General features: G+C 39.4%; 1 long non-coding RNA gene across 1 annotated transcript; it reads left to right on the forward strand.

Moving 5' to 3' along the window:
- The first annotated feature begins 1697 nt into the window (after positions 1-1697).
- Positions 1698-33925, forward strand: LOC122322899. Its single transcript, XR_006246926.1, has 3 exons — positions 1698-1953; positions 3766-3915; positions 32730-33925. It is a non-coding gene; the product is annotated as an uncharacterized LOC122322899 (long non-coding RNA).
- Positions 33926-72089: the final 38164 nt, after the last annotated feature.

The raw sequence follows: 72089 nt of genomic DNA on the forward strand, positions 1-72089 counted from the left end.
TCTATAAAGGGTGCTTTTGGGATCAACTCACTTTTCATTTTTGGTTCAATCCCAGACGCCGATGTTTTGTTGATCATTAACAGGCTCGCTATCAGTGAGATAAAAACACAAGAGAGTACAAAATTTGCCACTTAAGTTCGGTTGCTGCATATCAATGTCCATGAAAAAGAGCCTGGGTCATGTTTGACCACTGGCAGCGGCTATTTGCTTTTCACTATCACCAGTGGGAGTAATGTGTTGGCAAGAGAGTGTTTCGTTCTGAAAACACAGCCAAGGGCATTGCGGATAACCTCTGACACAGCTAGTCAAAGGAAAGGGAAAGGTTTGACATAGCAAGCAGCTTGAAATTATACAAATATTTGAAAGGTGAACCGTGCTTGCAGAATGGCATGCAAAGGCATTTTAGCATGCAAAACCGAGGCTTCTGCAAGTTGTTTTAATTGACTTTGGTGTATTTGCGCACATCGCTTTTAAATGTGAGCGTACCTCAATGAAATGTATAGCAGTCATTGACACATTGCAATATCCAGAGGCAGATGTGGTCCTCTATACATGCACTCTGAAAGGGAAATCTGTGATTAATCGTCCCTTTTTTTAATTAGCTCATGGAAAGATCACACAAAATGCTGCAGAATGTTCAAATAGGGGCCCCTCCATGTGGTGCCCACAAATTCAGGCAACGATCAAACTTGCATGTTTGAAACAAAGTGATTTGAAGTCAGGCTAGCCCTGCTATGTGAATCTTTTTTTTTTTCTTCCTAAAGCTGAAATGAGCATCAGTGGGGATTAATATGCATTAATTAAATTGACTGCGTTGCCTTTAATGAGGAGGAAAGGATTTGATGTTAATGCTGGTGATCTCATAGAGGCTTCAATCCACTTAATTAACTGTGTTTTCTCAACAAACCAAAATAATCAATGAAAAAGATATTTCATTACTACTAACTTACCAGCACCAGTCTCAGAGCCACGCGTTATTAAAATAATATGGTCTTCATAAAAAGGTGAATTTATTGAAATAACTTTATTAGTCTTATCCCATCCAGCTGTACTTATAGTAGTCCTAAAGATTATGCTACTGACCTTTGATTCGGTTATGACAAGCAGGGTTGGTGAGCTAAATGAGATGAAATGTTTTTTTCCACAGGATTTTGAATAATTGCATTGTTGTGAAGAATTGAAGCAAAATAAATAGCATTGGTGGATAAAAGCCTCATCTAGTTCCATCTTATTGGCTCAGGAACAGACATGCACAAATACATGCTTGTGAGGTATATACAGATAAGGAGAGAATATATTTTTTTTATTTCTTGATGGCACAGCAAGGTGCAGCTTGCCCTGTTGGAAAAAAAACCCAGTATATGTAGGCTGGTTGAACCAGCTAAAGACCAGCTTAAACCAGATGAAACCAGCATTCAAGCTTCAAAAACCCCATAACCAGCATACTGTTATTTCACGAAGCACTGAGATGGAAGCGAAGGAATCGATGAGTTCATTCAGTAGTTCGTTTTAAAACTATTCATTAACGGAGCCAAGTCATCTGTTCGAGCATCGGACTTAACAGATCGAATTGTCGTGGGTCAAATAAAAAATACACGTTTTGCCCACCAAAGAACTACAATTCTTACATTTAGCTAACGCAGCACCAACGAAACACTTTTTAAACAGTATATGTGTATGTTGGAATGACTTTTAAAAGTGGTCGGCGCTTGTTGGGTCACGTGACAAATCCTCCCGGAAATTAAAGTTAATTCGAAATAATAGGCAAGTTATGTTCTTACCCAGAACGATGCGATTTCAAATCTAGCTACTACTCCTGTCCCGAGTGCTCTCATATCGGAACTAGCCGGTTAATCTATTATTTCTGCCGAAGCCTAATCTTTACCGGATTGGGGGAGCTACATCTTTCTGTAATCATTACAGACACCTTGATTAACACCTGCCTTTATCCAGGTAATGTCAAATTTGTTCACAGTGCTCTTATCTCATATCGTGAATGTGTATATTCTTTAGTTTAAACTTGATTTATTGAATTATTTTTTTTTGCCGGTTCTCCTTATTGTTCTCGGATAGCTAGCCTAGCTACCTCGTTAACTCGCGTTAACGCTATTTAGCAACCACGTACAAGTACGGTTTTCCTGAAAGTGGAACATTTTTGCCACGTCTGTTTACACCAAGTACGATATTATTGAACTGTGACGCTGTGTTTATTGTAAGTGCATATTGTGCTGTAAACATTTAATTCACATCGCTCATAATGTAAAAAAAAAAAAAAAAAAAAAAACTAGGTAGAGCTCTGGTGGGGGAAAAAGTTTGGTGTTCGGTGTGGACCTTTATCATTTTTGTTGTGAATAAAATGACATTACTCTTGGTACGTTTTTCAAGTGTAGCACACGCATCCTTAATACAACGAAAGATTCCATAGAGATTTTGGTGAATATCTGCACACTAACTCGTTCTAACATTTATGGGGGAGAAATGAAAACAAGCTGTTCACAGCAGTTTACAGCAGCACATCACACGGCGGATGGCAGCGCTCCTACTTGCCTGCTTGCCTCCAGACTGTGCTTAATCATGCACGACCAGTGACCTGTTTTTATTCATGAGTAAATGGTTATGATTATAGTAACTGTTGGGGGATACGGGAAGTTCCAGAGCTGACTTTGAACAGGAACTAGCTGCGCTGAAACTAATGACTAAATTAGTTTCAGGCATGTAGTCCAGGTGAGTATAATTACAGAGATAAATGGGCCAGGTAAGTGACAGTGGCTTATGGCATACTGCCATGGGACAGGGCATTTGTTGTGGAAGTCCCAGTGTAGCTACGCCCCATATACTTTAGAAGAACACGCGCTTCCTCTGAGATAAGCAGAGAAGGTAATTATGAAAAGTCTGGACCACACCGATAGACCTTGTCACCTCGGCCTGCCCCACATCAGTACTTGAGGTTACTTGCTGTCACATACATTCATCATAAGGATAACAGGATGGTTTTTTTATTTAGTTAGTTTTCAGGTCAAAGGCTCCTCTGTACTATAAGTCTTATCTCTCTCATAGACAAACTTTTAAAACGTCTTTAAAACCCTATGAATGCCGGGGGATGGAATTATTTTTCAATTTAAAATGAATACACTGAATGAAAAATAATAGTAAATTAGTGGAATACCAGTAGCAATGTTTTATTAATTTATTATTTTATTTCTCCTAATGTAAAAAAAATAAAAAACAACACAATAAATATTTTTTGTTTGTTTCTTTTTTTTTTTTTTTTTTTTTTAAATGTTAACAAGGTTAGTTTTGACAGTTTGAGATGTTTGGTTGCATTTCACCTAAAACATCAGATGCATTGCACACTTTGACAGATGTAAAAGGTGTTTCTACCTCCCACTCTCTGCCTCCTCTCTCAGCACTTCACTACACTGTGTCACTAATAAAAGAACGAAGAAAAAAACATCGACACCACGGTCCTGTCAGAATTAATTTAGTACATTTCAGTCGCTAACTTTAAGGTTGCAAACCTTTTCTGTCTTAATTTTCAACAGACATGCCACATGACATCTAATTGATGTTTAATAGATTTTGGTTTAAATTTGCCTTCACATTTTGCATTGTTCATTACACTGCATTTGTTGTTTACTGAAGCAGTTTATTCAGCTTATCCATATTAACCCTCAGACACGCGAACGCACAAATGCTTTTTTAAACCTGCGGGATTTTTCTTCAGTGTTTTTTCTCCCCTTTCATAAATTTTTGGTCATATTTCAGCGAGTGCCTTGGGCAAGTGCCGAGCTGCAGGATGAGAAATGGTGCACCTGTGTGCCGTCTAAAGATAGGCTAGCAGTGGAGGGCCAGGGAGCAGACTCCAGAGGACCCATCCGTCTCAATCGAAGGCTGCAGCTGACACCTTACAAAGAGGTACAATTAATAAGGACATTATCCGTCGGCAGGCAACAATGGGGGCCTGACGCACAGACACTAACCCCTGGAGGTCTGGAGAGTAAGGGGAGGGATGGCAGGCCTGCAGGCCTTTTAGAACAAGGCTCATTAGGAGCAATTTCTCCACAACATGAAATACTATCCCATAATAGAGCCATCTTTTCAAACCATTATCAGCTTCTCTGTTTGGATTGGGTCATTTTCAAGGATCAATCATACGTTTGTCAGGGGCTGCTGAAACATGTTTCTTGTTGGAAGAAAAAAAATTTCTATAGACAAAGGCCCCCCGTTTCTTTTTTGTGATAAAATGCGTGTCCTTGAATCAATTTTTTATTAAGTTCCTATTATAACACGAGGGTGAAAACTGAGGCATTGTACATTTCCAAACCATTTTAATCGCACTTTTTGAGAGCGTAACAGATTGTAGGGAGTGGGGGGGGAAAAAAGTCAACTATTTAAGAAAAAAAACATGTTTTAATTTTAAATTATATTAGTGCCTTTTAAAAGAAGTTTACAAATAGTAACTTTTTAAAACGATAATGTTACGTTAATGATTTTGTAATAATAATCTTTATATGGCAGCAGAGAGTGAACAACAACATGTTTGCAACGGTCTACTTTATTCAGGAACAAACAGCGCTTATTTAATATGATGTCATTCACGATAAGAGAGGACCGGCGGTCCACCCGCGTGACATTTTCAGTGATCTGGAAGGTTGTTGCTGGTCAGCGGACAGTCGACAAATGCCGTGCACTCACCGTCTTGGGTCAGACGTAGATCGCACCAACAGAGGAGGTCACTCAGCTGGAAAAGAAAAACAGGAGTGTGAAAAGGTTGCGGGCTCATCCGAGTTTCAAGGTTTATGTTCTGTTTTGCATTTCAAAATTGTGCAAACTGCAGAAAATGGAGCATTTTGCCACAATTGTGATCGCTTTTCTTCTGCTATTTTTAGGAATAAATCAGTCTCCACAAACAAAACACTTACTATTATACCCAACGGTGCAGCATGGTAAATCAAGGCCGTGTCAATCCTGAGTGCTTTTAGTGAGGTTCGTCAGTGTATATTAAATGAACCAAAGCCTAATCTGTGCTTAACTCTTCCCCAGTTATTTGGGAAGTCAAGAGTTCCTTTGCCTATTATCGGTTTTATTTTATGGTACATTCCGTGGGGATGGATTGAGCTTGGTTATGGATTAACAGTGCGATCAATGGTTAGATTTGAGTCTGGCTTCGAGAGCTGAGGAAAATGAATTGGAAATGCTGTCAAACCTTTATCGACCCACCCCTAAGACTTGCTTTTATTGCAAGCAGAATAATATTGTGATGAGTAGCTAATCTCCCATTTTAAACACAACCTTCACCCCTCACGTTCTCACTGGACCGATTCTACTTTATTCATTACAGTTATTCCCATTTCTAATTACATTTTACATAGTCAGTGTATGCGTACCAAAAATGACAAACTTGAGAATAATTTCTTTATTAGTTTAGTAATGACGCATATACATCTCACAAGGTTTCACAAATAGGCTAGAAGTACACTCATTTAAAATATTATTAATAATATCTTTTAAAAAAATCTAAATATATTGAAGGTCAAAGTAACAACTTGCATTAATGTAGGGAAATTACATTTGAATTGGGTTGAAATGGGCTGAATTGAATTAGGTGGCTTTCAGGTGTCATGTCTATTAAGTGCAGAATTATCAGTTATCAGTAGAAGACATTAAATTATAATATATTTCTGTATTTTAAATTATATAATTTTGAATTGCTTTCTGAGGAACCAAACCTTTGGGAATGGAAAATCATATCAAATTATATCTCTTCACATCAATAATGCTGTTTGGTTTGGTTGGTAGTTTTATAAAAAAAAAAAAAAAAAAAAAAAAATAAAAAAAAAAACGCATCCAAAAGTCTGTGCTGCCTGAAAATAGGCGCTCTATTAGAATAATTATCACCATTGACCCCGCTGGTAAATTGTTTTCATTATCATCATAAATAATAGTTGCGAATAAGCTGTTTCTGAAAAAAAAAGGTAAGGAAGACGCTATCAAACTCTGCTTTTCTCCTCGCTTTCTGTTGATAATACAACTCATTGATATATTTAAACTATAAATCACTGTGCAGTTTAAGTTCCCATTTCTGTGGAATAGCAAGAAAGTTGTGATTGGAAATGGAGAGGGGGGAATAAAAGAAAAGACAATATGGTGTAATTATTTGAATATTTGTAGTCTTTTTTTTATTTCATGTTAAAAACAGATCTCGGTTCTAATTTTTCCACTTTCCAACTCATATTATTGTAGAAAATCACAATGATTTCCTCCATTAAATGGCACAAATTACATAGTGAGAGAAAGGGCCAGGAAGGTGGATCCCATTCATTTCATGTTTCATTTTCTGTATTGTATTCCAAAGTCTCTCCTCACATGCTTGCTCCTGCTCTTCATTATTGAAGTAGAACAGTGATTAACAGCAATTTACAGTATAATTATGTGAAACAAAAGAAGAAGAAAAAAAAAAAACTAACTTTGGAGAAGTACAAAACAAGCGTCAGATATGGCTTACTCAATCAATAGCAAGATGCCTCCAAACCGGTATTGTCAAAAAGGAAAAATAAGTGTTTTTTTTTTCTAACTCAAAGACTTTTGCAAAAAATTAATTTATTATTCATAAATAATAAAGTGTTTTATGTCAATACCGATTTCAAACCAATGGCCAGTAGAGGTTTTTATTACTTTTTTTTTCTAATTGGAGTTTGATCTGCCCTATGGATCTGTTCTGCCACAAGCTCAGTGATGTCGTCTTTTTTTAAGCTGTTGGTGCCAATACCTTGGAGGTCTTGAGGAAATCATGGTCATAGGCAAGCTAGCGAAAGTACTAAAGGGCTCCTCCTCTTAGTAGCTCTTATCTTCAGTGAACTCTTTAAAATGGAAGGTCCTCCATGGAGACTGGGTCAATATCCTGAGGGCTGGCACAGCAGAGAGGACTATTGATCTCTCCGTATCTGTTTCCAGTGCTCTACCTCAGCTCACATGATACATGCCACAATTCCTGCCCTTGTTCCTATCAAAGGGCCCTTCTGCAGGGCTACAAAGACGGCCGTGGCTTTCCGCCCAACATGGGGCGATTTTGAAGTTGTTTGGTGACATAATACTGTAACTGATCATATGGGGGCCTTTGTAACCTTGTGGCGAAACAGAGACGCAGATTGCCAGCAAGCCCTGTCAATCAGGCGGAGAAGAGATGGCGTGAGGTGCGAAGCCTTTATGAAAATGAAAGGGGGAAAAAAAAGCAAATCAGGTTAACTGGTGATCAACCAAATGTCTCGGACTCTAATGAGGCCTTAGTTGCCCATGGCAATGCGTAGTTCAGGAAAAGGGTCTTTCTCCTTTCCTTGTGCACTCCTTTGATCATGTTTGCTTTTCCACTGCTGGGATTCTCATTGTTGTTTTTAATTACTTCTCCGCCAAATGGCACAGATGAAAGATAGGTGTCTGTAATTAATAACATTTACATAAATTAGCATCACTAACAAGTCTCATTAGTAGCTTCTGGCTTTTGTTTTGACTGAAGTCTCATGTCACCTTCTTATATAAGCACTAAGTATAGAGAACAGTATCAGAAAGGGTGCATAATTCACTTGATCTCCGCCATATTTTTGGTTTCTTCAGTGGAGGTAATTAAATCCACCGCACATTCCAATGATTAGGGTCAACCTGTGGAAATATGCTGACTGCTTTATTGCGCCATAATAGAGTCGGCCAACTCTATTCAATTAGTCAGTTCAGAGAGATACTTTGTGGTCGTGAACATGCAGTTTTCAGTCAGGCTCAAATGGCTGATCAAAGACGCTTGCAGCTTGCCGTTTGGCTGCGTATAATGAGGGTCAGGACAATGTGCTTTATCTGCGGTTGCTATGCAGGAGACTCTTAAACGCGCCATTTTAGTCTTTTGATATTGGTCAGCATGATAATGACGGAGAGAAATTTGCTCCCATTACAATCAATATCTATACGGCGCAAATGAAAGGGAGGAAAAAGCTTTCTTTCAGGTGGACCCGTCACCCTGATAATGACGGAAAAGCCCACAGGTTTGTCTTCAGTGCAGTGGAAGTCATGCCTGAAATGGTAGATTACTTTTATGTCATACCTCCACAAAGGCTTCACATATGCGGTATGGCAAATGGAGCAGACCCGGGGCTCGGTAATGACTCCCGAATGCCGCTCGCTGCCTGCGCTCGTGTGCTTTATAATGATGCATTATGTCTCCTTCGCACAGCGAAACCATTTTTTCCCCTCCCTCTTTATCTTTTAAGTGTGCTGGGGCCCGGGAAAAAAAAATGCATATTTACGTCTGCCGTGGTAAATAGACTTTATATAAGCCGCATTTGTTGTGATGTTTGCTTGCACGCACCAGCTCGTCTCCTGCCTCAGATAAAGAGCCCCACACACACACACACACACACATTCGGTAACAATGTGCTTCAGCTGAGTAGATCAATAATGCACTCTTTTTTTTCTGATGTCGGTACCAAGCGCTCTGTGATTAGTTTGACAGAAAATGACTCCCTAATCAGTGAAATGTATTCTGTTTTGGTGGCTAAATGAGGGTGTTTACACTCATCCCTGTGCAGGTCAGGGAAACTCCACACTTTGCTGCTTTGAGACAGAGCACTATAATCTGTGCCAAAAGGACAGGCTGTCATTACATGCGAATGGAGTAATAGACTGACATTGATGCTATGGCGAACAATTGGTTTTCCGGCATCAGTCAGGTGGGCTGCCGACTAAATGATGAGGGAGAAGAGGCGAAGTGTTTGTGTGTGTGTGTGTCTGTCAGAGGGATCGTAGAGCAGGAAAGCCTGTCTTGTCTTTGTGATGGAGTCTCGCTCAGCATGGGAGATCTGACTCCGTGCCAGTCTTTGACTGCCTCTGCTTATGTAACTTCATAATAGTATCGCTTTTTGTGTGTGCATGTGTGCGTATGTGACTTTTTTTTTGAGTGCTTTAAATGTTTGTGAAGATGTGTATATCATTAAGCCCACTGTACCTCTCTTAACAGTGCCATTATGTGCAATGGAAAGTGCCGATATTAATTTTGTTCATTTAAAACAATTATCCTCTCCATATTTTAATAGACATTCTCAGCCGCTTGTCAAATGGAGACATCTGTACCATAATGAAGCTTTTCTCTAGCTATCATTGTCTCTGTTCCGCTTCTGTTCTTATACGTGACACTCTACTTTCAAACAAAGGCGTCGGGATCGCGCGGATTGCGACGTCTTATTCAAACTTGCGAATTTGAATTGAAATAGAGACATCACTGTCCATAATCCTGTGGATGACAAGTGCGTGACAGAGTTCACAGGTCAATGGCTGTCAAAGTCTGGTCATTTTTGGGAGGATTTGTCCTCTTCTATTCAAGTGAAAATCGCGATGACGCTTTGTCTGCAGCACTATGCCGGAAACAGGCAGAACAAGAGAGGCCCGGCTCTGAGCCCTCAGTGCTAAATTTTCACCTGTCACTGCGCTGGCCTGGTTAGAAAAGGGCAGGGGAAAGGCTCCGACTGGCCAATAGTTGGGGTCAAGGACGGACCAGGCGCTGCCACTCCCCAGCCACATCATCTTTGCATGACAGCACCACCCTAAGGTTGAAGTTCACTCGGGCTTTTTCAGTGACACAGAGCTTAACGTCAAACACAAGATTAAAGCAGGGGTGTTGCATCTTGGCAGAGCCCAAATGAAAATATCAAGCGCTAAGCCCTTCTCCGTGTCGAGCAGAGCCAAGGGGACAGGTAGCTAATATTAGAGAGAGGAGACGGCCTAGTTAGCAGTGACTGCCTGCTGCTTTCCGAGTGCTCAGTCCTGGTCAAAAGGCCACCCGGGCTTTGCTGCTGCTTTATTGGTAAAATATATTACAGTTCAGGCCAGCTGAACTGCCTTATTAGAAGGTGGGGGTGTGAAAGAGATGCCCCTTTGACTTATTTTCTGAGCACCGCGCATATCTTCATATTACTGAATAAATTACTATAAGTCAGGATTGTACTACTCTGCCTTTTAATATCTGGGGCTTTATGAGGAGTCAATAATTGGCCCGTTTAAACAAACATTACCTCAGTAGCGAACAAATTTGATCATTTTAGTGAAGAAAAGGATGCAACGGTTTCTCTGTGTAAAAAAAAAAAAAAAAAGAGAAATTCAAACATACTATGAAGTAAAAACTAGTTAAATTTACAATGGCAAAGTGATCAGCTTGGTTAGCATATCTTATTTTAAAAAAAAAAAAAAAGAAAAGAAAAAAGCAGTATAATCAACTTCCCACGTTAAGGAATTGCGTTCAATCTAGCTGGTTCTGGTTTTTCGATTACCATCTCAAATTGCTATTGGCTTTTAATGCAAACAGAAGTGGTGAGCTGAATATCTTTAACAGTCTGTTTTAACAGGCTTCATGCATGCAGGATGAGGAGAAGTCACTGAAGCTCATTAACCGCGCACAGTACAGTCAAAGGTCATAGCCTAGACCAGTGAGCAGTGACTTGACCATAAATATCCACTGAATGTAAATAAAGACATTTTCAAAACAACTGATTTTTGTTGCAATGCTGAAGAAGAATATATGTATGTTATACACACACACACACACACACACATTTTTTTAATGCTTTAGTATGTGCATTTAAAAAATCTACTTATTTAGTTGTAGAATTAGATTTAATTACTGAAGAATATTTAAAATTTTTATTTTTATTCTTATTTCATTTCTTTTTTTTCTTGTACAACGAGATTATTGCACGTGAAAAGTCATTAGTGTGAGAAAGACATGATATAGCTACTGGCACTGAAAGGCTGGACAGCAAATATTTCTGGAGCCTTTAATCAGGTTCGTACCTCTGATATCTCATTGTCTGTTGCCAGATGTTGCTGCTTTCTGCTGTGACATATGCTCCAGTCAGGATGCACAGCCCCTCTGGTAAGAAAGAACGAAGAATTATGCAAGAGGCCATGTTGCCCCAGTGCATCACCTTCACCGCCTTCCTATGAGTGACAGTGACTTCAAAGAGAACAGGGTGCCTGTATCCAAAAAAAAAAAACATGAAATAACAGCTCTACCAGAACCGCTCACAGAGTCATCTTTTAGAAATGGATCAGTATGTGCGCCCACCCCCCTGCTTATCATGCTCTCCTCAAAACCATCGCCCGAGGCTTCCTGCAAATCAGACTACTCTTTCCTTTTTTTATATATATGGCTCCATTTGAAATAGTGTGACTTTAAAGAAGCTAAGCTGAGACAGGCTGATTTGACAAGACAGCTCATATGCCAGAAACTCTGCAGAAATGTGCAGCATTGCTTCAGAGATATGGCCGTCTACACCCCCAGATATGTGTATACCTTAGAGCCAATTTGGCCTGATTAATGGAAAGTTCTGGTAGTGAAGTTGTTAAGCTGTAGAAGACAAAAAAAAAAAGTCCCTGAGGGGCACAAAGTAATATATAAATTGAAATGCATGGTTTGCATTGGTGTGTATGTATATAGACTATTTTATATCATGGCAAACAGTAAATTGAAATTGTCATAGTTTGGCCATTTCTGGGTGATCAGATATTTCAAAAGGAATTTAAAAGTAGCATAAAGTATGAATTAATGAAATTAACCAGCTGCCATTTTTATGTCATTGAAGGACTTGCTTAGTCGTTCCTGTTATAGCAGCACAAGCCTCAGAAGCTTCAGACCTCTAAGAGGTTTGAGAAGCTTAAAAGAGGCTTAGCTGCCCTTCTCATCACCTCTATACTCCATAGCTGTAAAAACCTCAGAGAAAACACTCTTGCATGCGTTTCATTTGCCCCAAACACTTCATCATTCGCAAACGAAATTGAATTCTGAATCAGAAATTATTAGTGAACTCAACTGTTAGAGAGAGAATGTCAGCGAGCAAATTAGCGAGAGGAAAAAACAGGCTAATTAATATGTGACATTCAGCCTATTGCATGTTTCATGAAGAGAAAGGATCGTTTATAGGTTCTGGAGCGGTTTATATGAATATGCAATTTTATACGAAAACGCAAAGTGAGAGAGCCATAATGCAAGTAAAACTCGTGCAGTTTTGTAAAGCTTCAACTATACTTCCGCCGACCCGTGAATAGACGTTCATTATTATTTCTGTTCTTTAAGTAGCTGATTTGGCCCTGTTTGGGAGTATGCAATTACTGGTGATGAGAATTTTTTTGGAGACAGAGGCTGATCCTGACGGCTTTTCTCTAATCCCTCCCCTGGATGCAGGCTTAACTAAACAGCAAGTTTGTCACAAGCTCAAACAGCAACTCAGTGTTGCACTGGATACTTCATTCAGCTTAAGCCAACTTATCAAGCACATTCAAAGCACATTCATTGAGCCATGTGGACGGGTCTTTTCTCCAGATCTATTAAATAACACTCTTATCTGTATTTAGCATATGCCATGCATGTCTGCATCGGTGGCTTTAGGCAGATTCTCACTCCAAACACCTCGAGTAATCTTCGCGCTGAAGCTGCAGATAACATTCGGAAACTTCTCCGGACATGCCGGTTTAACATCTCAATAACTTCGCTCCACTTCCAAGCGGTTTATTTATTTATTAGCTTCTCAATGTCAGTCAATTCCGTATCATTTGCGTCGTTGCTCTTCCAGATGGGTGTATTTATTTTGAAAGCGAAATGGTGCTATTTGGTGTTCTCCCTTTCCTTTTCCATTCAGTCTATTCAGAAACCTGGGAACATGATAATGTACAGTAAGTGGCAGGCTGGAATAGAAAATTGCTGCTGGTGGATGTCTCCGTAATGCATAGCATCGCATTCCAAGCATGCGGGCTTAATGTAGTAAATTCTGTTTTACAAAGCGCTTCTTAATAAACACAAAATCCAGTACACAAACCAATCAGAACAATACGAAATATGGCAGCAAATTAGCACACCCACAAGTTTAAACCAATCCATTTGTAAACAATCCATGAAATATAAACTGTGCCATGATTTGATAAACACAACACCTACTGAAGACAAAAAAGCAACAATTCAATATGTCGCTAACTAAAACCGAATGCTTATTCAAGAAGCGAAAACGTTGAGTGAAATACAATAAATTCGGGTTTATAATAGAGAAACGGAGCACATCAGCACAACAAAAGCTGGAAAGCGTCCAGAAGGACGCCTGCAGATGCACCATGGTGGAAAATCATTCAGAGAGAGATGTGTTCAAGCTGAAGTGCTGAGGTTGGGAGTTTAAAACAGAGTGCTGCCCCGCACATTTTCATAATCAGTTTACTGGGCCCCCCATTCGGTCAGACACCGGCCCCATCCTTTGCATCAGTCCATTTGTCACCACACAATGTTTGGCACAGCACCATCTTATTCACAAGCTAATAAAAACGCAATTAGTCTGCTAATATCTTTATAATTTGATTTGATTGCACGGTATATCATTTTTTCCCCCCTTTTTTAATATAAATATTTAGGTTATAACATCATTGATGGATGGAGAGGAGAGTATCATCTTTTAAATCTGAAGAACCTGCTTCAGATGCAGTAACATGGAGAGCTGCGGGAAGCTTCGTGAGAGAAGAGAAACAGCAGTTTAACTGCAGTCTGCGGTTTGTTTTTGTTTTGTTTTGTTTTTAATACATTTTTAACGTTCTCGGTTTTGAGAATTGAAACTTTAAAACGTAACAAATAATTTTACACGTGGTTACGACGCAAACCGAAGACACGGGAAGCAAATAATAAAAATAATAATGAAATGCTGCCTAAGCGCTCGTTTTAGTGTTATCACTTATTTATTTATTTTCCCCAAACGCAAAAATATAAAGCCATTTATTTTAAAGCTCTGACGCGGTTGTTGGTTTAAGGACCTTAAAACGTCGTGCTAAAATATTTTATTTGATGTAGAGATTGACGATATCAGAACAGAGATAGTGGTGCCTTCAAACAAGCAATTCGAGATTTGTAACCAAGTCAGCGTTTTAAGCCCGAATAGCTTTATAATTACGGGAACTTTTTCCGTATTCTAGAATTATTAGTTTTTAATTATTTAGATACTATAGGTCATTGTAGGCTGCCTTTTAAAGTGCATCTAATTGTTTGTGTTCATAATGCACAATTGCTAAAACTAAAAAAAAAATAAATTAAAATTCTTCTCCATAATAAATATGTATTTAAACCGAAGAAATTATTCTCAGGAATCTTTTCTTAAAAGTAGTAGAATAATATAACATTATTTTATTATTTGTGTATTATTATTATAAAATTATATTATTTATAAAATGCATTGCGCATTTTATAAAATCACGTGAGTTTAAAAGAAAATGTAGGAGAGCATTTCATTTTGATAAAAATGAGCAGTGTCCGATGAGCACTTCTGTGTGCAGGGAGAGCAGAATAGGAGTTCAAGATGTGAAGTCCGAAGCTGATCCAACTTTTCTTCCAAAACACAATATCAAACATCCGCACCGACATTAAACGGAAGCTTGACCAATGCCACAACGAGCATGTTCATTTCAGTACATGCGATGAAACCGATTTTTGATCCGATTTTTATTTTCAAAATTCCGAGCAGCCAGCAGCGCCTGCATTAAAAGAATCACTCAGCTGCGCGCAAGAGATAACCAACATCCGTCGGGCTATTTATGTCTTTAAGTTCACGTGGGCTGAATAAATAGGTTACGTTCACACATCGAGACAGTCTTGCAAAATTAGAGGTCGCAAAAATACAGGCAAGCAGGCTATGTTTATTTAGAGAAAATAAAATGAACATGATATTATCACAGCAAGAAAACAAACGTAGTCTGCACGGCGCAAATAAAGCGTCTTTTCACACCGCAGACAGTTTCAGCTCCATGGTTACGATTTTTTTTCCGCCGTTTCGATAAACAGCGCGTCATCGAAATCGCGTATCTTTATTTGCCCGTTCCGCATAGCTGTAAAGTGCGCAAATCATTATTTTTAATGTCGTTTATCGGGTTAAACTGTTCCCAAATATTTTAATTTTAAAAACGAAATCTCATTATTTCAAACACGCCACGGCGCGCGCAAAAATAAATGTAGAAATCCGGCGGCTTCGGCTTCTATTTGCCCGGATATAAGATTATTTTACTCTGCCGTTGAAGTGCGCGGAGAAAAGACGCCTGTAATTCCTCTCTCTGTTTGATATTAGCACAAGGGCTTTGCTTCTAGAGCCTCTGTAAAGGAGCAGTGTACAACTCCTGCTGCACTGAGCACTGAGCCCCGAGACTCCAAGAACAGCATCCTCCTCTCATACCTGTTGAGAAGTCTTTCATCCTTAATGGGCTCATTAGCCACATTGTTAATTGAGTGCTATTCAGGGCAACATCAAAGCAAAAAAAAAAAGAAGAGTATGCAGCTCCTTTATTTATTTTTGGCAAATAAGAGACCCAACAGGGCTCTAAATGCAGCTTTCGTGGGGGGTATATGCTGAAGGAGGCTTATTAGTTTTGCAGTGCATTGTGCGCCATTATGTTTAAAACATTAAGCACAATAATATTTTCTCTTCCGATGGCATGCGTTTCAGTTGCATTTTTGCTTCTTTGAAGATCGTGCCTTGCGTCCTTTGTCGCGAGGCAGAGAGGGTGGCTCCTCGCGAGGGCATTTCTACCACACCGGCGTGAAAAATAAGAATTGTTAGCGTTGTATCGGAAGTTGGATTTGATTTAAATGATCTGATACATGCATGCAAATGTTTCTAGTGTCTGAGATGTTTCCGATTATATCGAACACAGCAAGACAATTTCTGCACTGTCTGTGAAAGAGAGATTCAACTGCTATAGCTGGGAAATAAAATGCTTATTGAACACACAAAAATTGTAGATGTAATTTTTTTTTTTTTTAAACGCGCACTCACAAAACGGTATTAAGTGATTTAAAATAATTAATAATTATTATGAATTCAGATAATAATAATAATGATTTGATCTTCAAACGAAATAACAAATACATTTAATAATAGACATCAAAACATGTTGTTATTTTTCGCTCCTTGTTGCCTTTTTCTTCCAGAGATTTTCCATCAGCTCAGTGTTCTCCCACATGGTGCAATATTAGGTGGTAATAGGATAGGAAAATTGAAGCTAACTCATTGGAATTAAATTTATCAGCATGTGTTCAGAGGTAATAAGCTGTCAGTTATAAAATGAAGATCTGTATTTAGATATATGATAGGGAAGAATAATGAATAGGCAAAATAGATGAAGCTGTTTTGCAGCTAAATTAGTTATTTAGGAGCAACAGACCAAGAGCAGATTTGTGATAATGACGGTGATTATTGCTTTTTTCTTTTTTTTTTTTTTTTTTTTTTTTTTTTTGTTATGCTATAGACTCAAAGGGCTTTTCTGAGCAGTGAAAGAGTTAACCGTTTTCACAAGTAACGTGTTGATAAAAGGCCGGGAATTGTGAAAAACATCAAACTTTTTAATGAAGGAAACCTAATGAGTATCAAGAGTAGTGTCCTTACATGGAAGGCTGATCAAACCGGAACCCTGTGAACCAGAGAGTGTGTTGCAAAGGAGCTCGCTGACTTCCTTCCCCGGGGGGAGGCTGCCTGGCTTTTACTAGAAAGCACAGGGGGGAAAAGTTAATTTGCACAGCCATGTGTTCATTGCTACAACTCGATAGTCCAACTCCTACTAAACCCCTGTTTTTATATAATAATAATAAATAATAATAATAATAATGATAATAGTGATGATGATGATGATGATGATGATGATAGCAATCATTCTCTTTAAAAAAGGAAATAAAACAAAATTGGAGTAACAGTTACATTTTAAAGGCTCCGTCAAAAATTAGTAGTTGCCCGAATTACCTAAAATAAAGTTGAACACGTTTCTTACTTCCCTTTCTTTATTTTTTTACCTCTCCAGGATCAATGAGCCAAAAACATGAAAAATTGAATACCAATAAATAATACATCACTGATTAAGCGATGAATGATTTATTAGTATCCTGGAGACTTTGTTGTAGTGGCGTTAAAAATTCTCATTACCTAAGTGTCCAAAATGAAATGAATTTCAAATTGTTGCTGCATATAAATTTTGTAAGCCTTTACATTATTGATAAACAGAGACGATTGTTGTCAGAGCCAACTCTCACTGTGATAACAGGTTGTCATGGTTTATTTTAGATTATTGTGCCACCTGCTTAGTTGTCATGACAGCTTTTCAAATTCTGAGATTTTGACATCAAAAGTAAATTCAAATCTATTACCGCGGATGTAGTTTAAAGGGAAAAAGTAGATCAAATAATGTAAGGCGCAAGACTGGAAATACCTATCCACCTGTCGTTATAATGAAAAGAAACGACACCGCCCACACTTACATTTTTTTGTTGTTGTAAATATTCATGATTTTGTACAATTATTGTACAAATGATTGATATTTGGACTGATTAATCTTGGACAGGAATAGTGAATAATTAAAGGGAAAAGTCAGAATGTTGAACTTCGACGGGAGATTTCAACATCATACCTTAAATTAAATGTATAAAAAGGAATTTGCATTTAAAACATGCTGCATAATTATATGTATTATTAGTATAATTAAACATCATCTTTCACTTCATTATCTTTCAGGTTAATCTCTGTAATATCTTTTTATTATCAGCTTTCAACATGTGTGTGTTATTTTTATATAAACCGGGGTAGATATAGTACAGTGTCAAACAGATAAATATAGTACAGTGTTATGAAGATTAATAAATAAAGAATTTTAAGTTTGAAATTGAAAAAAAGATAAAAAAATCATCGTTTTTCTAATAAGCACACATTAAGCTAATACTAATAGTCATTTCTACACTTTTTTTTTTTTTTTTTTTTTGATTAGTCAAAATTTCAATGTTTTTCCAAACATTTAATTTCTTTAAAAATTTAAAAGAGGTCTTTCCTAGAATTTTAGGGAAAAGCTCTAAGAATAGCACCACACAGAGTGGGCGCACAGAAAGCCAGTTTTAATATAAATCTCACATTCAGAGGGGGAGATAGAGCAGATACCTTCTTTCTTCTGACCCACTCTGTGTAAACAGGCAATGACACGAAGAAAAGTATATTAAAAAAAACCAGCGTGGCTGCTGGACTGGTGTCTGATGCCTGTCAAATCATTAAATAGGAGAGGTGGCGTTATCAATTGCAGGGGATCAGCGATAGTGATGGCACATGGTTGGGATGCGGTATGTCTTCCACGGGGGCACTCTAGGGGCCTTTTGTGAATTTATAAAGCGAGATAAAATCGGCTTCATATTTCGCCACCAAATCGCCTGATGAAAGCCGGCTAGGAAAGAGAATTGCGTGGCGGGAGCTTTGTCACCAGTCTCATTGGCTCCAAGGGTTGATGATGAGAGGAGGACAAAAAAAAAAATGAGTGAAAAGGTAATGAGAAAAAGCCAAGCAGCAGGTTTGCTCTGTTTAATAAGTCATCACACCGCTATCTCATTACCTGCGGTGCGTCCGGTGAGAACGGCGAAGCATCGCCGGTGTACACTGACAAACTTTTGTCTGTTTTGGGATAATGTTATCTTCGCTGAATATCTCTCGTAAAGCCAGGCAGCTAGACAGGAGCCCCACTTTTCCTTTGCTCTGACACCATTACGCCACTCTCTCTGATATTAATAATCTTGACAAAGTCTGTGTAAAAAAAAAAAAAAAAAAAAAAAAAGTCTTTTTTTTTTTTTTTTTTCTACAGGAATGTGTGATTGCAATTAAGATAGGAGTCCTAACACAATGTGGAAATTAGCGGAATCTGGGTTTCGGATAATTACATACAGAGCTTAGCTTTAAAATACTCTCCCTCAATCACATGAAAACAAATGATCTGGCAGACACGAGGATAAAAAGCAAGATTGTCCTGTCCTCGGGATACAGGCAATGCTGCTTGGCACTATCATTTCTTTCTGCATTTCATATGAGTTCATCTCATAACTCATCAAACAATTTGCGCTGTCTACACGCAGCCTTTATTCTCTTTCCCCGGGTTTTATTCTGCATCTAAACCGCACACATACAGAAACACAGCAGCCTGGAGGCAATTGGGTTTTAATGTTGGAGATGATGAATGAGAAGAAGCTGATTTTCTGGCAGCCGGATCACTGCGAGAGGACTCCTGGCTCACATTTGATGTGGGCAGTTAAAACAGAAAAAGGAATAAATGAGATGTAATAAGAAAAAATCTTGAAGCAATAGCTGAGACAGCTCTAGTCTATTACTCAAACGACGCGCACGGAGCCAGCCTTTGTGATCTGACAGTCCAAAAAATATTACCTGCTAATTTACTCTGTTGCGACGTATGCATAAAATATCTGTACTATTACCACGTCTTATCATGCAAACTCACAGACTTCGGGGTGGCGGGTTTCTGACTAGTGGCTGACACAGATGCATGCTAGAACAGATAGCGCGGTCACATGCTCCTATCAGCAAGCCCTCACTCAGAGGGGATTTTTGGAGCGTGTGGAGTTTTTAACATGGAAATTGGCTTTGAACCCCATCTGCACAGGTCGGCACATCTTTGGGCGAGGCAGTGCTACTGCTGACAGGGAAAATGAACCATCAATTCCTTATAATATGGCCTGATTATCATCCTACTTACCCCCTGCAAATTCCAACTTAGAGCAATTCAGTGCCATCAAGGAAACGGTGTAACCCCAGAAAAGACGTGACCCCTTCAATTGATGCGCTTTTTAACCAATAGGAGATATATAGTGTAGGTCTGGGAATTTTTAGAACGTAAATAAACAACTTTAACACAACTGTTGGCATCAGAGCGGTGTCTTAAAAGATATTTATCGAGAACGCATTTTTCGTCACGGCATCTTCTCTCTCTCGTTTTATTCATTTTTATTAAATTTTTTTTTTTTTTTAAGAAACCTTTTTGATTTATTTTGCTTCCACTTGTAGGAAAACATAGCAGGTCGGTTTCTCCCCCGAACAACATTAAGCGGAGTACAAAAGACACTAAACATTGCCAGAACGGTGACAACAACTGATAGTCAGCCAAAGTTATCCAAATGCCAAAAAAACGGAGAATTCAAAACAGCTCCTACCTTTTCAGCCCTGTTGTTTTCATCAAATTAACTAGCACTAGTCTGGCTTCAGTATCCCCTTCAAAAAGCGGAGGGAAAAAGTAGCTGACTGTGATTTTTTTTTTTTTTTTTTTTTTTTTTTAACTGCAACTAAAATGTATAGCACTCAGCCTAAAGAGCAAAGTTTCAATGTGTGAAATGTGAGTGATCAGCAACTTTTGCGGCAGGACTTTCCGAGCGAGTCCGGCGTGGGATGTCTTTATTGGAAGGGGATTTGTTTTGTTGTTTCCTTGGGCCTGTCCAGCCCGCTGGTGTCCCTTTCACCCGGCCAGGCAGCTGGGTCCCGACCCCTCAGATCTGCCCCTCAAACGGGCTTCTTTCAGGCCCCCGCTGGGTCCTCCCTGTCTCCTCCCTTCAGCAACATCCCATTCACCCCAGAGATAACTTTATTCATCTCGCGGATCATTGTATCCAGTTGAATGAGGGAACTATGCAGACACTCTAGTGAATTGAACAAGTCTGTGGGGATCGGGGAAGGCCGGGGAGGAGGAGGTGGTGGTGGTGGTGGTGGGAGTGCGAGTGGGGGTGAGGGTATTTCATGTCTTAATGTCTTCATTTAGAGCGAGCCGAAAAAACGTCACGTCTCACTTGTAGCTGACCCAACTGTTTTGCTTGACAGAGAAAGAGAGAGAGAGCGAGAGAGAAGAAAAAAGACAACAACAGCAACATTTCGCCGGCTGCTTGAGTAACACTTGACTGTTTCTAACAAAAACCATGTCGTAAACTTTTTCTTTTTATAAAATATCGAACGCTCACTTGCCATTATCACCGCAGAGGATGATACGGATAGCTGTGAACGCCGGCTTTCCCTCCGCCTGTGTGAAATTCGGCTGCATTCCTCTCTTATTTTGTCATCAGAGAGTTTGAGCGGAGGTGTCTCAACTGTGTTTGATTTGCCTGCTGTGAGGCTGGCAGGGACAGTTGGGCTTATTCTCTCGCCCGCCTCCGCCCAAGCCACCCAGACCACCCTGCTCTTCTCTCATCATTCATATTCAAGCCAAGGCCTCTTGACAAGTCCGCTGATCTCACTCAATGTTTTGTGATATAGACAATACTTTTTTTTTTTTTTTTTTTTTCTCCCTCGCTCTCCCTTTCTCACTCTCTATCTCTCTCTCCAACTTCTCTCTCTCTCTCTTTCTCAGAGAAAAAAATCTAAACCATCACACTCCTCCAGGCATGGCAGTGTGATTGTAGTGAGGTAGCAGTGCAGGATTACTCCCCTCTGTGAGCTCCCTGCTAACAGCAGTGGCTGCCTCCCTCCCAGCCCCCGTAAAAGACAGTCTAATGAGGCAGATAAGCAGATGCCAACAGACTCCACACTATGTCCCACTGCTACTTTCCACACACCAACCTAATGATTTATTATCTATAAGCCAACAAGGAAAAAAAAAAAAATATTTGGAACCGTACGGACAACCTGCAGAAAGTTTATAATTAGTTTGAATTGTACACTTTAGAAAAATTCCAAAAATGAAAAGAAGAACTATATAAACTGTAATATAAAACCAACATACAAGCAACTGCCTCTTTTTACTTTCAAATGCACATAAATAAAATAAAGGTTCTTTTTTTTTTTTGTTAGATATTTTAAGTACTCTGCCTAGAGTTTGCAACGGATTCATCAGCTGGGGGATTTGGACTAACGCAAAAGAGAGAAGTTTATACATTAGCGCTGTAGTTGCAAAACACTGTTGATATTCAAATGATTATTGTGCAAAATCTGGGATAAGCTTCAGTGTGAGAGCCCCTCTAAGTGCCTACAACTATTGCTAATTCCCCTAACCATTGTGTGTGTCACAAAGGCCTTAATCCTGTTTCACTTTTGCAGAAGCTTGGGCTATTTTCCCTCTCATAAACCAACAACACTCCCCCTGGCCAGGCCTGAGAGGCTCAGAGAAAAGGCGCTATGTGTGTATACTTCAAGGCTTTTTCTGTGTTACTTGGCCGGTGCTCTGCATAAACTTTTAAGTGGTCCCAGTAGGCCAGAAACACCTCTCTGCAAAAATAATAAGCCATCGTAGACTGAAAAAGAATGAAAGGAGTAAAAAAAAAAAAAAAAACGACAGCAAATAATCTTAAGTAAACTTAAACCTTATTATATGTTGGAATATATTACAACTTTAACTACAAAGTAGATCTGATTATAATTATTTTTTTTTTTGGTCTCTCCGTTTCTGGCAGTTCAGTGATGGGCCTCCTAATGCACATTGTAAATCCTTTAATACATTATTTATAACTTGGAGGTCCAGAATCAAAGATACAGAATTAGGGCAAGATTCAATCAGAACTCTTTGTGGTTTTGCGCAGAAAGCATCTCTTCACAAAGAAAAAGCAACACCATAATTTCCTTCCTTGCAATTCGTCTTCAAAAAGAATATACAGAGGTGAAGCATCCAAGGCCAGCGCTCATCTCAGTATCGAAGAATGAACGCGTACAAGAATAAACAAAGTGTCAACATAGATGACAGGGTCATCTATCATGCTTGTCATATTCATAAATAAGAAGTGACTTAGTGAAACCTAAACACATATCCAAATAAATCTCCTCATAACCCACAAATGGTATGTCAAGGGCATTTTACCTAATTTTTTTCTTCCTGTAAACATTTTTCGAATGTCTTATTTAAATAGAACAACAACAAAAAAACCCCCCATCTCTATGCAGACATGCGAGAGAGGTCTTTAGCGCAGCCCTCAAAGATCACCCGTACCGTTTGTGGGGGTATTTAATAGACAGTCATGTATAAAGGCTGTCACGCTGTGCCAAAGCCATCCTCTAATAAGAACATGATGGCTTTATTCGATATGTGTGTCGTGCGGCGTGTGAGAGCGTATGCCAGCGTGTGGCTTGTGTTCGCTCGTGTTACAGGTGTGTGAGATTGCAGTCCACTCGTTTTTAGAAAAGAAGGGGAGAGTTGGGCCTCATTGTTCCATAAACAGACATCAGCTGGAAACTGACAAATGTGGGATTAGCCTGTACTTATAATCAGCTAATAGCTCACTATGTGTTCCTGTCAATCAAGCCTGAACAGTGCGCAGTGCGGGTGCAGCAGATTTAACTAGCTGAAACATGTCTACTGTACACTTTATTGTTATTCCACAAGGGTAAAGGGACACTTAGTTCTCATGCCATATAACCTGCGCTTCAAGAGCCTTAGGGACCGTGTCAAAGGATTTTGCATGCTGTTCTCTTTAGATTTATTTAGTTTTTCTAAAAGCGATATATTTCACTACGATTTTCAAGTGTTCTCTAGAAATTTGATGGTACGTTAATATCATTTTATCATTAGCATACATGACTATACTTTTACGCCACTGTAAACTGCTGTTTATTTATTTCTCTTAACGCATTTCGATGATCGTAACGATTGAGGTTTACAAATAGCGAGCCGATGCAACTTATATGACTGACGCGCAGATATTAATCTAATTGAAGTCGTCAGTCATCAAGCTGCAGTGATTGAGTTTATATCAGCTGCTTTGTCTAATTGCTGCCGCAACTCATAAAAGCACTAAATTGAAAAACTGCTATAATGTGGCTGAAATGAATTATGAATGCAGATGATCACAGATTGTAATTGACCGCTGTTCACCTGCCTATTTAGTGTGGTTAGAAATTGAATTTAGCGATGGTGTCTTCCAGCAGGGAGCCGCGTGTGTCAGATCCTCACTTCATAATATCTCTGAAAAGTAGATGGATTAATGATGTCAAACCCAAAGTAAAAGATAATACAATCATAATACCGTTCCACAATATGTGCCGGGTTTTGCAGTTAAACATTAGATAAAAAAAAAAAAAAATTACCATTTTAATAAGTGTGCTTTTATTAAATACTATATCAGGAAAGAGTCTTCATTTTTATGAGCATGGGGAAAGTAGAAAAATAATTACGTGTTTTAATACAAGTATACAACTAGTAAGTGAATTAATTTCCTGCAGGTGTTTTTTTTTTCATTTATAAAGTGTTTGAAGTTGTGATTTATTAAATACTTGAGGATTTGTGGTGTCGTATCACTAAGCTACTTAATATGGCATCATACAGTGCTATCATAAAGGTTACAGTGCATTTGATTTTATGTACAAGATTGTTGATTTCAAAAAGTAATTTGTATTTGGGTCATGTTATGCTATTATTATTATTATCATTATTATTATTATTATTATTATTATTATTATTATTATTATTATTATTATTATTATTATTATTATTATTATTATGTTGTGTAATTTGTTGACATTTGTTAATGTATTAACTAACATGAACAAATAATACATTTATTACAATATTTATATGTCTCTTGTTAATGTTAGTTGATAAAAATACAATCATTCATTGATAGTTCTTGTTAGCTCACAGTTCATGTTAGCAAACACAACTTTGATTTTGATAATGCATTGGAAAATGCTGAAATTCTAAGATGAATAAATGCTGTAGAAGTATTGTTTATTCCTAGTTAATGTTAACTAATGAACCTTATTGTAAAGTGTTGTGGTTGTTGACGTTATTATAATTATTATTATTATTATTATTGTTATTGTTGTTGGTGTTTAAAATTTACATTTACATTAAAATGCAATGCATAAAATGCATGCATACCCATTTATCATTTCTAAAATAAAATAAATGTGTACATTTTTGTGGGCCTTAAAAAGTAAAGAGAGAATCTATGGTGATGTTTGTTGTATGTTTTGTTTCTTTATTTATTTAAAAAAAAGGAATTTGTCAGTATTTAATTTTATAAAATAAACAATGAATCAGTTTTTGTTTTAAAGAATGTTATTACAAATCTATTATAAAAACCATATAAAATATAAAATATATAACAAAACCATAATGCAGGAAAAAAAATGAGAAGATGTTTTTAAATACAGAGATATTTGATTTAGGTAAAAAGGGAAAAGCTTAGCAAATTCCACAACATTCATAATACAGAAACGTTTCAAAAATAGTTCTAATTTCTTTTCTTAATCTTACTTAACCTAATAATTCTAATTTATAGATACAAATTCGAACCTAAATCTCATCCATTATCTGACAGATAAGAAAAAGTAAAGGTGAATCTATCTGCCAGTGATAATAACACAATGCCCTGTTTGTCATAATTAACAACATCTTAAAAGCTTTTAATACAAATATGGATGCCATTTATAAGATTTCTACCGGATCCTTGTTGATAAAATGCCCCATCTTTGTGTTTATGGAAATGCACCATTTTCAATTGAAGCGAGAGGGAAAAGCACTTCCTCTGTCACACAAAGCCCCCTTGCTAAGCCCCAACAACTTATTAGATTTATTAAGGTCTTATCAAGTGTGATATGCTGGAGGACCCAGGTGGCCATAAAAATGATTCTCTTATCAGGTGTTCATTGGAAGTGGAATTAGAATGGGGGTGGGTTCTAGTTAAGAACTTATTCATACAGGAGTTTAATTATTATTAAAAGAATGGCGCCACAATAGCTGGCACTGGCCCCCGTTGCACTCGAAATCTTAACCCCCAGGAACCTTCATTCAGAAGGGCTGGCATATCTCAGACCCGCACAGGCTTAATCTGAGGCACGCTGGGTCCGAGAGGGGTGAGTTGCACTGTTAATTCCATATTGAAGGTGGGCACGTGTTGAGAGGAGCTGAGACAGGTAGCGGGTGCCAGGGGAGTCAGCCTCATGCCCTACCAGCGATTGCCAGGCGAGGTGTTAATTGGGAAGGTGCAACGGTGGATTGATGTTGGGCGTCCCATTGCAGGAGAGAGCGTGCGTGGTCTCCGACTCTCCCATAAGTCACTGCTCCCATCTTAAACAGACTTATTATGCTGCTAAGGCATGTTGTTACGTGTTATACGCCCCATACTGATTTCAGCTTTAATAGTGCTACGGCAGGTTGTGCTCCTGTTTAATGGCTTATTTCAATTTTAGTTTTTTGCGAGAGATGCACAAAAGACTTGCTTTGTTGCTCGTCTGAATATTATATGTGCAATTTATTACACGTTTATAAGCAAATAATACATCCATTGCACTGCAGCGTTCTTCAGTCAGCGACTGCACTGCAGTTGCATTAATTCATTTGTAACGTTATGATATTTTTAACGCCACAACATACATGCAGTCCGGGTACATGTCCATCTTCAACCATTTGAATATGAATACACCCTCCCGGGTACAGCAAAAGCCATTCTCTTCAGAATTCACACAACCTTCAATTTAACCTCAGAACCATTATGTTCAATGGGGAACGGCCTCACCATTGTCGTAAATGCAGCATCCTGTTCAGCAAAAGGATTTAATTAAGCCCAACACATTCCAAAAGAAAGTAATTTTGGGACACAATCATGTGTCTCGAAAAGATAATTCCTCTTAATGGAGGGCTTTTGAATACGTTGACTGGAGCCCAAACTGGACCTTAGTATGATATGTATTTTTTTTTTTTTTTTTTTGTGTGTGTATGTGTGTTCGTACCACAGACAACGTTGGCAGTGATTAAATCATTCCAACAGGAGAACCCGTTCAGTTTTTGTAATTTTTACTTTGCGCAAATTCCAAAAATAGCGCTTTTCTGCATTTCTTTTTTTTTTATCTTTTTTTTTTTTATTTGATTACTTGTTTGTTCTCCAGTGGTTTGCAGTTGGTTTGACTCTGATATTTCTTTCTAATAGATCCGAGGACGTCCACGGTGCACCTACCGTTGGTCTGGATCTCAAAGTGTGCCTTGTGAGATGGGTCTGCACACAGCTGTCACCCAGGGTGTTGATATCTTAATCAACACAAGGAGGGACCCATGATTCAGTTGGGGGTGTGAGGCTGCATTTATGCCTGGGAAGTAGGAGCTGCAGGGTGAGGTAGGACGTGTTGGGTCAGCCTGAACAGCAAGAAGGGACTTTGGGGGAGCACTCCCTCCTTTGTGCCATGTGCTGCGGAGACATAATGAATTACATTATAATTATAATACAGGCTGGACGCAAAAGGGACAAAACAGATATTTGAGCAGGGGGTGGAGAGGGTTGTTCCACTGAGACTTCGGCCTCAGAGCGCGGTCATTCACACTTTTTAACGCGATTGCACACTAGCTTTGCTGCCATGAATGGGCTTTATCTTGCAGTATGCACAGCACTTCAGCTTTTTTTTTTAACGTGAGTGCACTGGGAGGATTGTTGCCAGTTCTGGTTTAGATCGTGCTGAAAATGACCAGTTTTAGAAAAGTGCTAGTAGTAAATCTGTGGGTATTTAGTATGGATATGGCCGGCGAATTAGTATTCTGTGCATTGATGCTTGCTTATTGTGAATGACAAGACAATCCTGACCCCATCAACACCGAACCAGGCGTGTGCAGAAAAACGTCAACTAAAATAGAAATCCACCCCGATGCATGTAATACACAAGTGTGTGTGCATTTATGATTCGAGGAGGATTGATTGGTGTGTGTGTGTGTGGCGGGCGGGCGGGCGCGTCTACACGGGGCGATGTTGGTCAGAGTGCCGGTAGCATGGGCGATGAAGCCTGGGGGTGTCGTCTGTGGGGGAGGGATGGTTGCTGGAGCAATAGAGAGAGGCCGAGGGGAGGGACGCTGGCAGTGACTGAGAAGATGAGGATTTGACAGTGAGGTGACGGAGAGTTCAAACAAAATGAGGCTTGTAGATTAGCAGCGCTCCCCTCTGTGACAGGTGTCATCTCTGGGGGCAGTCTGTCACTCTGCCTGCTGCCACTCTTTATATAATACGAGGAGGGAGAGCAGGGAGAAGGAGGCAAGAGAGCGTGGAGCGCGCGGAAGGGTGGCGCCAGTCTCACCTCGCTGAGCACATCCTGCCGGAGTCTCCCTGCCAGTCATACCGATTAAAGCCCAGGTGGTACAGGGAAGCACCCGCATATAAACGTACACATGCACATGGATACACAAGCCCAGCCAAAGGCAAAATATTCTATTAGGACCCGTGACTCATCCATTTGCTTTCATGTAAATCGTGCCTTTGGGAGGAATAAAGCTTGTAATATTTGCTTTTACAGCATGTAGCTTTCAGTTGTTTTGATTTATAGTCTAACACTTATGCATATATACTTTATATATATTTGATTTACTTTTATTTATGTTTAAGATGTGTACTTTTATTTATGTTTAATAAAAGTGATCATAATGTGTTGTCATGTATCGAATATCAGCTATTTAAAAAAAAAAAATGTACTTTTTCATTCACTCGTACATTCTGTATTTATTTATTTTTGACAAATTTGATCATACGGAAAAAAAAAAGTAGTGTATCGTTTTCACTCAGAAATTGCAGTTAATTACAAAGAAACCCAAGTAACACACTGAACTAAACATTCAACTTTTAAGCAGACTAACAGTGCTTTCTCATCAGAAGTACTCCAATAACCTTTCTTTTATGTAAAATTTAGAAAAATCATTTTACAGTAGATTTTACAGTTGGCTGAATATAGATAAATGTATGATAGTGAGTTTTATATTACTTTTTCTTCTTTTTCGCTCTTGTGGAAAAAAAAAAGTAATATAAACAGTGGGCCGGACTTCCACTGAGAAGCAAACCTAGTGATTGGAGACTCAGTTAGGGGGCCGCTGGCCTGTCTGTGGCCTTTGCCCATGGCCGTGGCACAAGAGGGTATTAAGATGAGCCGGGGGAATCTGCTCTGCCTGACTACTCGACTCGCAGACTCACTGTCTCAGCTACCTGCCCAAAGCCTGCAGCCATCTGGCCCCCAGATTGAGCAGAGCTGCACTCAGCAAGCGCCGCTGCCTCCCCTCTGGGTTAGGCAGTCAGCAGAGGGTCTGCTCCTTCTCTTTGGAGCTCGTGGAGAATGTACCCGCACACACGCACGCACGCACACAAGTCGACGTAAAGGGCGTTCGGTCTTCAAGGGGGTTTGCAGTTTGGGTGAGCAGACCAGACCACGACTAGTTACAACCTCAGAGGACAAAGAAAGCTCTGTGAGTGTGTGGGCAAGTGCTAGCAGTGGTGACAAATATAGATCTAATTAGTATTCTACTGTTTGTCTTTTGGACAGATGAGGGATGCCCCCTATTGACTCTGTCAGGGGAGCCAGAGCAGAGGGGAGCGAGGAGATGTGCATGGTACGGCGTAGACTGCAAATTATGTTGTAAGTCATGCCAAGTTCATACCTCACGATCCGAGTAATAAGCACAATGCGGGCAAGCGGATCTCGCAGATTGTATGGACAATGGCAGCTTGCAATATGTTATTGTGCTGAAACATTACAATGTTTTGCACAACACTGCAATACCCAATAGAGTGTGAGGGTTGTGCGTATTCCCTCTGCGGGGATAAAAGGAGACACAACGCTCCGTTTGTGCCGGGCAGCAGACTCAGTGTTTCCAGAGCGAGTGGTGAGTGAAAGATAAGACCGGAATGAGATGAGCACGGAGTTGCTCTTTTCATCACAACCCGCTAAACAGCGTGGCTTGATGACATTTTGACTGCAGCGAGGCTGTTTAACTTTTTTTTTTGTTTAGCCAGGCAAAATTTTGCTAAGCAAGTGATCTGTTCAAATCAGTTATTCAGATGTGAGTGTTAATGTAATTTTGATTTGCATGTGTTAAATGCGATTTTTAGGTTCTACATCTTCATTGTTAATATTTCTTTTTCCAAGTGACATGTTTAAAACAAAAAAAGCCACATATTATAGATTAAAAAAAAACAAAACAACCTCACTATATAAAGCAGGCATGCTGTTTTATCTTTTATGAAAATACATTAACATAAACCCACTCCTCTCTGTCCATAGATCTGTGAAAAACTCCAGCTTTAAGGTACGGTGTCGGCCAACATAACAATGAATGCAGTTTGACAGACCAAAAAGCAATTGGTTCGCACGCGCACAGACACACACAAACAAATAAAATAAAAAATCATCTTTATGCTGATTACTGCAAGAAGCTTAAAAAGTGAAACCTGGGAAAAAAAGCACAAATAATAAAATAAATAAATATCTAATTGTACAAATTATTCTTATCTTTATAGTAACATAGTAATAACTACAACATTAACTGTTATGCAGCAATAACTACTACTATTATTATTATTATTTAGTTTTAATAAAACATTCTTTTCAGTTTTCTAGGTTTCATTTATATTTTTTCAAGCTAAAATAAAACTACTGCCATTTTACTAATAAACTTACTATTTCATTATCACAGTATAATCTAATATAATAAATTGTTGTTTTAAGTTTAAGATGATATTCTATTAATTTTTTCAAATAAACAGCTTTTCAAAAATCGATTCTTTCTATTCAACTTACAATTTCAATCGTCATTTGAATAATGAATGCAGACTACAAACCTGAAAATAATTTTCTTTGAAATTGTATTTAATTTTAGCACCACCTTTATTTATTGAATACTTCAGAACTCGTACATTCCTGCACGTTTACAAACTATGACCTCAAACAATTTCCCAAAATCTCCTCACTGTGGTCACTCACATTTCCTGTAACAATAAGATCCATCTACAATATTTCCTCCGCTTCTTTTTTTCCCCCCTTCTATATATTTTATCGCTCTCACCTCGGTTTTCCTCACATATGCACATACACACACGCTTTAACTTTTCCATTAAACTTAAAGCTGCCCTGAAAGGGATTAGAGTGAAGTTTTCAGAGAGAAAGCGTTCTTCCTACATTATCAGCATGAGATGAAGATGTGTGAGTGTGAGCGAGTGTGTGTCCCTTTATCAGAGGGGCTTTATGTGAGGCTTAGGCAGTAGTAGCTCCAGACAGTGAGGGTCTATATGTTCTCCTCTCCCAGCAGCATAATCACTCATGAGTGGCACCTCATTTCACAGCCTCTAATGGCATGACATTCGGAGCACACCGGGGTACCAAGCACGGAAGCTTTCTCTGTTTTTTTTTTTTTTTTTTTTTCCTCATACGGGTGGGGGACGATGGGGGGGGGAAAGCAAGCCGATAGCTTACGAGAGGTGCTTTGCTGATCACAGAATTTGAATCTTTTTGCATCTCGATCCAGCTTTATTGGTGGGTTTTTGAAGCCGGTGTAACGTATCTTTTAACTGTCATTTATCACAGATTGTTTAGTATCACTTTTTTTTTTTCTCTGTCTCTCTTTCTCTCTTTGATGCCCGCAACCCCTCCCAATGCAATAATGCGATAAGCACGCGTGAATGTTTGCTGTTACATGAGCATTGCTGCAAGCACTCTGCAGCTTCCTGTGATGTTTGATAGTGTTGCGCAGCCATCTGAACCAAAGTTATCTTAACTAGCTCTGTGATAGACGCTACAGCCCTCCAGGATTCCTCCAGTGAGGAATGTGTGTGTGTGTGTGTGTGTCATGTGCCAAGCCCCAGGCCCTAGTCAGTCAGCCAGGCAGGTAGCATGACTGTATAATTGTGCCGTGACACTCTGAACCCCTGGCTGATACATAAGCATGTTAATTTTCTGATAGCGGGAGCGCCGGGCAGTCGGACTGCGAGTTATGATGGGTGTAATTTGTGGCTCCTGCAGCATTGTGAAAAGACCAGGGTCACGGGCTGGATAAATACAAATGGAAATTGATGTGGGGCTCATTTCTGCTTGACCAGCCTGCCTGGGCAGCCTGAGAGAGATGCAGGAAGGACATGTCGGTGTGGCTGTCACGTAGCCCTTTTACACACCCTCTGATTTCTGAAGAAAAATGTTAACTGGGAAAAAGAGCCGATGAAAGTGTAACAGAAGGATCTTTGGCGTCTGATGGCATTTGACCTGTAGTGTTTAAAGGGGTATTTTAACTAAAAATTAGAATTCTGTCATTTATTCATGCTCATGTTCTCCCAAACCTGGATGCTTTTTATTTAATTTTGGCCTCCCAAAAATAAATACATATTTTGAAATGTTTCTTTTTATTTGATGTATTTAGTAGTTTTTTGTTTTGCATAGTTTTTTTGTTAGTTTTGTTTAGTTTTGTTTTTTCTTTCGTGCTTTGCTCTTTTCGTTTAGCTTTTTTTTTTTTTTTTTTTTTTCCCCTCTCATCTTTTTTTGTTGTAGTTTTGTTTTGTTTTTGAACCCAAAACTAAATATGTCGTTTTATTTTTCACACAACGAAAGGCAGATGGGGATAGCGAAAGTCACACTTAGAATAAAACTCATACAGGTTGGGAATGACGTGCACAAATAATTCTAAAATTTTTAAAGTTTTATTTTCTGACCCCACCCCGATATTTGGTTCAATTAGTAAACTTTTTTAAACTTTTATACATTTTATGAACATTTGTTGCATTACCTGACATTTTTTTGCTTTTGTTCTGTTCTAACGGAGCTTTATGTCGTTTAAGTTAGATATACCATATGTTAGCTCCAAGAACAAAACAAAAATTACGGAAGAAAAATATGACCTCTGTGATGCACCAGTTTTGAAAAGCAAAACACATATTGCAAATATTACGTGTTTTTCTTCCTGCTGTTTATTTTTTATTTTTTTGCCGTTATGTGGCTTCGTCTCCTTCCAGTCAGAGAAGGCCAGAAATGAACAGCTGCTGATTTGTGTGAGGTCACATGAGTGACATCTTCATTTTGAGAAGAAACATCGCTGAATAGAAGCCTGTGTGTTTTGCAAGTGTGTGTGTGTGTGTGCGTGTGCATACATAGATGAAGATATGCGAGTCTGTGTGCGTTGCCCTTACTCATAGGTGTGTGTGTGTGTGTGTGTGTGTGTTCTCTAAAAAGGCCCGGAGAGGACCGTCCCGCCTGAAACACTGTCACAGCTCGCCTGACTGGCAGTTCAAGAGCTCTTCATTAGAATCCCGCTGGGTCTACGGCAAAGAAAAACAATGTGGTTGGCCCAGGACCTGTAACCTTCCCATTTAATCACCGCTTCAAACTGCATTGTCTCTCCCCACCGTGGGAGCTGGTTTCCAAGGCTCTGCTGAGACTCCTAGTCAAACAACCTCCTATGTGACCGGGCTAACACGTCTCTCTCTCCGTCACACCGGCACACAAGGAGCTTTAGGTCTCTTTACAGCTCGATTAGCACACGTTTTATTAGCAACACATGCCGTAACGCATATAACATCGCTCGTTTAAGGAAATATCAGAAGCCGAATTAATGTGCTGCGTATTTACGCAAACAGATGCTTTTGACAAACAAATGGAGCTTGCCAGAACAGGCAAACAGCACATATATTATTTTCAGTAATTTGTGTTTGTAGACTTGTACATTTTTCTTGTTTGACGCTAAACTAGAGACAGCGTGTTTTCACAAAAATAGTTCATTTCTATACTATTAATTAATGCACTGTGTGTAAATCAGATACTAATTCAATTTCATTTATAAATATTTGCGCTATTACTGCATGCGTTTATTCTTTTTTTTAATTGATTGTTTTTTAGGTGAATGTCAGCTTTATTTCCAACACGATTTAAAAGATAGCATCACTTAGATCCGTTTCCAAATTCTGTTCCAATAACCGTCACGTTAATCAGAACTTAACATGCCAATTCACCTCGGCCGCTTTGAGAAATGTAAGACAAAAAAAGTGAGTCGTTGAGGAAGAGAGAGAGAGGGAAAGAGACAGAGACGGAAAGAATGACAACGAGAAGCCCCTGCGTGATCATAAAGATAAAATCTTACAGGACATCTTCTAAAAAGGAAAGCTCTTCTTTTTTTTTTTTCCCCTGAGAAATTGCAACTCATATCATTCACTCTGTCTCTGTCAAGTGTATAAAGAGAAAATACAGTACCGTTTTAATCAACCACTGAGACCTGAACAAAAGGCAAATGAATCCTGCAGTCTGAGTTCCAGAGCTGCTCCGGTGACCTCTTCCCTCGGCAGCCGTGCTGCATACTGCAAATGAGGCAGGCACCCAGGGATTCCTGCTCACCTCACCTCTGACTGGCATTGTGGGTTTTTTGCACTATTATTAAAAAATAATAACACATCTCAGCAATTGCCTGGAGTTATTTACCTCAATAGCACTGGGGACAATTATAAATGGATATCAAGCTATGGCACGTTTCCTGCATTGATTTTTTTTTTTTCTTTCTCCCCGTTCTCTTTTCAATGCAATGCATTGACAGTATTTTAAAAAGCTGCATTTCTCGTTTTGTCTTAATTCCGATGACAACAAACAACAAATAACAGCATAATAAATATCAAATATTTTACGTTATAACATTTATCGAAAAATAACATTTCGAATGCCAGTTTAATGAGATAAACGGAGAAAGCAGATTCCTTCGTTTTTCCACTGCAATTAAAAAAAAAAGAACGCCATGCTATTTAAGACGCTGTATGCGGTTAAGAATTAATTCAGCTCTTTTATTGTGTTTTATTCGAAGCCTCATAATTATACGAAACGAAGATCAAGCCGCAACACTCCTGTAAAGAACCATCCTCTGCATTTTCTTTTTTTACACCTTGATGGCTGTAATCCGGTATAAAGAATAAATTACTTTGTGTAACTTCTGTTATATGTTGCCGTATACATGAAATCAGTGGGGGAAAAAAAAGTCATCTTCATAACAGTTGCAGAGAATCTTCATAATGACCACGTATTATAACTGACAGACATGTCAGAGGTCTAGTGAGCAGCTTTGCTGTTTTATGAGTTCAGAGAGTATTTTGCGGGTCAACTCAAATATTGCTGCCTTGCACATCACAACAACCACTGCCACATGCTGGATGGGTCATTGATGTGGATGCACACTTACCGATGTCTACAATGCATTTTAAAAAGTACTTCTGTTTTAATAAATATAATTTGTAGTGAAAAGTTTATTAGATAAACAATTTAAAACGATTGTTAAATAGCATTCAAAAATGATTTAAACGACATCGAACGTTTGACATTTGAAGTTGTACAATTATCCTGCATTGCTTGTTTAGACTTGACATTATTTAGCATGATGGACGTACAGAAAGAGAACTGTAAAAGTGATTGGATAAATGATGACCGGACAAATGAAGGCATGAATGAATAAATGAATAAAAGGAATGAAGGAATGAATGGCCGGGAATCTTCACATTATGTGTTTTTTGATGTACTATGATAATATAATTATACTATCCACACATCTGAGAGGAGAGGTTGATTTGTCTTGCTGTGAGCTAACACACTTAATTGCAGTATGCAAATGAGAGCAATTACAAAGCTTTTAGGTAAAGAGATGACAGCTGAGGTTGAAAGAGGAAGAGGCCTCACCCAAACAGTTGTCATGGTAACAATATGGAGTAACCTTACAGTCAAATAATTATACATGGGGGAGGCAAGCTGATAAAACCTAAGGATAGTTGAGGTTTGGTAATGCACATGCATAAAGACATCTGCCACATAGAATGAATTTAACAAGCTCTTTATGTAAAGATTTTTTACTTTTTACAATAATAAAACGTGCTTTAATTTGCGCGCTTCGGCTAATGACTGAACTTTTTTGTACTTTTACAGTAGCATGTCATAAAACCATTCAGGCATAAATAACACACGTCCAGCAATACTTTATGCGAGCATGGAATAAACCATTTACATAATTGCCGTTAACGGCTTCAGCCACGGTAACTTATATCACCAGCTACTTTGAATTCATTCTGCCATTGATAAAAAAAAAAAAAAAAAAAGAGAGAAAGAGTAGTTATTCTGATTGCGCCGTGAATAAATTGTCATCATTGTCATTGCATTAACATCTTATCATCGATCTATCAAGAACGGCGCAATTTATGTGACAATAAATCAATTCTCGCACAGCACAAATGACCAATCCGCTCTCGAACAACTAGAACGAGAGCATGATTGTGACTCAAGTACACTGTTTGAAATCATTTTCGGCTCAACAAAAAAACAATTCTTGCCTGGTACTGGCACAAGGGTTGCATTTTCTCCTCTCTTTGTTTACCGCAAAATGAAGGGGTACGACACAGTGCTGTATGCCGCTAGCATACCTAATAAAAATTGTAGTCACAAATTGATATTTTCTATGGCAATTTATTTTACAATTACTCTTGCGGAGGCTTTCATGAATTAAATATGAGTTCTGTCTGGGAATTAGATGTTATAAAGGTAAATTACAAGAGGCAGGCTGTAATTGAGGTGGCTGCAACATGGGCCTACTGAACTAATCCCTGGCTGGGTCATGTGATAGTCTGTCCTCCAATGGCAGGAGGCTTTTTTGCCACAAAGCATGAGCAGCTGAGAAAATTGATTTCTCATCTGAGCGCTATTTGATAGCTTTTGAAATCAGAAATTGAAATTAACTAACCTACGCCCCGTCATTACAAAAGAGCAAATTAAAATTGCAACAGTGTTTCCTATTGGCAGTGTACGCCTGCCAAGGTAAATTTCTAAATAGATTTTAAGATGCTCCGCTTGCACGCCTGGCTTACTCCCTCACACACACACACACACACACACAAAATCACTTTACACGCAAACAACACTCGGCGCGCACACACACCTGCGCTACGCTGAGAGGATCTTTTCATTGAAAACTGCAGATCACGGGCAGATTATGCTTGATATTGTAATGCTACGTCGCAACAGAAATCCCAGAATTTACATGACACTGAAATTAATTCAGCGGTGAGTGAAATATGCACGACGTCTTTGATCTCTAAATAAAAAACAAACTCGAAAAGCGTCTCGGGCGACTTTTCGCTAGCTTTTACGCACGCGTATTCAAATTTTGTTTCCCCGGGAGGGGCTTCATTTCAGTACGTACACATTTATAGTCAAGAGGTTATTTTTTGAATACGTTCATTTGACTAATTAATTTACAAACCACGCTGGTCTTTAATAATTTAGCTTGTGGAATAAATATTCAACCGCGTTAGCGGCCTTTGAAGCAGTGAGCAACAGTTACTCTTCCTCCCCAAACAAAGCCGTCCCGCACTTCACCCAAATCCACCGCGTTTTAAAATCAAAAACGGCTCTATTTCTTGTTCAAGCAGGTGCTTGACCTTCTCTATCCATTGTCTCGCGCAATCTGAGGAGCGAAACTTCGGCGGAAGAGTTGTCAGCGCGGAGGGGGAGAAAGTAAAAAGTGGATGTTTGTTTGACAAAAGACATGGAGGAACAGATGTTAACGCAGGTGGACACACAGATCAATAAGCGGTGCCGAGCGGAGAGCTAGTTACCTGAGCTCGAGCTACTTGTAGCAGATGTTAAACAGACTGATGCCTGAGTAGGCAGATCAATGGACAGCAAGCAGATGGAGGAGAACGGGCCTGTGAGCAAAAAGGAAGGGAGAGGGAGTGCGGCGAGAGAAGCACTCCGTACGAGAGTCCTCCGTGACAGGCAGATGGGCTCACATCCACAAAGAAAAGTTTACTCTCACCGCCGCAAGTAAACAATGGGCTGCCGCAGAGGAAACTTTCCGCCATCTGTGGCTAAGCTATGTTAAATGCCCAAATCTCTGTGTACCGTCGCAATTTGTCTGTAATCGTTCTTAAATTGCATTAAGCCCAGTGCTGTCACTGTTAGACATTGTAGAAAAATGTTCTGCCCCAACTGATTACTTTTCCTGTCAGTCACGCTAAAGAGGAAGCGCTTTATTAGGCCGGAGGAAGTGCGACTCGGCCCCCTGTCCGAGCTTTGCTAACTTTGCTCATTAACTGTGCTAACAGGTTTGAGTCAGGTTGTGAAGGAACGTTCAGTCCCTCTTGAGTCCTATTAGTGTCTTAAAGCCAGCGTCTGAGACAGGCAGCGGACATGATTATGACTTTGCACTTCATCGCGTTATCGCCGCCGTCTCTTGACCATTAGCTACCTGAGTGAACTGGATGTTTTGCTCAGCAATTATATCACATTGCTGAAGTGAGAAAATCCCACTTACTGCTTTCTTGTGCCTGCGAGTACGGGTGCGAGGTAGAATTTGCGAGGGGTTGCGTGGGCGAGTAATTTTATTCTTTCACACCCTTCAAAGCAGTGGTATTCTATTACATTAACAAGTGGAGAGCATTCATTGGCTGAAAAGAGCGCTTTTTTGAGTATGTGTGTGTGGCGACATTTCGCACCGGAGATGAATTTCAATATGTATTTTTTTTTTTTTGTCGCGCTAATTAGCTCAAAATTTGCAGTATTTGACAGTGGTTATCTGCCGAAGATCAACATCTTTCGCTATGTGTTTTTAATATTTTTTCTTATTGTCTGGACGAAGCTCAAATGCCACACAACGAGACCAAAGGATGAGAAATCCCTGAAAACCCGTCCCAATGGCCTCGCTGTCCGAGGAGGGACTTGAACCGGGGCGATAACCCGATAGACGTTATCTTGTCTTCTCCCGGTCTCTAGGAAGCCTGCGCGGTGCTCTTCGGTGGTTAGGCATTTCTGCAAACCCCCCAGAGCCCTAACCTTCCCATCTCTCTCCCCGCCGCTCAGACACCAGGGTGGAAGATCTGACAGTAGCCTGTTGCTTATTTATGGTCCCTGCATGTTTTATGTCCGCGCGAGATATGACGGCCGTGACACGGTGCTGATTTCAATCAGCCTGCCACTCGGCAGACGGAGTGACGGCAGGCAAAATTGAGAAGCGCGAGAGATGGGAGAGAGCGAGAGCGAAATAATCTTCGGAATCGTCATTGTCTTGGTTCGGGCTTTGGCCTTGTCTCCCGGCTCGGATTTCTCCAGCCTCTTTTAATGAAAATGTTTCATTCACATCTCAAATGAAGGTGCCTGCTGCCTCCACAGCCGATGAATTCAATAGAGAGGAATAAAAAGCGGAGAGAGGAGCGAATGGGGGGAGATAGAGTACGAGAGAAATGCGCTTTTGTCAGAGTGAGGAGGCTAGAGGAGAAGGTGACCCCTGAGCCAAAGGTGCTGACATTGCATCAATCCCTTTAGGGTAGAGGCCTGCTAGACCAAGCCTCGCTGAAGATTACCTCCAAACATCTGAGGGATGACGGCTCTATCTATTACCCACGTTCCATACACACACATTCTAGACCCTGAACTGATCTTTAAATTAAGTCTGAGATTGTTGCGTACAACGAGGGGCCCTGACGCAGGCGGATCTGTTTCAAAGGCTTTAAGGGACAGCTCTGTGTATTCCTGAGACGAAATTAAGAAGCATCACCTCCCTCCTATTCTCCTTATGATAGGAAGTAAATTTATGCCATCCGTAATCACAATGAAGCTCTCTCTCATCATATGGAGGCTCATACACACTTATCCTGCTAAGATTCTCCCACGCGGCTTATACACAAACACATGGCATGCACTTAAATCTAGAGTTTGCAATTATAACTTTTTATGCCGGTAAACAGAACTGGATTTTGTGGTTGTCATTTTAATTATTTTAAACAATGCTGTTTTTTTTTAATAGAAATTAATACTTTGATTCATATTTCAACTTATAAAGGTAACTGCCATTTAAAGAAACTTTAACGAATGAAAATCATATATATATATATATATATATATATATATATATATATATATATATATATATATATATATATATATATATATATATACAGTATGTATATATATATATATATATATATATATATAAACACACACACACACACACACAACGTTATTCTGTTTTTATGTTATTATATTAAATTATTAATACATTAATAAAACGATCCTATATAATGTTTTCCTTTCTTGCTTTACAAACAATTATGGAAATCTTTTTTTTCCCCCCTTGTTTGTTTCATTTCATTTCCAGATGAACAAGATTTTCATCCTGGGTCATTATACAAGTTCTGTTTTTTAATTCCCATCTATTGCATTTTTTTTAATGTTCAAACCCGCTAATGCTTCTATTACAGACTGGAACAGAGAATTAATTAGCTGTCATTGGATCAGTTCAATTTCCTCCTGCTAATAGCAAATGTTGACAGGTGTCTCACATTTCATCTGTTTGGTTTCTAGCTACACTTCATGTTAAAATGGATAATTGATCCATCAAAAAAAAAAAGTCTCACAACAGGCATTAAATGCCTCCAGACAACAGTAGTGAACATGCAGAAAATCGAATTTAACCCTGTGCTGACTGCGGTACTCCCTCCGGCTGTCAATCAAGCATCTTGCTCCCTGGCAGCCCTGTTTCTGTGTTGTTAAATAATCAGAGCGAAAGAAAGAGAAAGAAAATGAAACATGAAAGAAAAAAGCAGTCTCAGAGGAACTGTCATGAGAAAGGAGAAATGCCATGGGGGGTGAAGAATGCCTGCAGTCCGCCAGCTTTTCACATTGTAATTTCAGTTCCCCGGGACTGACTGGTGGTAGCGGCTGAGTGAGCGAAGGCCTAGGAGTCACGGCGATGGCTGACCCTGCCATATACACACGCTCGGAGAGATGTCAGCCCCACAGCTCCCTGGGATCACCCCACTGCCAGCCACTTTGAAAGCGGCTGCCAATTCAGCTTTAAGTCGTGGCTGAATGGACACGGAGGAGAAGGGGAGTGGACAGCAGCAAAAACAGGTTGCAAAGGGAAAAGAATTTGCTTTCAAAATTTATTTGGCCTATGACCCTCCCAGTCCACCCTCTCGCCCCTTCGCTTTGAATGCGAGCATATTTTTTTTGATTGGGTTTGGGTTGAGCGACTCGGGGTGGGATGTTTGGGAGGGTGGACGAGGGGGGGTGGCCTGTCACTATACATATATTAATAATCTGACGGCTTCATCTGCTTTTGAGGGGCAGGCATGACAGCTTCACAATAGCCGGAGCTGTAGCCTTCCTCCAACACGCACGGCCTTCCTGTCTGAACAACACAGGCAGTGTATTAAGACATCACACGGCCGTGAAGTATTGACTTAACACCCGAGTGCGACCCCGGCGGCGGGAGCCCTTTCTGAATCGCTTATTTAAAATAATTTAAACGCTAGAAAATCAAGATGTCACGTCGCTACGTGATAGCGAAAAGTAAAAAATATTCTTTTCAGAAACATTTGAAGCAATTTGAGAGCGACTGCTTGATCTTTGAGCTCGAGCTGCCAATCGAGATCTAGCGGTGGATATCAAACGTCCGATGTGGGATTTACTAATTACAAAGAAGTGGAAAGCAACACATTGAATTAAGGCATTGCTTCATCTTGTGCTTGGGAGAGGATTGTGAACACAAAAATATTATTTTCAGAAAAATAAATAGGCAGCTTGAGAGTGACTTTAGGGCTGCCAATCAAAATCCTAACGTAAATGTGAAAAAAATAGTCGTCGAATTTACTTTAATCAAACCATTTTCACTTATTGCTAGTCCGTTTCGTAAGGAATTGCTAAGAAACTACATTAAGGCTAAAAAATGTCACTTTACATTGTTAAAAATATTATTTATAGGGAAAAAAGTATTTTGAGAGCAACTGCGCAGATGACAATAATGATGACAGTATCAAATACTCCATGGAGTGCAGTTTTAAGATTTACTATTACATTTCACAAATAATTACAACACATTAAAGCTAGAAAATCAAGACATCGCGTTAACATATTATAGCGAGAAGATTGTGTTTAGAAAAAAACAAATCTGGAAAAAAAAAGAAAAATGCAATTTCTCCGCTGAGCTGTCAATCAAGGTCCGACTGTAAACATGAAACATTTCATTTAGGATTTAATTTGAAAAAAAAAAAATCACTCAGACGCTGCTGGTAAATTTCACTAATAATTACAAAGAAATGGAAAGTAGCACACTGAATTAAACATGGAATCTTAAAGTAGAAAGAAGTTATTTGTTACAGGGCTTTTCCTATTTTATTCTTAACATATAACATTGTAACAGTTTAACGTTTAATTAAACACGTCAAATATTTTTTGAAAAACGTAATAAAAAAGCAATTAAACCATTTTTGCAATAAATAGGTTTACGTTGAGAACACTAATAATACATGCAATTAAAAGTATAATTTTGGAATAAAAGTTGCGCACAAATCGTTCCTTTCGCAGCCCGTCGGGAGAGAAAGAGAAAAAACACGAGAGATAGGGAGGTCACTGGGAGCACAGGTAATTGAGTAGTCCCCTCCCTTTCGTTTTCTACCGAGCTCCTCAACCCGGTCCCTCGCCCCCGCCCCAGCCTCACAGCGGGCACAATTACGCTCCCTATCACCTCTCCAGCTGGCCCCCATGATCCCGCTCTCCTCAGCCTGCTCACCTCGTCTGGCCCTCTCCCTCTTAACCTCCTGGCAGTCTCTCCCAGGGAGCCAGCATTAGGCTCAACAAACACTGGGAAACACCAAGAGAGCGATAGAGCCAGTTTAGTTCCAAATACCAGTTCTGTGAACAAAGGGTCAAATATTTTCATACTAATGCTGTGTTTTGCATTATTCAAAATACTTTCTTTTTTTTCTTTTTTTTTTTTTTTTGTGGATGTGGGTTTTGCGTTGCCAGGTACGCAGGTCGAAAGGGTGAGATGTTTATGAGCTCTGAATTTAAAAATGAAGATCATCTCCATAGAGATGAGTGCACAAGTGCTGCATCTTTTGGTTCGCCGGCTTATTTAAAAAAAATGCAATTTCTTAAAAAAAATCATATCATATATACTAATCCTAAACATCTAATTCTTAGTGATGGCAGCTAAGTTAAAATTAGTCCTCGGTAAAGCATTGGCATTATACAATTAGCTAAAACAATTGTTACTTGAAATAAAATAAATGTTAACTCAATTAAAATAAAACATTAAAAAAAACTTATTTTATTTCAGTAGTTGCCAAGAAAACATTTACTTCAACATATGTGAATAAACTAAAAATAACTACAACTAAAACTGTAATTAATAGCAGAAACTAATACAAAAGGCACAAATACACAACATAATTACAAAGCTCACACAACTTTCGAATTAAAATGAAAATAGAATCCATACTACCAAAAGCAATAATCTATATCACTGCAAAAAAAAGAGTTTTAAAATAGCAATGAAATATGATCTATTATAGAACATATAATGCTTTCTAAAGCATAGGGAGAGAAGGGGTAAATGGCTTTTAGTGAGACTAGTACTTCACACATATATATATATATATATATATATATATATATATATATATATATATATATATTATAAAAAGTATATAGTAACATGTTGCACATGGCATACTATATATATATATATATATATATATATATATATATATATATATTGTATGCACGTGCAACATGTTACCCTCTGCATGATTGCTCCAAAGGCAAAATATATCTTGATGCAGTGTCTGTCCTACATCACATTTCACATTGCTAATTAGCATTTTTCTGTCTCATGCCTTCATAGAATGTCTTGATGGACCGGGCTCTCTTAGTCTGTCCCCTCTCGCCTTGACGAGGAAGACACCTCTCTATCCCATTCGCTATTACCTGAGATAATGCCATATGGTAAAATGTAAACAACATCTGCATATTCATGTCGTAATTTCATCTGTTTAATTAGTTCCAGCAAAGCAGTTTAGCCTCTGAGGCCTGGGCTGTCAGTGCGGTGAGGCTCAAGCCGTGCCCTGCTGTCGACGCTGACAGTCTTCCATTGTTCAGCCAGCATCGCCGCCCTACCAGTTTAATGCCAGGTGCGTCTGTACAGGGCGTGGGTGGGGTGGGGTGGACACAAGGGCCCCTCTACTATTAGAATCCAATAGAGACGCGACTGACGAAGCTCAAATGCTATTTTTTTTTTTACCTTGGCGATTAAATATATGCATAATACCATTGCTTTTTTTTTCTTAATTATTGCATTTTGTGGTGCAAGGACAGAGAAAACATTTGACTTTTTTTTATTTAAATGCCATTATTTCAGTCTTTCACTTTTAATCTTTCCATTTGAAAATTCTAAAGCTCTATTCAGTTGGTAACCATTTTACTTGGTGAGGTAAGGCAATTCTACTATTTTCAGAGGTTAGAAAATGATTTTATTGGCATCCGAATTGGACATGCCTGTGTTTTTCTGTCACCACCTGCGAAAAAAAAAAAAAATTCTGGCTGAGTTACCTGCTGTTTCTGACAAAAAACAGGGTTGGTGGTAATTTAATTCCTGTCTTATGTGCATGGGAAGCAGGAAATAATCTAGTAAAACCGATCTGTAATTTTTGACCACTGCCAAATATTGCTCAGTTGCACGCATTTTTGGTACAACAGAGGCTTGTATCGAAGAAATTATTCACATAAATTTAAGATGCAGTTGAAAATTGTATAAACTATTGACATGGAATAAAATTATGACAGCAACAGGTATAAAATGAAATTGAAATAGATCACATTTTAATATAAATCTTTTGTTATACATACAAGGTTTTTTTCTATATTTAGTCGGTATAAAGTGCATTATTTGTGACTCTGGACCACAAGTATATTTGTAGCAATAGCCAACAATACAATGTATGGATCAAAAGATAGATTTTTTTTATATGCCACAAATCATATGTAAAGATCATATTACATAAAGATATTTAGCAAATTTCCGTATATCAAAACTTAATTACTGATTAATTACATGCATTGCTAATGACTTATGGCTAATGGTTATATGATGCACCCTCAGATTACAGATTTTCAAATAGTTGGCTAAATATTGTCCTATCCCATTGAAAATCTTATTTATTCAGCTTCGAGATGTTGGTCAAATCTTCAAAAAATTTCAAAACCCCTCACATTTAATTTTCGGTTTTTCTCATATTAGTGTTGTGTTCTATATATATATTTGCGCTTTGTCCATATTTCTTCTGAACTGGAAGCCGCTGTCATCAAGTCAAACTCCTTGTGTGTGTAAACTTGTTAATAATGCTCATTCTAACTTCTGACTTTTAAATAGACATTTTCCTGAATCCACCCTACTGTATATAAAATATAATTTATATCACTTATAAAACTGTATGTTCATCACACCTGCCATCATATCAGTTATGTGAGAAACATATTCCTGGGTTTATATAGACTGGCAGAACTTATTTATAAACTGTGAATTAATTGCCATCTGAAAGTTTTATCACAAACTTTTATAGATAATACGCCGAGAAACGGTTACCACCCAAATAGCACTTAAGAACATTTAAAGCCTCTGTCTTTGTGCTTTTTTTAAAAAAATAATCTCAACTGTGGCCCAAATGCCCATAGCAAAAACCAGAAAGTGACTTGTTTTTCACTCAGTCACCCTTCACTGGATACTTGTTAATGCTTCAGCATTAATACTCTTGACCTTATACTGGCCGAACACTGACGTGCTTGGGGAAAAGGAAAGAAAAAGAAAATACTGGAGAGTCAGATATGTTTTAGCCTTTATATCTTGATGGGTGCCCCTGATGTCGCGACCCGCTGGCGTCTGGCTAATATGCTAGAGTGCGCTGTGGCATTGTTCTCAATCAATAACTAATTATCAAAGTACTGGCTGTAGCTGCCATTGTCCGCTTCAGCCTGGAACCCCTCGTAGTGGAATGACAAACAGAGTTGGAGGGGGAACGGATGCCTTTTGGCTGCATTGCAGCATTGCTACCAGTACATGGTTGCGAGCCTTTCAAGATACAGTGAACTGTCAGCTTGAATTACTGTCCCCCGACTAATTGATATAAATTAGAACAGAAGAATTCTTGTTGCTGGCAAATGTCAAAATGATATCCTCAGAGTAATTGCGGGACAAGAAGGTGAACGGCACAAAACCCACACGCAGACCCCAAAAAAAGGACAAATTAGGCTGACTCCTGCTAGTGACCCTACAAACTTGATTTGACACAAAGGAAATAGCATTAAACAAACATCTGACTGGCCATTTCGCATTCACTGTGTATAGAACCGGTAAAATAGAGGGGTTACGCTTAAGCAGCTCTCTTTATCAGAATGAAGCACCAATTATATTCTTGCTCGGATAACAATACTGTACTCCTCTTTTACAGACTGCTTTTTGTCGATTTGTTTTTTCTTTCATAAGCCATCACAGTTTGTCATTGTTCTCCAGAGGCGAGCTGTCTGAAGCAGTATAGTGCTGCTCGGAGATGGCCTGGCTGGGCGACTGGGTTGTGGTGCCGGCCTGTCTCTGTGAGAGCGGAGCCCAGGCTCTTCCCACGTGGTGGCCCCTGCCTAGCGCCCTGCCCCCCTCCTCCGCCTCATCGCCAGGCATGTGGGTGCCACTGGCACCGGGGTTGCGGAGGTGGGTGGGTGGGGGTGGGAGCTAAGGCCCCTAGGAGCCTGCCAGGGTCAGGCCAAGGGAACGTCCCCTCTTCGGATGGGGGTAAAAGTCACGGAGGGAGGTTCCGGGGTGGACGCTTCGTAATCCCTCGGTGCTGGCATGGCAGCTGGAGCAGTTCACTCAGCCCATGTAATGATATCGCTTGCACTGGAGATGATGTCTGACCTCATTACTAGAGTTTAATTGGATTGTTACACAGTTTCACTTTTTCTTTCTCTCTTGCCTCTTCCAATTGCTTTCTTTCTTTCTCCCTATTTCTCTCTCACCCTGCATGTGACAGCTCTCTAAAAGCATTCCATACTTGTTTTGAAAGCAGATTAATTATTTTTCTAAGACTTGTTTTTTTTTCACGTCGTTAGACAATACAATCGCTATTGTACCACGATTATATCAGAGGATCGAGTGACTTTTAAACAATGTTGCAAGGTATTGAAGTACCGTAAACAAGAAATGCAAATTTATGATGTGCATAGGGGAATCTTTGCATCTTGTGGAAGGCAAAACTTAAAACTTAAAAACATCATTATTTACAACTTGATAGATTACCTGATTTAGCACCCACTAAATGTTAAAAAAGTATCTGTCTCATACAAGTTAAATCTCAGTCATTTATACCACTGGATAGAAAGACAGCATTGAACCCTATTGAAGTTAGTTTTAAATTCAAGATTGCAATGTATCAAAAAGGAACATATGTAACAAAAAGAGTTGACTGAAATGGTATAATCTGAACAAGATTTGAGCTCATCTTCTAAAACTGTGTCATTTAGGAGCCTAACCCACTTCCTCATTGTCACATAAATAAAAAAAAATCTTAATTTAGCCAGTATCTTAATCTAGCTAACTTTTTTTTGTATGCTAGGCTGGTAGTCTGCTAACTCAAGGCTAAATGAAAGCACAAAGGGAAATGTTTAATTATAAATAAACAATAGGAAGATGACAGGAAGCCATCGATAAAAAACACTAGATTTTCATATAAAATATACATCATAAAAATTTCAACATTAAGAAATAAAATAAAACCAAAAGCATAATATCTGAGAAGTGTATATGTTAAAGGAACAGTCTTCAGAATTTCTTTTTGTAAGTTTCAAGGAAGAAAGAAAGTCATAAGGAGCTGAATAGTTAATGGATTTTTTCGCTCAACCTTCTCCCTCCTGAATAAATTGTGTTCATTGTTATAAGACCAAATAAACTCTACGGTATCGTTCAGAAAATGAAATTAAATTTGTATAGCTTATGAGATATGTGAGATGTTTATAGCATGTTGACTGACATCAGCTGTGTTTATCGTTCTCATAGTTGCGTTTGGTCGTTGAGATTTGTTGAGCATCAGTCGTTTCTGCAGTCAGAATCCTTCTACATTTCTGTCAAGTGACAAAACACCAGATTAATGATCAACTCATGGGCAGCCACACCTGTTGGTGGGCCGTGTGATCGGGGATAATCACAGCACAATTTCATTGGCGTGTTAACACCTTCTTATGGATAATAATACCTGACTTAGTGGATCTAACTTAGTAATGCCTTGTTTTTCACACTTATAATTAGATATGAGTTCTTCGCATTCATTACGCTACTAAAAACAAAAATTTGAAGGTGTTGAGATGCTTCCATTCAGTTACATTTCTAAGAATTATTATCTCCACATTTCGTTCAGAGAACAGCTAAGAAAAGGTAGAAATGAAAGCTGGAAAAATATCAGTTGACATTGAGGGTTTTCATTCTGTGTTGTTTAGTGTGTTCTCGCTTTTAAGAAAAAGAAAAGAAATCACCAACATGCTGGAAAGCAGTAAACCCCAATGACACGAGGGCAACTCTATTGAGAAACCGCTATTCCATCAACAGCCCTGGGACACAACTTCCTCTTTCAAGCCATGATAGCACATAAAATATGAATTAAATCCCCACGGTGACGCACAAATAGCAGCGTGACGGGGGAATCGGTGTAGAGCTCGTGTGTGTGTTTTGTGTGTGTACCTGTGTGCGGTTGCGGTTTCCTCTCTTTCACAGAGCTCACCAACCTACACACCTCTGCTCAGCCATGACTGGACTGAAGGTGGCTGGGGTCACGGTGGTAAATGGGGTTGCTCTTTCAAAACATTGGGACACAAGTAAATGGGTCGTGCCACAGTGTATTAACCACAGTCAAAGCTTGGGTAAATGTAAAGAAACATAGGGACGCTCAAAGGATTAAGTCTGTGCGCGCTAAAGATCTTCCTATATAAAGCAGAGATATTCTATTCTGTTAGTCTCTATATGTGGAAATGGCAATGTAAAGTAATAGTCTGTTTTCAGTACAAGTTAAGCTCAATAAATATATTACAGAAAAAAATATTTCTTGTGGAAGCTTCTTGTGAAGGGTAATCTTTGGAGAAGCAGAATTGCTAACCTTAATTTTATAAAATCAAATTTATTATTAAGGCTAATTTAGGCCTATTTTGTTTTTTAGTCATTGTTGCCATGGCAAAGTTATACAATTAGATATAATTAAGCAATTTGACATATAATTTGACCTTGAATTATACACTAAAGTCATGCATACTATTACTTTTTTTTTGTTGCTATAGTTTTTGTATTTTGTTTGATTTTTTGGATGTATATTCACAGATTGGTCTGATTGAATTAAATTATTTACATACTTTTAATGATTTTTTTTTTTAACTTTTTTTTAATATTACTATTTTTTTTATGTTTCAGTTTATTTTATTTCAGGTTTTAGTTCAGTTTTAATTTCCTAATTTCCAGTTAGGGCACTCATTTCGTGGGCAAGGCACTTTTTTTTGTTTTAAATTCTATTCTGTTCTATTCTATTCTGTCATTCTCTCAAAACTTAAATCATCTTAAAACATTTAACGATACGTTGGATTGTATTACTTTACATTGTGCTATCTCTGTTTTCTGTTCTGTGTTCCTTTTCTGTTAGTATCCTCATTCTATTCTATAATTCTTTAATTATAGTATCATTCTGTTTTTATTAGGGAATAGTGCACCGTCTGTGCAGACAAACCTGCAAACATTCAGAAGAAGAGAAGGGGATTGACGGGTGAAGATGTGAGTGAAGTCAGGGCTTGGGAGAAGGCAGAAAGGGAATCAAACAAATGAGAGAGAAGACAGCAGTGTGGGAGGAAGTAGTAAGGAGTACTAATCCTCTATTAGGCTCTGGTGATCTAATGAGGCATCAGGCAGAGCTCTGTCTCCAGCTCAGTGGAGCCCAGCTGCGGCTGTGCGGTCTGGATAAGAGGTCAGTCTGTAATGGAGGGCTCCATGGCTTCCCCTCCAGAGAAGGGAGGGGCCTGCTCGCGTTGACCCATTAAGTCGAGTTGCTCTCCACTGACCCTCCAAAAAGATGGAAAGTGGGCGGCCGACAAGCTCCAGTCTCCCCACACAAGCAGCCCCTCTCCTGCCCACAGCTACGCACCAACCAGGCCGCCATGTAACAGTAAGAGCGCGGCCCGCGAAAGATGTAAATTGAAAGGAAAAGGAGCAGAACTTTAACCTATGGGCTATTACGCGGGCGAGTGAAAGCGAGCTGCCGTTTGAAATTAAAGGACAATGAGGAGGTTCAGGCTGAGGGCATTTACCCAACGGGCTGTAAGAGTATCACATCACAATCTAAGTGACATTGCTGACCACCTCCTCGCTCTAACGCTGATCTCTGGTGGCAGCGAACGAGACCGAAAAAAAAACAGGAAAGTAAACAGGGTCTGCGAGATATAAGCAGGCCAGAAAACGGATGAAAAAAAACAAAAATGAGACCCCGGTGGACATTACAAGCCATCGTGTGGTGCAGAGGGGCAGCAAAGCTGTGTAAATAGTCACCGGCTCACGCAGTCAATAATTCTTGCAATCTGAGGGGACAGAAAGCTATAATCAACAAAAAATCCATAACATGGGTGAATGCCATAGTTTTTCCAAATGTCAGCGGCATGTTTGCAGAAGGGCAGAGCTGACAGATGAGGTGTGTAAACTGAGGAGAGTATTTGAGCCTGATGAGGTGCTGACTGAGAACGGCGGAGGCTTGAGGGATTCACCCAAACTTGATGTTTGTGAAGCCATTACATGCCATGTTAAGTGAATTCAGAAGTGCATGCAATATTTGTCATGCGTGTCTTTGGGAAAACAAGTAGTGTTAAGTTACCACAGAAATTAATGGCCCGCTGTCATAATATTCCCAGCCTGTTTGACTAAATACTTTTACTTGGCTGAGGTCCACAGGGCACAGATTCTTTGCTTTTCGTCAGACCGTAAGCTCAACAATCTGCCAGTGCTCCCCGTCTTAACTTTAACGGCATAGTAGTGAAATTGTGGTGTTTTTATGTTCGATTTCTCTCAACTCAATCATTTCGAATGAGAGAAGTCTATTCTTTTTTCCCCCTTCTCTGAGGTCTTTTAAGTCATTATGAATTTTTTCTCCTTTTTTCATTTTTGGCTTAGTCTGCTTGAATGAAATAAGTGCAGATTTGCTGGAAATCAGAGGCTTTTGTGTTCGGCTGCAGGAGCATGGTGAAATGTTTGGACACTAATACCCATTCATTTCAGGGAGCCCCATAAATAAAAGCAGCCAGCTATGCGGCTTGCCGTGAAGTGGTATTCTTTGGTTCCCAGCAGGACGTCCTGTTCACATTAGCCCAGCAGGGAAGCAAAGCGTCCGGAACAGCCAGACAACTAAATCAAGACATTTTCAACTTTTGACAAAAATTACTAACGGAGGAGAGAGCCAGTTTTAAAAGGTGGGAGGGGGTGTATTTGTATTGAATGTGTGTGTTAGGGATTTTTTGAGGGGGGAAGAAAGATGATGTCTTTTCAGAAATGTTGTATATTCCAAAGAATACCGTAAAGGAAAGCTCCATGTGGTTGACATGGCCAAGGAAGTATTACCAGAATGTGAAATACAATGCCCTGAAAGATATTTAAGCTGATTTATTAAAAAGACCACAGCTGCATATGAAATAAAATCGACAATGGGGAAAGAAATACAACAACAAAAGACCGTCGGGCTTAGTCTCTTTTTTTTTTGCTATAAAAAGCATTATTTTTTATTATTTTTAAAATCATCGTAATTTTTTTTTATAAATATATTTTTTGCTCAGCCTAAAAAAACAATAGTCTTTATTTTGTTTATTTGAATAGTTCAATTTAAAAATAAAAGGACCTTTGGCTAAAAGTGTCAATCAGTTATGAAATAAAAATATAAGATAATATATGAAAATAAATGATCTGCCTCGACCATGTCCATGTCCAGTATTAATTGTTAATAATACTTGTAGCTCTGTGTGTAGGTGGTCAGTTACTTTTTGGGTTCTAATAAAGGAACAAAAAAAAAAAAACATCAAGTATTACTAGGTATTTATGTTATACATGTGTCTACATCTTTATGCATAGTGGTGAATTTATGTACGTTTCCACTGTCTAGCCACTCGAAGAGCACAGCTGGGTTGTGCCATGGTGCGGCCATCTTGATTGCTACTGAGTTTAACCTCCTGTATTTAATTGAGAATAAAATTAGATGATTGTGCTTTGTGCTATTGGATTTTCGAAAGAATAAAAGAGATAGTGTATTGTCCCTCCCTTCCCCCACAGCGCCTAGCACATATTGTATCCAGTGGAGGAAAATGAGGTTTGGCAGTGCCACCATGAGGTTGGGGCTGGATTTTATTTGTCTTGAGGCAACCTGGAGCCCTTCCAGCCCTTCTCTCCTCCCTTCTTTTTTCCACTCTTTTGGAGTTCTGTGAAGTGGAGCTGAGCGAGCGCTCCCTCTCTCGCTGCCGTCTCCCTTTTGTGTGCCTCGGCTCGCAATCTTTGCTGCAGGGTTCAGTGGACCTTGAGAAAACACCAGCAGAATCTGTCACCATCTCCCCTCCCCTGAAGGACAAAGTTGGCCGGCCACTTCTGAAGCTGCAGTGACCCGAGGACTGAACCCTGCTGTTCTCAACTCCCTGTTCAACGTCAGCGCTGGGATTGCCTGACCCTCTAGAGCATCAGTAACAGGGCCACATCAAGCCAACTCTGCCATGCTGTCACGTACATGTTCTCCTGTACGGGATGATGTTTAAATCTTTGCAGTCCGAAGAATTTTACAGCCCCAAAATCCATTCACCCTCTACCTAGCCATTGACTGACAATTATTATCATGACTTTGTTATCATGAGTACAATAATTCTGGTATATTTATGCCAATTTGTCCTGGCCCAGATGGCCCTTAATTGGTTGGCAAAGGCAGAGAGGGAGTCCTCTTTGAGGCGTGAGGAGGGATTGTTGCAGTGAATGGCTGGCGGTGTGATATAGGGCTGAAGCGGGGAGAGAGCAGCTTGCACAAAGGGAGCACCAGCCATGCTCACAGGGGGTGGGTCCTGAAGAAAGACTGCCCAAAAGGTCTAGCTCTACAGAGGAGAGGGGACGACAAGTGTGTGGGAATTTATCCTCCCCGCAGACTTCAGAGAGAAAATGCAATGTGATAGACTGTGTCTCTCTGAGCTAGAATCTATGGCCACACTTTATATTAGATATCTTCAACTACCATGTACTTATTGTGGTTATGCTGTATTACACAACACTTTTGCTGGTATTGAGGAGTAAGGTTAGAGACGGTAAGGTCTGGAAGCATGGTTTGGTGGTATGGGTCGGTTTAAGGTGGAATTCTAAATGTAATTACAGAAATTAATTACTGATGTAATTACATATAGGTTTTTTTAAAAATAAATACAATGGAAAAACATGTATGTGCACAATAAGTGCATTGTACCAAATTATTAATTGAAATGTATGTACATACTTAAGGCCACATAATATAAAGTGGGACTGTTTCTGTCTATCAATCATAAATTGAACAAAATAAATTTGTTGCTAGAACGTTAACCGAAACAGTTTAAGTTTTATGAATCAAGTATGTTTCATTTGTTCATATAATGCTAGGAGTCTGTTTTGCACATTTATAATACTGACATCCATAAAAAAAAAACAGTGGTACATATAAAGCCACTTTATGAAAAATCAAAGAAAAAAGTTCATCATAAACAGACATTTTTCACAAGCTGCAGTAAATAATAACATATAGAAGGTGAACAGTGCACTCTCAGAAATAAAGGTACAAAAACTGGGGCGGTACCTTTTCAAAAGGTACATGTTTGTACCTAAATGGTTCATTTTGGTACCTTAACTAGTAGTTAAGTGTACATATTTGAACCTAATAGGTACAAAAGTGTACCTTTTGAAAAGGTACTTCCCGGTGATAGACATGTATCTATCTATATTTAAATGTTATATATACATACATACATATATAGACATCAAACTTTGACACTTACTTTATAGTAACCCACACACATGCTCTTGTGGTCACCAATTATACTTACCTCAACCCTTACAAGGAAATAAATTGAGCTGTCTCTGATATGACACTTTGTCATCTTGGCTTAGTGCTCTTTTTAAATAAGAGACAAAAGACAAAAAAAGAAAGGAAAAAAAAAAAGACAGTGGCCTTACATTGCCACAACACCTAGTAGTCAATGTTTTTACAAGCACATAGCTAAATTAACCTGTGTCAACTTGATAAGCCTGTGGAAACGTCGAGAGAGCCATCGAATCAGGACTTAGCGCAATAGCAGATCCCATTATTAATGACACAGGCAGACCTGGGTGCGGTCAGAAGTCAGCAGCGCGGGAGAACTTCTGCTGTGACTGGCTTCATTAGAGCCCTGTTTTCAGGCGAGGTGATGGCTCTTCACTTGTCCTGAGAGGGGTGAGAAGCGGAATCTCTTTCACTCCTGCCAGCACCTTGTCACTTTAATTTCTTTTCTGACGCTTGGCTTTGACACCTGGGAATGCTATGAGACAAGAGGAGTAGACCAGGATCATGGGAAGGTCCTATTTAAAGGCAGTGCTTGACACAAATGACATTTCCTCCTCTTTCGTCTCAGCTTCTTCATCCTTTCCTTATTAAGGAGAGGAATGTGTCACAGTTTAAGGCATGATTTTTCAGACACTGCCTTACTGACAGTAAAGCAATGCATCGTTTTTGCTTAGACTCTATGAACTATCTTTTTAATTATCATTTTTAAACCCTTGCATATAATATCTAGACTGCTTGTTAGGTGTAAAATCTAAGCTATTTTAATGGACATGTGAGTCTGATTCATTTGTTTAAATTGAAAAATGCCATCCGACTAACTGATCATTATGTTGTGTAATGCAGTAATGTTTATGATGGTTTCAACTTCTGAGTTTTGCATTGTCATCAGCATAATAATTATTTGCCAATATTGTCATACTGTTTAGTGCCAATTCTTGTGAAGCATACGTACCAAAAAACATCTGATACGGTTCTTGTGCAGCACACATATTTTGTTTTACTTATAATGCTATTTAGAATGTAGTGCAATACATTTTTTTCCACTTTCCAGATAAATACCCTTAAGCCTATAATATATTTGGAATACGTAACTCTGCTCTCAGAAGTGAACCGTGACTTCTTGACTCTTGATTAGAGAGACTGTCAAACTGCTCCAAATGTTTGTAATAGATTGCATCAGAGAAAATTAGAAGTTGTGGCTGATGACTGTTTTAATCTAAATGAAAAAGGGGTATTTCTATATTTTGAATTAAAAGCTCAGGCTGCAGACCAGCCATGTGGAACAAGTGAACTCAATAAAGTTGACAAGCCGTCAATGGCATGTTAATAATACAATATGCTCCCCCTTCCTCAAGGGGGTGCATCTTCACTATGCGGGTCACCGACTGTATTGAAAAGGTTAAGGGTGGGCCATAAATTTATAGTGGATGCTACAGCAGTACTGGGGCAGGAGCACTAATGGATGACCTTGTGGCTAGGCTTCTCCAGACTCAGGGAGATCAGATCTCACCAGCTTCCAACCAGCAGGATGACCTCCTTCCCTCGCCGGCCCCGGCCTCAACCTTTAACTTGCTGATCTTTGACCAACTTATTAAGCAGACACCTGCTTTCCGGTGTGGCTGTAAAGAGAGGAGAATGGCTTTAATTTGATGTAAATGTTTGGTGTGACAGTATCCTTCCGACTAGAGGGATTCCATCTGTGCAACAGTATAGATTATTTACTGTCTTTACAGCAGAGAACTGCTCTTGTCTCCTCTTATGCCCTGAAGTCAGTGAACTCTGATCTGAGGGCCTGGTGCTGCTTTGACAACAGTAGTGCTTGGTGAGGTCAAAACATAATGTAGAAGGAAGACTATACTGAAAATACAGTACTGTATGTGTATTGGGGTGGGGGGTGTACATTTGTATTAGAGATTATTTCATCTGTTTTTTTCCGAACTATATGCACTGCATTTTGCTGTAATTGTTTTGAATGCCACTGCATAGGGTTGTTTAGGGTAAATTAAGTTTTGTAGATGAAAGATGGAAAAAATGTACATAACTTTATATTGTAAAATGCAGCCTTTCTTGTAATTGTTAATGTTTAATTGTTAATGTTGGTGTTTTTATTGATGTATGGTGGTATTTAAAATAGTGTAAATGCTACTATTGTGATGGACAGTAGTGCCTGCTTAAGTTGAGGTCATCGATAATTTTCCAAATGTTTTTTAATGATATAAATTTTAAAAAGCAGTCACTGTTTATGCCAGGGTGGTGATCAGTCGTTACAACTTCTTCATACTGTATATGGTAAATGAAGAAGACATATAGTACACTAGTTGTCAGAGTGAACAATGTAAACTCTCTTGAGTTACCTGCAACCAGAGATCTCTGGTTATTTTTTAGCAAAAACGTGCAGCAAAATGATCTTTTTGACAGCTTGGAAAGATCAAACCTATGCATTTTGTATTCTCATCCATGAACAGTTGGATCAACAGAGGGGTGTTGCCAAAATGAAAATTGAATTATAGGTGTTGAAGTTTTTGGCAAAAAAAATACCACAGCTCTTTTTTTCTATGTTCCCTAGTCAAGTAGCAGCGATTTCAGATTTTTTTTTTTCACTTCTCAGGCATTTTAGTTTTTTATAAAAAGTCCATGTTATCAGTGGTAAGTTATGCATTTAATAGCTAACTGCAAAAGGTTCCTGCTACACATAGTATTTGTGTAGCGTTTACTTGTTTCCAATTAGTTTATCTAAGACTTTTTTTCTTTCTTATTTTGACTGATACCGAAGTCCTTAAGAATATATTTTTGTTGTATAAGTAACTGAAACCCTGGCAGTGTTTTTGCAGCTCCTTTTTCAGGAGCTCTGTCAAAAACAGGTCGATTTTGGATTTATAAGCCTCTATTCTGATTGGCTGAGTGACACACGTCCTGGCCAATTAAATGTAATTTGACAACAATTATGTCACAGTGCAAAACAAAGGGAAGACTGATACGGCTCTTTCAAAACAATGCAGATTTGAATATATAAGCTTTTATGAAGCTTCATCTACTTGTAATGTTGGATGCCAGAATTGACATAATATAGTCTGAAATTAGAAATATGATCATATACCTAATGTTACTGCCTGACAAAAAAATATGATAGCTGTGATAAAACGCTAAAAAACTAGTGGACTGAACAGAAACGATCGTCAAAAATGCTTGTTTGCACACTTCTTATCAGAAATCATGTGTTATTGTACATGTAGCTATAAAATTTGTTGCCTGATGAAACTGAAATGTATACATCTTCATCATGACTAGATAGACACTGTGAGTTTGTCCGCTTAAGATCTGATTCACCTCATAGTAACAAAGCAGGCAAAGCAGAGGAAGAGGAGGTAACATTTCCCTGTATGATGACATAAAGGGAAGATTCCAGATTGGGCCATCTGAGCATTTTCTCAAAGGCATAGCAGGATACCCAGGGCTCAGTTTACACCTATCACCATTTCTAGCCACTAGGGAAACATAGGCAGGCTAAGGGAACTCATATTAATGTAAAAAAAACACATAAAGTGAAAATTTCATGCCATGGGACCTTTATTTATAGTTATTACTTTGTTTGCATTAAATATGTATAATTATAATTTATTAAATAATAAATAAATAAATAAATAATATAATAAAGTATTAATTCAGTTACATCTTTATTTAAATTTTATGGTTTATGAGGAGAGAAATGTGTATAATGACATAGGTATTACAACATCAACTTGGTTTATGGTCTTTGTTAACTCACACTTGAACAAAAACACACTAAATGGTGTCTGAAATGTTTATTCTGGTAAGAGCCTAGCCATGGTAAAGAGGCAGAAAATACAGTTTGTAGAGTATAAAAACCATTATGCTTTTGGAGAGTCCCAATAAACCACAGATATCAACATGTGTGTGCGTGCGCGTGTGTGTGGCATATGAACCACCAACAGCAACAGACTACATCTATTACACAGGGACAAACACAAATGTACAGTCGAACACCTGTACTGTGACATTTTATTTGTTTGGACAGCTCTACGGTGTTGGGGATAGGTAGTTATATGAGATAAACTGTGTCCTCTTAGCTATGGGCTCCAAGGGCATTACTTCCTGCCCTATCTAATGCCCAGTGAGAAGTAAATGCAGTGGCAGGAGAGGACGCCCAGGTGTGTGTCTGCAGGGCAAAGATCCACTCTGTATTAAAGCATCTCCTAGTGGCTTTAGACTGCAGTGGGTAAAACAATTCAGACAGGATTTACCGCCATTTGTTGGAGCAATTTGTCACTTTTGTGTCCAGGGAGTTAATATTAGAGGACATTTTGTGTGTGTGTACTGTATAAATAAGCTGTTGTGACCTCTCTCTGTACATTTGGATTAAAATATCCCAGTGAAGGATGTACTGAAAGCAATAAAACATGGCGGACGTTCTAAAGTTATAGTGTCATTATCACATTTCACAGCCTATGTGTTGATGACTGTGGAGTGTATTAAGAGTCTGCATCCCTCATTTACAGTTTACCCTTACAACCTCGTCCGGTTTTAAAAGTCGGGATCTTTGCAGCTGTTAGTGACATGTAGATGGCATATGAAGGGGGAGTTAATAATTGGTGTCATTATACATCCAGTTGAGGATGTAGTCCTCTGTCAAGGACACAAAGCTTGCAGCATAGACCCTAAAGACCTCTCGGTATCTCAGGGACCGGCCTATGTCAAACTTCATGCGAACAAAGAAAACCCAGCCCGAGCCATTAAGGTATGGCTTGGGAATGACACTGACCTAGGTCTGCCATCCTGTATTGTCCCACCATCTGCACCGACGTGAACTTTGCCTTTAAATCCTGCCTTCTCAATTAACATGTCCAGCTGGGTGGAGAATTCCGCCAGCTCCCTAATATCATTACTATGGCGGCAGAGTGGGATATTAATATTAAAAAAGTGCCCAGAGCTCTTTCTTGGGCTCCGGGAAGGCCTCTGCTTCTCACGCCGTAATGAGGTGCACATACACAGCGGTGTAATTCTAGACGCCATGCTCTTATTAGGTTCTGTTCAATGGGAGAGGGAGGGGAGGAAAGAGCCAGAGCGAGAGGGAGCAAGGGAGAGAGAGAGAGACAGGCAGAGAGGGAGATGTCTCATACTGGCTTTGTTTGTTAGACTCTCACAGATTCTCCTTTGTGCTCCTCAGAGAGTCCAGACAAAGGGCCATCTCTAGCCTCTCGCACCTTGATCATGGACAAGTGGCTTCCTCCGCGCCTGTATCTCGCACTCTGCCGCCAATGTCAGATATGCTGCCGTTCCCGGCAAGCAAAGTGCGAATCAAAGTAAAACGGCTATCTTTCAAAGCCAGCCTGGTGAGGTCTTTTTTGATACCTTCCGATTCCATAAGAAGGGCTCTCTGATGGCCGTTTGGTGCACGTATATGGGTATATGAAAAAAGAAGAGGTTCTTAAAACCAACCAAGTCTTTGAATGTAGGACACCGCAGCTTGTGACAGTTAATCTCCCCCCACAGTTCTGCAGACGGTCGTGGATTTAGGGAGTTGGCATCCTTGCTGACCAGTGCTGTTTGATTAGATAACAGGACCTACTTCTGACGGCATCAATGGTCCACCATGCCGAAATGAAATGGTTCACCCAGCGGTCGCCGTCCAGTCAGCCTATAGCATGACGGGGGGAACCGCTTGCCCGTCTGACACACTGCGCTGCCAAGCTGGCGTGGCTCTGTCGATTCCATGCAAAGGCAGCAGCTTGCACCAGATGCTGGGAATTAGTCGGTCCCTGTGACAATCAGAGCTTGTGAGCACCTCTCTCTTCTTGGGACAGATTGCTCGGTGTTGCTGAGCAAGCCAGAGTGCTTTATTCAGGCCGATTCTTTCTTCCTGTCTGACTTCTGCCTCTGTCTGTTTCACGTTTGAAACTGTGGCTCTGTCGAAGCTATTATTGGCTTCGATAATGCTGAGTGGCCCAAAGCACGCCGCCTGGCTTGCTCATTATACTCGGTTAACATGTTGACCAGATCAAGACCCCTTCTGTGTCCTTTTGTTGCCAGAAGACGTCCATTCACTAGTAGAAGACAATAAAGAATATTGACACTGATTCGAATCCGTAGAGAGGCATTATTGGATAGGAGAGGAGAATCGCCTTGATAAATTTAGCGAAACCGATCAAATTAGTATCAGGAGATGGTGGTGGAGCACAATGATTTTTGTAGAGCGGGCTGTGGTAATTCAGATGCTATGTGACCCATGCTTCTGGCTAGAAACAAGGTTGCTCTAGCCACAACATTCAAACCATGCAGCTGTACAAACAATAGGGTAAAATGTAAGAAGGCTTGATTTGTTTGTCTAATCGCTAGGAGCTACAGTCATGCTTCCCTTCACTTAGATATAGACATTCCCCCTTCTCCTTTTCTCCTTTATTTTCATGTTCTGGGTTTTGCCGTTGTTGTTATGTTTTACTCTAGTCAATAAGAATGTCTGGGTTTCATTTTAAATTTGTTAGTTAATTGTTGATTTTCCGAGAAAAGGATTTAGGGATTTTATTGGAGGAACTTTAGAAATGTGATTGCTTTTGAGCAGTGCATGAACTCAAAGTAAGAACTTTTCACCCCAGCTCACAAACAAATGCAGTGAATACATTTAAATTTTGTCTTGCAACTTAGGTTCAGTTGACAGCACTTGTGGCATAAAGTAAAAAACAAAAAACTTTAATCTGTAATTCAAAAAAACTAAATCTGTTTAAAGTTTCATCCAGTTTTTACAACTTAATTACCATTGCGAAGTAACAAAGCCAACCACAAAAATTAATTTACACATATTGAACCCAAAATATATTCTTTTAAATGTTAGTTTTTTTGCCATATAAATTACCAAAACCTGTTTCAATGGTGAATGGAAATGTTTTAAAGACTATTTTCAGAGGTAAATCATTTCACATGTTGCCCTGTGATAAAGCCAAACTCAAAGCTGGTTTGTCTTTTAGGTCTTTTGTGAACAAAATCTTTGCACTGTGTTTGGATTTAAGCATGTGCTGTTTTTGTGTCATACTGGAACCCACATTTGGGGTCCTCATGGGGGAAATAATATACAACAATGATATCTTTGATCATTGTAAGAACTCCGGCAGCCCAGGAGCTGTGTTGAGTGTGGTTATCATCAGCCCATTTTCTATCCCCCCTTCTCCACAAACACATACACTCACTCAGACACACACACACACACAAAAACAGCAAGCACAAATCATTCCCGGCCTGCTCCATCCCATGCGCCAGAGCGGGGCTTCAAAAGCAATTTCAGCTGAAAAATAAGGTGCTTTTCTTCAATTTTCGAGCCATTTGTGCAGGGGTTAGTCTTGTTTACCTAGCCAGTACACTGGTATTTACATACCTCTTTAAAGGGAAAGGAAAAGATGGCCAGTATGATTTATGGACTGCAGCAGAAGCACAATTTTCCATGTTGTGCACCTAATCTAAGAGGCCAGAGAGAAAGGTCGCATCGGCCATACAAATACCAAGGCCCCTCTATGGAAAGGGGGAGAGCATATTCAATCCCTCTGAAAAAAATGTCAGTGGACCTTTTAAGGTGCAGGATTATAGAATGCATAAAGCATCGGAGTTTCATATAGGGCTTTGAGGTAGATGCGTATTGAGGGAGCCCGTGTCACTATTGGTAAAGATTATTATTACAAGAAATACATGTGTGCTTGATGTCTATGAAAGCTAATCTGATGGGGGTAGCCATTATCTGATGCCTTTTTTTATTATTATTCTTTTTCTTTGTCCTTTCTGGTATTATTATATACAAAGGAAGTAATATTCTAAAAAGCATATAAGTACCAAAGTATAAAACTAGTGGATAAAAGCAATACATTTCATGCATTTGGATAAATTGACAAGTGTGTGAATTACAACACAAAGACAAAGTTTACAGCTATTTGGTGTTAGCACCCCTTAAAAACAATAATAATAACAATAAATGTGTGTGTGTGTGTATATATATATTATCATCCTTTATTGACGCTTATGTTGTTCCAAGCAAACCAGTATGATTTTCTTTGTTCTAAGTAACACAAATCAAGATATTCTCCAAAATTCTTCTGCAGTTTTCAGTATAATGAAAGACAGTGTTCAAAATAATATATCTTCGAAAGACATGAGGGTGAGTAAGAACTGACAGAATTTTAATTACTGGGTGAGCTTTCCCTTTAAAGTGAGAAAGCGAAGATGGAAAGGGAGATGAGACAATGAAAAAGAGAAAGACAGAGAGAGCGATGCCCTGTGTCAAGTTCTGATGCTCTGTAGTTCTAACCTTTACCCTGTCCCTTCCCTTGGAGGCTACACGCTACCATGGGATTGAAATAGAGAACGAAAGTACATTTGAAAGTACTTAGTGAACATGATACCGCTTTAGGCCTTTCTGTGTATTTATTCATTTCCCATGCAAGCACACTGTGTGTGAAAGCCATCTTTCTTCAGTGATGCTTTCGCTTGAATTTGATCTGCTTGGCAGGGGTTGGGGGCATTGGGTTATGGGGGATGACCTGTACTGTGTCTTTTATGATTTATCAAAATACCAGTCACAAAATGGATGGCATCCCGCCTGAGGCAGTGGTCTCTGAACATGCACAGTTAACAATCAATGGCCGTTCTCTCTAATTTAATATCCATTACAGGCTGACATTCCCTGTGTTGCTCATTAATATTAACTCTGTGGTATTACCATGTGGCATGGACTTAGGTTTCTGTTCCTGTGGAAAAAAGAGGGGATGAAACTCATGAAAAGGTCAGAGGAATCACAGAACTGCTGCAACACTCGACAAAATAATAAAGGGCATCACAATCAAGCTATCGTATCGGGACAAGCCACCGGCGGCAAAATGACAGCCAGCTCAACTGCATTGAAAAGCCCGGGATAATGTATGCATTATTTCCCTTGAAAAGTATTGTTGTTGCTGCAGGCTGTAGGTGCTCTATGACATTTTAATAGGTGGATAAAAATGGTGACAATGAGGATAATTGGAAAAGATTTGCATCTTGACAATTATGATTCAAATGGCTTTGGTTTAGGTAACCACATCCTATAGCGGGAAACACAATCACGCTTCTTTTGTATTGCACAATAGCAAGAAATATTTGCTTTGCCATTTTTGTATGTTAGTTGCACGTTTAGCAATTAGTTGGCTTGCTTTGCTATCTGAAATTCAGCACAACTGTACTCTATAACCGCTCGTTAGCCCAATGACTCCTTGTGTCCGCTCTGTACCGACCCACTGATCTCTCTTCATGTTGAGGAGGATCAAGTTCAGTCCTAATGACGACCCAGAGTTGACCTCTCCAGAGAAAACAAATGGAACCTCAAGGTGATGTTTCAATCCAGCTAACCACTTGGGTGTCCCAGAGAGGCAGGAACAGATGTAGCTCTAAGGATGGGAAAGGGGTGAGGTGCAGGTCAAGGTTGCCATACGCCAAGGTTAGGGTCAGATAAGCACGGCTGGCTTGGGGTCTTCACATGCCCAAAGGCCAAAAAGGGGAGGGAAAGACTGCAGGAACTGTGGATCAAGTGTTGGTCCTGGGAGACTGGGTGGGGGCATTTGCTGTCATCTGTGAAGCTTCAGAGTAGCAATTCTCAGGGTCAGGGTTTAAAGACACAGGATGCTAATTTGAAAATGTGTGGCTAGTTGTTTTTATTGCATTTAGTTTATCGTAGAATCTTTCAAAAGACATTTGCATCCCATGTTTTCATTGTAATGCTATGAGGTACCATGTATTTGACTTTGTTTGCTTATTAACATTTTAAGATAAAAATTAAGAGGTGCATTAGTAACTGCATCACTATTTTTATGATCTTGCGTTTTTAAATCAGACTTTACTACAAGACAAGTCGAAACATACCTGCAAACGGGTACCAAAATAATGAGTTGTTATGCCACTCTGATAGTTGAAGGAAAGAAATATAATTCTTTATTGAGGAAAACATGGGTGTGATGGCGCAATTAAAATGACTGGGCATAGCGTATATCTTTAACCGGTAAAACATCAGTTGAAGTTGTCGGTCCCAGGGTATTTCTAGGGAATACATTAACTCCAGCATTCTTATTTTGACTTAATTAATAAGATCGCTTAAGTGATTTATTTGATTTTCCGTGTCTGGATAGTGCAGTAATAATGCACAGGGAAAGTGCGAAGAATTTGTTCAAATGACAGAAGCTAACAGCCCTGGAATAAAACTGCAATTAATGTCATCCCCAGTAAGAGGAAGACTAATAAGGAGCCTCTCATTTCGCAACAGGTCCAATCAAATGTAAATGTATTCTGTCAGGTTGTGTCTCCATTAATTAGAATGAGCTAGTTGTTTGTTAAACTCCTTTAGCACCACTGGCTGTCACTTCTTAGCTAATTTACTCCTGATTTTGGCGCAGTGGTGTCCATTTTGTAACATTTTAGCCTGTTAATAGCAAACCTAGGCGAAAGCACCTCTGTAATAGAGATAAAATGGTATAATAAACACGTGTTAGCATTGCTACGGGGCACATTTCTGAGATGTGCATGCTCTGCAGTCGACAGCATGAATGAAAATCATTACAATCTTCGTTAAATTGGACAGAATTATTATATCATGTGCATTAGGTTATAAAAGACAGAATCTTTTGGTAACACTTTAGCGTTCTCCCTATTAACAAGTTCCTTATTAGCATGCCTATTATTAACATATTGGCTATTTTTTAGTACTAACAAAGCACTTATTCTGCATGACCATATTCTACAGCCCTAATTCAATGCCTAAACATAACAACTATCTTACTAACTATTAATAAGCAGCAAATTGGGAGTTTAAAGCAAAAGCTGTAGTTACTGCTTTGTTTATAGGCGAGAATTGGACCTTAAAACAAAGTGTTACCAATCTTTCAAAATAAAAGCAACTACATGATAGACATATTGTAGTTTCAGCAGGAAAATGCCAATGAAACATACCTTGTTGGGCTGTAACGCTAACATAAACATAGCAAAAATACTAAATATTTAATGAAGATGGAGATACTGGAAACTCATTGAATTTCTCTCACATTAACATGATATGCAATGGAAAACCAAGCAGAACCAGAATAGACAGAGTGCTGGATGTTATCTACAGTAGAGACCCATTTGAGAACTGCGGTGAATACCTCTTGATTTGTCACTCTAGATATGATTGCATGAATATGATATGATATGAAGTATTATTCTTATGTCTATATAAAATTTCAGTGGAACTGTGATGTGCATGTAACTGTAACCTTAACAGTACTGGATCAGATCTTACAAAATGAGGAGTTATACGATTTTTAGTTATTGATTTTTGCATTGTTGTTAATATATTATTTAGGTATTATTTATGTATATTACTACAATATTAGCCATTTAATAGTAGTAATTAAGCAGATATCTACCTGACGTTATTCTACATGTCTAATCCTACACTTTACCTAAACTTAACAACTACCTTACTAACTAATATTGTAAGGTTGTAGTTAGTAGTGAATGTTTTCCCTATTCTGAAGTGTTACCATTAATTTTCTGATACCTTATATTACATATTTTTACAGTTTTTTTTTTTATAGTGTATGTCATTTATACATATTATTTGCATTTCTTTCTATAATTTCTATTCTTTATCAGTTTTTAAGTACATTCTCAGATATGAGGTATTGTAAACTGTTATGCTGTAACAAAAAGAATAGGGTGTCATACCTTTAGTACACTTTAGTGGAGATCAAATCAAATCAGTATTCATTTAAGACAAGGACGGACCACAGTGTGTGGGTTCACTAATCATGTGATTAAAAACTTGTATGGCAATAACAACTGGGGTTTAAATGAAAGAGAAAAAAGAGAGCACGGTATCATTAGCACCAGCAATAAAGAAAAGGAGACACAAACCTGGAGCGAGGAAAAGAGAGGGAAGGAGAGCGAGAGAGAACGTGCTCTCTCAAAGGTCAGTCCTTCTTTGTAGTCAATAATTGACATTTAAACGTGCGTTTCAGACGTCACTGATAATGTTAGGCGAGATAATGGGGGAGAGCTGCTTACACTGCCACGTAATTATGAGCAAAATGAGATGCAAAAATGCAAATGGCTTTGAGCCCGCTCCAGCCCGCCTTTTGTCCGGCACGATGACGGTTGTGCTGGATGATAGATACCACGCCGGCGGTGGCAGACTGCACCGTGACATGTGGGAGTGGAAGCAAGCAGGAAACAAAATTAGGGCAAATGCACCACACTCCTCCTGAAAAAGAAGGGAAAAAAACATGCTTGCACATGCACGAACACGACAAATTCACCACTGCATCGGCTAATGTCTGCGTGAACGCTCTCAAACGCACCACTTTACAGATGACTAATTGTTACAGGCAGAGAAGCCTTAGGAGTCAATTTATGATTTGCGAAAAATGTGAGAATTGTGAGAGTATGGCAAGCTGTGGCAATGTGAGTCATAGAGAGAGAGACAGAGAGGGAGAAAAAAAATCAGAGATACCCTTCAGTCCTTCCCATATAAGACAAGGAAGGAAGTATCTTGATTATGCATACAGCTGCTATATATGACTATACACAGTGACCTCATGTGCAAACAACACCACAGCAGCTCAGAGCCTGTAGTAAGCAGAACGTAGAATTATGCAGAGGAAAGAAGTTCCTCCTGGCTTCTATATGACATCAGGTCTCCGGTGGGGTCAGACAGTGGGATGTGGGCGGCTGTATGCTAAGCACAGTGCGGTGGTCAGATGCCCTGGTCACGCTAATTGGCGTATGAGGCAGACCTGCACGGGATGGGGGCCAGAAGAACACAGAGCGAAGGGAATACCAATAGCGTTTGGAGGAAACTTTTGAGTCAGATTACTGCGAGATAAAAGTATCACTCTAAACCTGACATCTGTGTTCAATTTTTAAGCTTTTTAAGCAGAATAATGGGAATATTTGAAGCTCAGTGTGCTTTAGGATTATGCAGAGTAATGTTATGGCAGAAGGTTTTGCTAGACAGCACAGGGCGCGTAAATATTTATAGCTTGACCAACTTTTTAATCAAGCAGCGTGGTGTTAAACACCTGAAAAATACAATGAAATAACATAATTTTGCCGCATCACTGCAAGTTGTTTAGCCGGCCAGTGTCCTCCAACACAATAAAAATGGTAATGAGCTTCCTTTCTCCAGATGAGGCGTGTAAACCCGCGCCTCCCGGCATATGTTTTGATAACATAAATCACCTTAGATCAAGTATGCCCTAAAACATATTGCCTTGACCCCCTACCCGGCCCCCCAGACCTCTCCCACCCTTCCATTTTGGGTAGGTAACGGAGTGGCACAGACTGGCTGTAAGCAGTCATGCTGTTTGTTAGCGGCAATTAATTTCTCTGCTGCTTTTGCTCTATTCAGCGAGAAGCTTTTGTGCTTTAAATCCTGCGTCTCTAAGCCTCCCCTCTTGTTAAAAGGAAAAAAGAAAAGTGAGTGAGAGATGAGAGAAAGTGAGGTGGGGGGAGAGAGAGAGAGAAAGAAAGAGGGAGTGTGAAGCAGGTAGTGAAAGAAAAGGCACACAGTAAGCTAAGGATGGCAGATTATCTTGGTCCAGTTAAGCATGTAATTGCTTAAATTAGTTAAAATCCTTTCAAATATCTTCTTTGCACCTCATCTCACTACTTCATAGACTCAAATATTTGACAATGGAAGAAGATCAACTAAAATACGAATCTCCATTAGTTGCCAACCACCAAGACAGACATTCTCTTCCAGAAGGCCGTTTTCAGAGGATTTGTGAAGGCTTCAAAAAGCATGTTAAACACTCTCCCCTTTTTTTTCTCCCATGTCCTCTTTCTCTGCCGTAATGGACTGAACTGCGTCTATGGCTAGGCATATCCATTAACACCATTCCTTTGTGCATCATACGCACTAAAACCGCTGCGATAACTTTAAGTTAAAGTTACCCATGTTTATTTCCCGTCCACAGAATAACACCTGTCTGTAATCTCCCGTAGCCGGTGTTGACTTTACCACCAGGACCGACACCAGTTCTGACGAGAGCAGCGTGCTGGAAACAGATTGGAGGGAACTGATCAGAGGTGGTAGTTATAGAGTAACAGAACGGATGTGTCTTAACTCCTGAGACTGAGAGATTGTGATGGAGGGTGACAGACACAGCAGTCCACACAAGGATCTGGAGATTGTGTGCACAGCTTCTGCCAAGCCTTTACACATAGCCACTGTTGCTCTAGGTCCGTGTGGATGGATGCCCACCCTGTGGAGGAGGGGCTTCCTCGTGCCAGTTTGACTGGGATCTGTTAGGTAAAAGAGAGCAATTGACTTTCACTTTCACAATGTCATTTTATCTCATTTTTTCAAGGGTGTTTTGTCGAGCGTTTGATGTTTTTTCTGAAAGTTAAATTTAATACACGTATCATTCCATACTATATTCGTTTATTTAGTTGCTTATTTTAATTTGATTGGAAAGATCTAAAATGAAAAAAAAAAACTAAACTGGTTGTTTTGTGGAATGGTCAACAGATACAATGGCTGAGATAATGTGACAACTGTGCTGAAAACTAACACACTTGACTGCGAATAAAAAGGTAACAGTGATGAATGTCATGAGGTGGGAGGGGGGAAGGTTTCGAGTTTCGCCAGGTGTATTTGGGCCTTGCCAAATGCCACCTTCAGAGCAGAGAGGGTGAGCTGTTTTGCCGCCCGCCCAATGAATGCTAATGAGAGCATGTGTGTGTGTGTGTCTAAATGTTATTCACACCGGATCAAACTAAGCCTACAAAGAGGTGCAAAAGCGAGGCTGGCAGACTACCAAACCAAAACACCCTGGAAGCACGTCAATACATTACATTTACTTAACACATGTAGCAGTGGAAAGTGTGTCAGCCACAATAACCATCAGCGCATAATGGCTTTTTTAGAATTTTATGTTCATCTGCATCATAAACTGCAAAGCTAGCAGTGGCTGCTCTTTTTCACATGATTGGATATATTGAAACATGCCAAGGTTCGCACGATACACCAAATGCTGCACACTGTTTTGTTTTTATTTTAGCTTTGGCTGAAAATTGGCCTTGAAAAAATGGTCCTTTTGTTCCTGTAAAGTTAAGTGAACAAATTTTGCCGTCACCTTCTCACACACCTCTTCAGTTGATATAACTAAAATAAAAAGTGGGTGGAATAGAAGAGCTTGTGTGCCTGAAGTTTTCTACAGATATTATTTAAAAAAAGAAGATTTTAATTCAGTCACCAAATAATCTTACTGTGGCTGTTGTGTTTCAACAGATATGAAAGGCCAGTGCTGTTTTCGACCTCTAAAATTCATTAGTGTTTTTCAAAGTTTGTCACGAGCACCTTCTGTCCCACAATTGTTGTCAATGTCATTCACTGTAGAATTGCTATGTGCAGGATCTTGGAGAGGGAGAGAGATGTATTCTGGATAGGATTCATTCATCTGAGGCATCTGATTGGCTGACGGTTGACAACCTGACAAGGTCATTGGATGTACAAGCTCTCATTTAAAAAAAAAAAAAAAAAAAAAAAAAAAAAAAAAAATAGACATTTTAGCAGGGCTGGGGTTAGTTGGGTCTATCAGGACTGTCAATCAATTAATGACAATTATTGAGCAAGGACACCCAGGGGAGGCGAAAGGGAGAATGAGAATGATAGTGGCAGGGAAGAACAGAGAGCAGGATAAATTAAGGAGATTGAAAAATAATGACAGGAACCCCAAGGATGAACAGGCCACACATGTAGATATTATTCATTAGAGATTTAATTTTAGTTTGTGAATCGATTTACATCATTTGATTGATTTATATTGTCTGATTTTACACAAACAGTCATGACAATAGTGTGAAACACTCAAATCAAAGTGTGATTAATTTAGTGAACATTGCGCGTCAGAATCATATCAAATATACCGTGTTAGTAACTACAGCGATGCCAGTGTTTCTTTTGAACTAGCGCTGATAGTAGGTTAAGTGATTTAAACAGAGGGCTCACGTATTTCAGTATGAAAGGAATACCTTTTGATTAATGAGAGGGCCTGCATGGAAACCTGGTTAACCCGTTTTAATGAATAAAATAAGAATACGAATACTTATGAGACTGTTTGTGCAAGAGAGATATAGTGAGAAGAGTGGAAGCCCTGAAAAAAATAAATATCACACAGAGCAGAACACACTTTCTCAAATTGAAGCTATTGAGAGAGTAAGAAAGACAGAGAGCGAGGGAGAGAAAGCTTTTTGAAATTCTCCAGCTGGCAGGCTTTAATTTTCCACCATTCTAATTAAAATGCAAATTAAATTTATAATTAGCAACCACAGTATCCGAGAAACCACCTTGTGTGCAGCCCAAACATATGGGCCAGCCAGCGGTGGGTAGAGCTGGGTGTCTGTGGCACCGGGGGTGGGGGAGTGGAGGAATAGAGGGCCATCCACACCCTCTCAGCGGGTCTGGAAAATAGAGGTGGGCAGCTTATGTGGCGGGCTCAGACTAGGTGCTGTGTTCGCCTGGGTTCCCCAGCTGGACGATGTCCAGGCCTACTCGAGGCAGAGCGGTGAAGGCGAAGACCACGTTCCACAGTACTGTCACTGTCTATGTCACAGTTCAGCGCCTGGGTCATTGGGGCCCCGTGGAGGTGTAAGCACTGCTGTGTCCTCTCAATCGAAAGGTCCCCGACCAAAATTAACCTCTGTGACACCCAGATAATTAATTTTCACTCATGGAGAACAACAGCAAATATCTGGAATTGCATTTATCTGTAATCGTTTGGGAAAGGAGCACGACATGAAGCTGCTGCTAGTGCCCTGAAAAGTATTTGGGCTTCGAAGTCAAATTTAAAAACAGACCACAATAACGAGAATCGCAAAAACCAGGAAAGTTCATTTATTTTGTTAATGATATTTTGTTCAAGATGCAAGGAAATTTGGACATTTTTAATAATGGCTTTTAATTTATGACCGTTTAAAAGTTTGGGGTCGGTATTTTTATACATTTTTTTAAAAAGAAATTTCTTATGCTCACCGAGGCTGCATTTATTTGCCCTAAACTGCAGTTTTAAAAAAAATAATATTGTGAAATATTTCTATTTAAGTATATTTTAAAATGCAAATTATTCATGTGACAGCGAAGCTAAATTATTTGTCTTCAGAAATGAGGATTTTCAGAATTCTCAGAAGTTCAAAAGAACAGCATTTATTTGAAATACTATTTTTTATACTATTATAAATGTCTCTGCTGTCACTTCCGATTTATTGAGTGAATCCTTGCTAAATAAACTATTAATTTCTCAATTTAAAAATGAATAAATAAAGAACTCGAATAAACTTGAATAAATGAAATACTTTGGGGTCACTGTACATGTTGTGAAGCGATTAAATGTGCTAAGAGAAAATAATTGAAATTAAAGAGGAAACCGAAAATTGGCTTCTCAAAAGAAAGCATGCATCAAACTTGGCAGCGTAGCTTGTTTTATTTTCCATGAATTTTTTCCTTGGCCCCGTGCACACAGCCACCGGTTCTCTTGTGTGTACGGGTCAATATTTCATTTTCTTTAAGGTGACTGGTCTGAACACTGATGCTGGCCAAATGGCAGCATCAATCTCTCGTCAGCTGTCAGCGCTGAAGTGTGGGGTCAAGGCTGGTACATGTCAAGATGAAAGCCACCTCTCCCCATGCGCTTTCACTTCGGACAGTGAGACTGACACGGGCTCGCCGCAGAGGGACTGCCACCAGATACCCAGTTATTCTCTCCAATCAACCTGCCCCGTGCGGAAGTAACCAGTGTCACGTATGACCTCCTCAGCGGCTGTGTCAGTTTGTCACCTGTGCGAGACCTTTGGTCCTGTTGTGCGCTAAGTGTCTTGCCCAAAACCAGACTTATCTTGCTAACCTGTCAGGTCACTGAACAAGCAGGCCTCTAGCTTTGAATGGACACTTTGATGTGGCCCTGTGACTTGGCTGACAAAGCTGGGTCTTCGGGGCTGCTTACGGGGCGCTATTCACAGCTACATAGGCATCCGGGACAATGACCAGTTAAATAATTCACCCCTTATCTGAGGATTCCTTCACTGAAAGAAGTATCCTGACTCAGGCACAAATTTTGGCATGGGTTACTTCCCCTCCGTTTCCCCAGCCAACTGTTTCTATGTTCCCTTTTGAACTCCACAAAGAGTTTACAAAGATTAATGCATGTGACTCTTTAGTATGCATCAATCTGCAGAGGACCTTTAAGAGAAGCCTTTCAAGAAGCAATGCAACTGATAACCACAGACCAGCCACATTCAGAAAAGTCAAGATGATGTATGGTTCCACCAAGGTGGGAGCCATTTTCAGACAAAACGCTTTTCCTCGGCACAATCCCTTACATTGTCTGGCCCCTCTTTTGCAATATTTCCCCTTTTGCTGCGTGGCAGTGCCACCTGTTGCCCCATTAATCATGCAGAGAAGATACTCATAAATCATAAACATTCTGCAATTAATCAAGCTGTCAGGTCCGGGGTCACGGGTCAGCTTCGCAGGAGCCAAAGGTCGTCACTGGGGTGCGAAAGGGGTCACGGTTGTGTGGCATCTCTCATTCTTGGGAGATGTCAGAAAGGAGACCGCTAGAACAAAGGAGAAATCAAAGTCCAGGGGGGAGTA

The sequence above is a fragment of the Puntigrus tetrazona genome, chromosome 18 (assembly GCF_018831695.1).
Source record: "Puntigrus tetrazona isolate hp1 chromosome 18, ASM1883169v1, whole genome shotgun sequence".
In the NCBI taxonomy this organism is placed as follows: domain Eukaryota; kingdom Metazoa; phylum Chordata; class Actinopteri; order Cypriniformes; family Cyprinidae; genus Puntigrus; species Puntigrus tetrazona.